The 68,538-nt window shown below is 42.9% G+C and overlaps 1 protein-coding gene across 1 annotated transcript; it reads right to left on the bottom strand.

Moving 5' to 3' along the window:
* Positions 1–42,349: 42,349 nt before the first annotated feature.
* On the bottom strand, positions 42,350–51,025 carry LOC143988632 (G-protein coupled receptor 55-like). Its single transcript, XM_077488336.1, has 2 exons — positions 50,930–51,025; positions 42,350–44,258 (listed from the first exon to the last, which is right to left on the bottom strand). The coding sequence occupies exon 2, from the start codon at positions 44,252–44,254 to the stop codon at positions 43,319–43,321; it is 936 nt and encodes a 311-aa protein (XP_077344462.1). The 5' UTR covers positions 44,255–44,258; positions 50,930–51,025; the 3' UTR covers positions 42,350–43,318.
* Between the last annotated feature and the right edge of the window lie 17,513 nt (positions 51,026–68,538).

Below are 68,538 nucleotides of genomic sequence, written 5' to 3' on the forward strand. Positions count from 1 at the left end.
CTGCTACCAGACCCCCGGCTTGCTCACCTCCTGGTGGGGCTATCCTGAGGACCGCGACCTGGCACTAACACGCAGCCAAGCCCATCTCCACCTTTGGGAGCTCTGGTGAATACCGGTTAGTGCTTAGACCCCGCACCTCAGGTGAACCCGTGCCATCAGCCAGGGTGACCTGTGTGAATATCTGCTCTGCTGCTATAGCTATTGGTCTCTGAGCCTGACTCCAGATCGTGACAGAATATTCTGGCCAAAAACATGGAGGCCGTTGTAGCAGCTGCCGTGGCTCCTCTCAGGGTTCAAATCGCTGAGTTACAGGCATTTGGTGTTGACTACCAGGAAAAATTTTCTGAGTTACAAATTGAAATGAAAGGTCTACAAGAGGAAATCCTTGATCTACACAAACAATTGCGGGATTTTCATGCCCGAGATACTGCTGCCATAGAAACTAATGCACAAATGCCCCTACCACTCAAGTTTAGCGGAGACCGCCGCCATTATAGAGGATTCCTTAATCAATGTCGTATATACTTTCAGATGCAACCTGCTGCATTCACTTTTGACAGGAAAAAGGTGCTGTTTATTATCAACCTCCTGACTGAGGAAGCCTTAGCCTGGGCCTCCCCTTATGTGGAGAAAGATGATGTCATCCTGGATAATTTTGATTCTTTTGTGACTGCGATGAACCAAGTTTTCAATGATCCTAACCGCTGTGCTACTGCTGAGGCAAAATTGCACAATTTACGTCAGGGAAGACGCTCTGTTGCAGAGTACACAACTGAATTCCGACGTTGGATCTCAGATACCAATTGGAATCCAGCAGCACAGAAGAGTCAGTTCCGTCAAGGACTCTCGGAACAAGTAAAAGATGAGCTTGCCAGTAGTAGTAGAAAGTCCTGATGACCTTGAAGCTTTTATTAAATTATATGAAGGGGTACTGTGAATAGATCTGGCGCTATACCTGTATATGAAAATACCTAATAATGTGATAGATTAAAAGTGTTACATCAATCCAGTGTATAAGTGCCAATTGTGCAATATATTATTCTAGTATTGAAGTAAAAATGTAAACTATAACCAAAAAATCTAAAAAGTGTGTATATAGAATATTTGTCGCCCTGATAAATATTTGCCAGCGTGCTGGCTAGAAATGTAAAATTTAGCTTAAGTGCAATGGAAAGCCTAAATTAATAAACTCTAGATCATATGAATACCTTAAACCTGTGAGCTACTTAATATGTTGGTGATAACTGAGATGAAAATTGTACATGTAAAATATGAACCACAAAATTAACCCAGTAGTTGGGTTTAAAGTGCACAAATGTGACAATCAGGTCTATGCATGCAATGATAAAAATGTACAATAAATATGTGATAAATATCAGTACAACAAGTGAAACATGCCAAATATTGGGAGTGAAAAAATAAAAATAAAAAAAAATAAAAAAAATAAAAATAAATAAAAAATGTGAAAATAAAAAAAAATAAATAAAAATAAAAAATAAAAATAAATTTAAAATTATTGAATATTTGTCCCAAAAAATATATAAAAATGTATACAGAGAGAAAATCTAAAAATATAAAAGATAAATTGGTAAAAAAGCAAGAAGTCTCTAGTGCAGTGCAATTAACGGGGGATATCCCGTGGGTAAAGGAGGGGATGTGATGGATCCAAAAACTATTCTTCATGCATTGTGGACACTTCTAGGATGTACTCTCACCAGAAAAATAACCCCGTCCGGGGTGGATCAGCCTTCACAGTATGAGCTACTGTGTCGCTCTCTGGCTTGCTTCAAGTGGGCTGCTGAGGATCCCTCCTTATTTCCGGGTGGAGTGTGCCACAGTATATATATATTAAAAGAGAGGACCATCCATAGTGTGATACCGTATGAATCAATTTATTTAAGAAGATAATTAAAACTACTCACACATTCTGGTGGAAGTAATGGCATAAATAGATGCAGTAAAAACGATGCAATGTGAAAGATATGGAAGCGGCTGCGAGCGTTCCGTTCGGCTTCCACGCCGTCTGTATTAGAAGTGTGTATTCGATAGGCCACGCCCTACGCGTTTCGTCACTAGGACGTCATCCGGAGCGGCCATCTTTACACACCTCACGCTCTTTATAGGACACAATACACCTATCGCGCATGCGCGGACAACCGCCGCCATTTTAACTGTGGGAATGCCCATATGTCGGATAGAGCGCGGTGGTGATTGTGTTCCTACTATCATCCTATGCAGTATTCTGCCGTTTAGCTCACCGACCGTATTTCATGCGGAGCTATATATGTATACTGGTTTGTTACAATATGATTATGCTGCTCAGTAAAACCAGGTACAAATTACATATAACATATAAATATAATGAATACAAATTGCAAATAAAACTGATGATAAAAACGTGAAAATGAGTGACGTTGTCACTAGACAGGCCGTGCTGTGAAAGTATTACTAGTCAGTCCTAGAACCGATAGAGGCTTTTAGCGGGTAAAATTTGGATTTAATTGTGTAATACGGAGGGAAAGAAAGGTAAAAAATGTGATAAAACCATATGTGTGTAATGGATAAAATAGCTGAAAGAATGAGGTGGAAGGTAAAAATATGAAAAAATATAAATAAACTATGAAAATTAAAAATAAAAATAAAAATAGAGTTGAAGGATTGGATTGAGGTGAAGTAAATAATATTTAATAAAATTAACTTGATATAGAATGTTTTGGTTTCCCGGCTACCTGAATGTATATATGCAAAAGAGAGAATTATTTCAATGATTAAATGTGCTCTTCTTTGCTTACTATTTTTCTTGTTAAAAATGATGGTTTGGAATATTCGTTAATTGAATAGATAACATTCGACCCTCAGTGCTATAGTTTGCCTTCGACCCAAAATTTGACCTATAAACGTCTATACTTGTTTCTTCAATGATAGTATAAGTACAAAAATGGTTGAGTATGCCCTTACTATTTTCCTTATTAGAAATAATGGTTTGAAGTGTTCGTTAGTTGAATAGATAACCTTCGACCCTCAGTGCTATGATATTACCTTCGACCCAAAATTGTTTCTTCCAAAGTAATATGAGTGAAATTATATTCATGCAATTTTAGCATTATTAGTTGGTGGACAACATTCGACCCGAGATGCTGTAAACTGTGTTTGATCAGGAATTAAACATTAAATATATTTTCTTCAATGGTCGTATGGATAGGGTTGTATTCCTTCTGGGTGTATTAAGAATGGGATTATTAAAAAAGAAGATGTGGAAACAATAAATTTCTTTATAAAATGAATATATTGAATTGAAACTAAAAATTGAAAATTAAAAATTGAAAATTTAAAAATTAGTTATAAAACAATTCAAATCCAGGTCTATGTTCATTCCTGCTGGATGTAAACTTTCTAAATTAAAAATCCACTTTGTTTCATTCTGTGAAATCTTCTTAGTCATGTCTTCACCTCTCCAGTGTCCCTTCACTTTGTCAATGGCATAAAAAATCATTTGGTTGGGATCTTGGTTGTGAAAATCCCTAAAATGCCGTGAGACACTGTGTTTGTCATATCCCTTCTTAATGTTTTTAATGTGTTCACCAATTCTTATATGTAGTTCCCGTGTTGTTCTTCCTACATATTGTTTGCGGCACGGGCATTCTATGACGTATGTCACATGCGTACTTTTACAGGAAATCAATTCTTTTATGGGGAATGTCCTTCCATTGGTAACTGACACGAATGTAGTGGTTTTTCTTTGGGTTTTTTTGCTTTTGCGACATGGGAGGCATTGTCCACACTTAAAAAAACCTTTTAGGTGTTTACTAATTGTTATATGTCGTGGGGGGTCGATCGTGTTTTTAACCAATTTATTTCTTAGATTAGGGGCCTTCTTATAAATGAACGCAGGGTTATTGGGTAATAATTTCTTTAACGTTTCGTCCGTTTTTAAAATTGGCCAATGTTTTTTTTTATGATCTTTTCTATTTGTTTGTGATGTCTGTTAAAACCTGTGAAGAAGGCCATTTCTATATTCTTCTTATTCCTGCCGGTCATTTTGTCCTCTATTAGTTTTTTCCTCTCAGTTTTCATTATAGTTTCTTTGAGGGCTCTGAGGTAGGGTTCCTTGTATCCTTTTTGTGTAAATCTTCTAATGATAGCCTCTGCTTGTACGTCAAAATCCTCTCTTTTAGTGCAATTTCTATATATTCTTAGGAGTTGCCCTTTGGGTATGTTACCTATCCATCTTGGATGGTGGCAACTTGACGTAGGTATATACCCATTTCTATCCGTAGCCTTAAAGAAGGTTTTTGTACCCAGTGATCCTTCTGACTTAAAAATTTGTAGATCTAAGTAGTCTATGCTTTGAGTGTCGCATTTTTCAGTGAATGTGATGCCATAAATATTAGAGTTTATTTCTTCCAAAAAGGACCGTAGTTCGTCTTGGGAACCACCCCAGACTATTAAAATGTCGTCTATATATCTCCTGTACATTTTTAAATTCTCTCTGGGGGTTCCATAAATTTGCTCTTCCTCCCAGTGGTCCAGGAATAAATTTGCTACACTGGGTGCGTATTTAGCCCCCATAGCAACTCCCTTGGTTTGTACATAGTATTTGTCTTGGTACCAGAAGTGGTTATGTTTCATCGCTAGGTCTAGTCCTTCAAGTACATAGTCTATTTGTTCTTGTTTTAAGTCTGATCTTCTGTGGAGGGCCCATTCTACCGCGTTGAGACCGTCCTTTTGTTTTATGTTGGTGTATAGAGAATTGACATCAATAGTGACTAATAAGTCCTTTTCCTCAATCTTAACGTTATCCAAATCCTTCAACAATTGTCTACTGTCTCTCAGGTAAGATTTGCCTTTGGTTACCAGCGGTTGTAAAAAACCATCCACATATGCTCCCGATCTTGAAAAAAGGGAGTCGATCCCACTCACTATGGGTCTCCCCGGGGGTTGCGTTTGGCTCTTGTGGATTTTTGGGACATAGTAGATTACAGGAGTTTTTGGTGCTTTTGGGATTAAATATTGGGCTTCTTTTTTGTTGAGAATCCCTTTGTTTAGGCCTTTTTGAACATAGCTCTTTAGTTTGTTTTTATATGCCGTTTTTGGATTTTTCTTTAATTGTAGATAAGTGTCCGGAATGCTTAAAAGATTGGCCATTTCTTGTTCGTAGTCTATTTTATTAAGTATGACCAGTCCACCGCCCTTGTCCGCTGGTCTTATGACTATATCCTTCTTTTTTTCCAATTGTTTTATGGTCTTCCAGATACCCTTCTTCTTGGAGGGTTTGATTGTTAATTCCCTGATGTCTTTTTCAACTAATTTTTTAAAAACTTTGATTCCCTCGTTTTGTTGCTGGTTGGGGTTAAAAATTGAATTATTTCTCAGCTCAGAATGTTTAAAATTGGTTTGTTCTTTCTCTTTCCCTGAATTTGTATTATTGGCGAAAAACTTTTTAATATTTAATTTCCTAATGAATTTTTGTAAATCTATGAAGGTTTCGAATTTATCCAAATTCTTATCCGGCGCATATTTTAGGCCTAGGTCGAGTACTTTAAGTTCCTCCTCACAGAAAGTGGTCCCGCTTAGATTGTATATACCTTCACCTAATATTCTCGCCTTCTTTTTCTTGAGGCCTCCTCTTTTGCCCCTCTTTCGTTTCCTTCTGCCCACCTTGGGGGTCTGTATTCCCTCCCCTGGTTCTCTCGGTAATCCTGTTGTGCTGGATATTCTTCTCTCGTGTTTCCTGGGCCTGTCCACCTGGGGTTCCATCCTCCATTCCTCCTCGGAGGTCTCTGATATTGGTTTCTTGTTGGATATCGGAAAGGCCTCCAGCCGTCTCTTGGTCCAAATGGGGGGTTTCTCGGTGGTCTGTGTCCTTGTCCCCCGTGAAAAGGGCCATTTTGATACCTGTTCTGAAAGGGGGTAGTTTGGGGGTGTCTTCTAAGGGGGGAGTACCTATTGTGATGTCTTGGGATATTGTAAGGATCCGGGTGTGGTTGTGGGACATATCTAGGAGTATCCCATTCTCTTCTGACCCGGTTTGCATTATAGTTGGTTTCTGATCCTCGGTAATTGGGTGTATAAGGTTCTGTCAATCTAATTGCTCTATTAGGTGTTTGAGTGGGTTGTTGCCATTCCGCATCTTCTCCATTTCCTTGGTCTTCATCTGGGTCATCACCCATGGAAATGTTGTTGTCCTCATCCGTATAAGTGGTGTCCATTTGCCACTTATAAATCTGCTGATTTTTATAGTCCAGTACATCCCTCCTGAATTTTTTCTGCTTTTTTTGTTGGACTTCTTTGTCATATTTTTTGATTGCTTCTTGCAGATTTTTTTCTTTCTCCTTGTATTCAGTTGTCACTCATTTTCACGTTTTTATCATCAGTTTTATTTGCAATTTGTATTCATTATATTTATATGTTATATGTAATTTGTACCTGGTTTTACTGAGCAGCATAATCATATTGTAACAAACCAGTATACATATATAGCTCCGCATGAAATACGGTCGGTGAGCTAAACGGCAGAATACTGCATAGGATGATAGTAGGAACACAATCACCACCGCGCTCTATCCGACATATGGGCATTCCCACAGTTAAAATGGCGGCGGTTGTCCGCGCATGCGCGATAGGTGTATTGTGTCCTATAAAGAGCGTGAGGTGTGTAAAGATGGCCGCTCCGGATGACATCCTAGTGACGAAACGCGTAGGGCGTGGCCTATCGAATACACACTTCTAATACAGACGGCGTGGAAGCCGAACGAAACGCTCGCAGCCGCTTCCATATCTTTCACATTGCATCGTTTTTACTGCATCTATTTATGCCATTACTTCCACCAGAATGTGTGAGTAGTTTTAATTATCTTCTTAAATAAATTGATTCATACGGTATCACACTATGGATGGTCCTCTCTTTTAATATATATATACTGTGGCACACTCCACCCGGAAATAAGGAGGGATCCTCAGCAGCCCACTTGAAGCAAGCCAGAGAGCGACACAGTAGCTCATACTGTGAAGGCTGATCCACCCCGGACGGGGTTATTTTTCTGGTGAGAGTACATCCTAGAAGTGTCCACAATGCATGAAGAATAGTTTTTGGATCCATCACATCCCCTCCTTTACCCACGGGATATCCCCCATTAATTGCACTGCACTAGAGACTTCTTGCTTTTTTACCAATTTATCTTTTATATTTTTAGATTTTCTCTCTGTATACATTTTTATATATTTTTTGGGACAAATATTCAATAATTTTAAATTTATTTTTATTTTTATTTTTTATTTTTATTTTTATTTTTATTTTTATTTATTTTTTTTTATTTTCACATTTTTTATTTATTTTTATTATTTTTTTTTTTTTATTTTTTTTTTCACATTTTTTATTTATTTTTATTTTTTTTATTTTTTTATTTATTTATTTTTTTTCACTCCCAATATTTGGCATGTTTCACTTGTTGTACTGATATTTATCACATATTTATTGTACATTTTTATCATTGCATGCATAGACCTGATTGTCACATTTGTGCACTTTAAACCCAACTACTGGGTTAATTTTGTGGTTCATATTTTACATGTACAATTTTCATCTCAGTTATCACCAACATATTAAGTAGCTCACAGGTTTAAGGTATTCATATGATCTAGAGTTTATTAATTTAGGCTTTCCATTGCACTTAAGCTAAATTTTACATTTCTAGCCAGCACGCTGGCAAATATTTATCAGGGCGACAAATATTCTATATACACACTTTTTTGATTTTTTGGTTATAGTTTACATTTTTACTTCAATACTAGAATAATATATTGCACAATTGGCACTTATACACTGGATTGATGTAACACTTTTAATCTATCACATTATTAGGTATTTTCATATACAGGTATAGCGCCAGATCTATTCACAGTACCCCTTCATCTAACGTTCTCCACCCCACCAGGTGGATATTAATAGAGGCAGCTCTTACCTATTTTATTATTTTTTTCTTCCCCTATATTTTATATGTGATACTTTTTATATATTTTTTATTCACTTTATACATTTTCTACATAAGCTCCATAGCGCAACCTATTACCCTTATTCCTTTTTATTAAATTATGTATTCGAATTGATCAGAGACTTACTGAAAGGAGAAAGGAGAGACTGGGAATCCTAGGCAGTAATGGTGGCATGCGTTTTTCTACTACTCAGTATCCTCCTAAGGTTCCAAGAGTTTTTCCTGATTCTGACACTCCTGAACCTATGCAGGTGGATGCTATTAAAAGATCTATTACTACTCAGGAGAAAGAAAGACGACGTTCAGAAAACTTATGTCTTTATTGTGGAGACTCTGGACATTACGCAGTTAATTGTCCCAATAAATTTAAAAGAACAATTGCAGCAATGGATGTTACAGTATCTGAACAAATAAACTCAATTTCTCAGTCCATCTCTCCTTTGATTCAGGAAGCAAATGAAGTTAATTCTTTATCAACTCATTTTGTCATCCCTATAAAGCTTATTGTTGAAAGCAATGAAATACCTTGCTCTGCTATGCTGGACTCAGGGGCTGGGGGAAACTTCATCGACATCGAATTTGCCCAAAGTAATAACATTCAAATAAGAAATAAACTTGCCCCAATTGATATGGAAACTGTAGATGGCTCACCTTTGACTTCAGGCCCTGTTACCCACGAGACAATCCCACTTAAACTCCTAATTGAAACTGACCATCAGGAGACTATCAGCTTTGAGCTGATTACATCACCCAAGTTCCCTATTATCCTGGGCATTCCTTGGTTCTCTATCCATAATCCCTCCATCAACTGGGAGACACGTTCTTTAAGCTTTACATCTGACCATTGCAAGAAACATTGCAAAGAATCTTATCAAATAAGCCCTCCACCAACCCAAGATTTACAAGCAGTTTTGGCAACTATCCAGTCATATGACAAGCTACCTCCACAATATCTTGAGTTTCGGGACGTTTGTGATAAAAAGAACGCAGATCAGCTGCCTCCTCATCGCTCTTATGATTGTCCCATTGAATTGCTTCCAGGGGCAGAAATACCATTTGGTCGCCTTTATTCTTTATCAGAACCTGAACTGAAAGTGCTCAGGGAGTGGATTAATGAGAATCTTGAGAAGGGTTTTATCAGACACTCAACCTCTCCTGCTGGCGCAGCCTTATTCTTCGTGACGAAAAAGGACTCCACCCTGCGTCCGTGTATTGACTACAGAGATTTAAATAAGATCACAATTAAGAATCGCTATCCACTCCCACTGATTCCAGAAATGCTTGAGAGACTCCGCTCTGCCAAGCTCTTTACCAAATTAGATTTACGGGGGGCATACAACCTTGTCCGCATTCGTTCCGGTGATGAATGGAAAACTGCTTTCAGAACCAGATATGGACATTTTGAGTCTTTGGTCATGCCCTTTGGGCTTTGCAATGCTCCTGCAACCTTTCAACATTTTATTAATGATGCTTTTCGAGATTTGCTTGATCAGTTTGTAATAGCATATTTGGATGACATTCTCATTTTCTCTGATACTTTGGAAGAACACCGCAAGCATGTCTGTATTGTTTTCGAGAGATTAAGGCGAAATCAACTTTACATAAAATTAGAGAAATGTGAGTTTGAACAAACTCAGATCCAGTTCTTGGGATACATAATCTCTTCTGAAGGGGTAAGCATGGATCCCGATAAGATCAAAGCTGTGGTGGATTGGCCCGCTCCTAAGAATGTTAAAGAGATACAGCGATTTGTTGGATTTGCCAACTTTTACAGAAGATTTATAAGGAATTTCTCTAGGGTAATTGCTCCAATCACACAGTTGACAAAGAAAGGGGTGCCCTTTTTGTGGTCACCTGAGGCACAGGCTGCCTTTAGTAAACTGAAAACTCTCTTCACTTCTGCACCAATACTGGTACATCCAGATCCAGAACTACCTTTTATCGTAGAAGTTGATGCTTCTAATTCTGCTGTGGGAGCTATCCTTTCTCAGCGAATGGGAGAAAAAATGCAGCTTCATCCTTGTGCTTATTTCTCTCGACTGATGTCTTCAGCCGAGATGAATTATGACATTGGAAACAAGGAGCTGCTGGCAATTAAGGAAGCATTTGCTGAGTGGAGGCATCTGTTGGAAGGAGCTAAGCACCCTGTAACCGTTCTCACCGATCATAAAAATTTAGAATTTATTAGGTCTGCTAAAAGGTTGTCATCTAGACAAGCACGTTGGACCCTTTTCTTTTCCAGGTTTAATTTTGTTATTTCATACCGCCCTGGGTCAAGGAATGGTAAGGCTGATGCCCTATCACGGATGTTGTCTGGGCCTCTCCAGGAAAGCACCTCTGAATGTACAATCCTGCCTCAAAAGAACTTTCTAGGGGCCATGAGTTCAAAGACATTTCTTAATCTTCTCAAGGAGGGGTATGAGAATGACCCACTTCTTAATAATCCCCCTAAGGACATTAACCTCAAGTACAACAATGGTTTTTGGACTCAAGCGCATTGCCTCTATGTACCTGAATCAGTTCGGGTAGAAGCCCTCAGGTTGGTACATGACTCTAAGCTTGCTGGTCATTTTGGGGTTTCTAAAACAGAAGAACTCTTATCACGTTCCTTTTGGTGGCCTGGGTACAAGAAAGATGTTAAGAGTTATGTGGCTTCATGTCTAACCTGTGCTCGCAATAAGACACCTCGATCTTCTCCTCTGGGGTTACTTCTACCACTACCTGTTCCATCAAGACCATGGGGGTCAATTTCTATGGACTTTGTGGTTGACCTTCCTCTTTCAAAAGGGATGACCACCATTCTGGTAGTCGTTGACCGTCTCACTAAGATGGCTCATTTTATTCCAGTTAAGGGGGTACCCTCCACCGAACATACTGCTGAGGTAATGGTTAGAGAAGTTTTTAAACTTCATGGAATTCCTGATGATGTGGTGTCTGACAGAGGGGTACAGTTTACCTCAAAATTTTGGAGAAGTTTTTGCTCAGCTTTGGGTGTAACAGTTAATCTGTCCTCGGCTTTTCATCCGCAGTCTAATGGTCAGACCGAGAGGACCAATCAAACTCTGGAGCAATACCTTCGATGCTTCGTGAGTTATCTTCAGGATGACTGGGTGGACTACCTTCCTACGGCAGAGTTTGCTTATAATAACTCTAAACATAGTTCCACATCCCAAAGCCCATTTTTCTTAAACACGGGGTATCATCCAGTTTTTATTCCTGATCTCCCCATCTCAACTTCAATTCCTGCTGTTACCAACAGACTAACTTCATTACATGAGATCCAGGAGAAATTGACTGATACATTGAAGGAGGCGCAGGAATATTACAAGAGGGCTGCTGACAGACATCGTAGGTCAATTCCCACTTTTCAAGTAGGTGAGAAAGTTTGGTTATCTACCAAAAATTTAAAAGTTCAAGTTCCATGTGCTAAGTTGGGTCAAAAGTTTATGGGACCTTTTGAGATTTCTGCTCAAATCAACCCGGTCACTTTTCGCCTAAAACTTCCTGACAATATGAAGATTCACCCTGTGTTTCATATATCACTACTCAAACCATTTCATGAAAATACTTTTTCTGGAAGAATTCATCCTCCTCCCCCACCTGTCGAGGTACAGGGTGAAGAAGAATTTGTGGTGGGAAAAATTCTTGACTCCAGGATCTCTAGGAACATATTGCAATATTTGGTTCAATGGGAAGGATATGGGCCAGAAGAAAATTCTTGGGAGCCTGAGGAGAATGTTCATGCCCCTAGATTAACAAGGGAATTCCACCAGAGGTTTCCTCAGAAACCTGGCCCTAAGACGTCCAGGGGACGTCCTGGGAGGAGGGGAGTACTGTTAGGACCTGGGCTTGAACCTGGGACCTCTGGTGTGTCTGGCAGTGACTCTGCTTGCTGAGCTACCTGGAATGCTGGACAGCTCCTTGGACAGCTCCTTGGACAGCTCCTTTAGTGATCATGTCTTGAATCTTGTTTGCCTTGAACCTTGAACCCTTTGCTCCTCCCATGAACTTCCTATATAAGCCATGTCTCTGCACTTCCTCCTTGCCAGAATATTGTGCCTTTACCAGCCAATATCTTGCTTCTATCTCTCCTGCTGCCGACCGTATCCTTGCTACCTTTCGTTACCGACATTTGGCTTGCTCCTGGACTACGCTTCTGCTGAATCCCAACCTGCAACTATTGGTTACCGACTTTTGGCTTGTTTCTCAACTACGCTTCTGCTTGATCTCTACCTGCTATATCTGCTACCAGACCCCCGGCTTGCTCACCTCCTGGTGGGGCTATCCTGAGGACCGCGACCTGGCACTAACACGCAGCCAAGCCCATCTCCACCTTTGGGAGCTCTGGTGAATACCGGTTAGTGCTTAGACCCCGCACCTCAGGTGAACCCGTGCCATCAGCCAGGGTGACCTGTGTGAATATCTGCTCTGCTGCTATAGCTATTGGTCTCTGAGCCTGACTCCAGATCGTGACAGAACCTTATAGATAGGTCATCTGCTGATAAGAAGTGTTTCTTTAACAACTTAGCCTTTTATGAGGAAGGGGAGCAGACGGGGAGGCTGCTGGTGAAAATAGTCAAATCAAACCAGACAGTCCGTCAAAAGGAGCCCTACGCAACAAAGAGGGCAAACTGGTGAACACCCCGATTGATATAATGAGGGAATTGGTGGGATTCTATTCTGATCTCCACAGTTCCAAACAGAGCTATTCACATGGGGGAATTACAGGAATACCTACAGGAGAATGACCTGCCCAGCTTGACCGACACACAGAGACAGACTAGAGGAACCAGTTACCATAGAAGAAATTCAAACGTCATTTAACTCCTTCCCTAACTTAAAGGCACCTGGGGATCATGAAATCCCGGTGGAGGCCTATAAACAATATAGTGACACCATACTACCATACCTGCTGAAAACACTGAACACAGCTAGAGACGAACAGACCCTACCTGATTCAATGACGCAGGCCAACATAGTACTTCTGCTTAAACCTGACAAGGACCCTTTAGACCCGGGCTCCTACAGACCAATCTCATTGTTACAAACGGACATAAAAATATTAGCTAAAGTTATTGTGGTTAAACAAGGAAATGGCACCACTTATCCACCCTGACCAATCAGGCTTTATACAAGAGTGGTCCACAGCCATTAATCTATGCAGACTATTTGTGAACATACAGTCCCAGTCGGATAACATGGGAGACAGGGCATTGCTATCTTTAGATGCCCATAAGGCATTTGATAGCGTTGAATGGCAGTATTTGTGGGCCACGATGCAAAGATTTGGATTCGGGCAAGGGTTTCTCTCATGGGTGTAGCTACTTTACTCCTCCCCTAAAGCAGTGATTAGAGAGGCAGGTCATATGTCGTCCACCTTTCCCCTACATAGGGGTACCCGACAGGGATGCCCTCTGTCTCCTCTATTGTTTGCCATAGCCGTAGAGCCCCCCGGCAGCTATGATTCTCTAATTCTGTAATTACTGGATTTAAATATGGTCAGCTCCATGACAAAAATTATGCTTTACGCCGACGACACTATGCTGCTACTGGGAGACACAGAGGGCTCCCTGAAGGAAGCTATGATGATTATAAGAAAATTTGGAGCGTTTCCAGGCCTAGTAATTAATTGGTCAAAATCATCAATCATGCTATTAGACTCCGTCCTGGACAGTTTGGGTCCCACAATCTAGGATATCCCCACTACCCCTAAATTTTAATATTTAGGTGTGTATGTTACCCCGCAGCCAAGAGGCTACTTCTCGCTTAACCACTTCAGCCCCGGACCATTTTGCTGGGCAAAGACCAGACCACTTTTTGCGATTCGGCACAGCGTCGCTTTAACTGACAATTGCGCAGTCATGCGACGTGGCTCCCAAACAAAATTGACGTCCTTTTTTTCCCACAAATAGAGCTTTCTTTTGGTGGTATTTGATCACATCTGTGGTTTTTATTTGTTGCGCTATAAACAAAAATAGAGCGACAATTTTGAAAAAAAAACAAATTGTTTACTTTTTGTTATAATAAATATCCCCCAAAAAAATATATAAAAATTTTTTTCCCTCAGTTTAGGCCGATACGTATTCTTCTATATATTTTTGGTAAAAAAATTGCAATAAGTGATTATTGTTTGGTTTGCGCAAAAGTTATAGCGTTTACAAAATAGGGGATAGTTTTATGGCATTTTTATTAATATTTTTTTTTACTAGTAATGGCGGCGATCAACGATCTTTATTGTGACTGCAACATTATGGCGGACACATCGGGACCATTGTCATTTATACAGCAATCACTGCTATACAAATGCAGTGATTCCTGTGTAAATGACACTGGCAGTGAAGGGGTTAACCAGTGGGTGGCAGTGTAGGGGTTAAGTGTTCCTAGGGGTGTGTTACTAACTGTTGGGGGCTGGGCTTTCATTTAGTGAACACTGATCTCTGCTCCAATCACATGGAGCAGAGATCAGCGTCACTAGTTGCTAGGCTGTTTACAACGGCATCTCTCCATTCAGCCGTCCCGTGAGGTGATCATGGGTATGCCCGCGGCGATGGAGTCTGCGGAACCCGCGACCGGACTCACGGGGGTCCCGACCAGCTCGCGATGGCAGGGCGGCATTAAAGATTGGACGTACCTGTACGCCAATATGCTTGTCCGTGCCATTCTGCCGACGTACATCGGCGTGTGCTGGTCGGGAACTGGTTAGTATAAACCCATTATTGAGCCGTATCAAAGAAAAGATTAAAGTATGGTCCAAACTAAAAAAGTCCATGGTACGCAGAGTAAATTTAACAAAAATGTTTTTTATGCCACAGCTTTTATACATGCTGCATAATACACCCATGGTAGTAACCCTTAGAATATTCTGTATCATTAATTCCATGTTCAGATAATTTGTTTGACTCGATAAACCCCCAAGGATTCAATTGGAACACCTCCAAAAGCCCAAGGGGAATGGGGGGCTAGCATTGCCTAACCCTTGGCTATACTACATAGCATCCCAGCTCCAACACATAGCCAGGGCGATCCCAAAGGAGAGTAATGGGGAGGAGAATAGAGGCGATTCAATGATGGCCCTGCTCTTGCAGATCACGAGAACACAGAATGTTGCTACTGGACTGGAGGCACTAGCATTTACCAAATCCAATAAGCTGTATCCCACATATGTATTATTGCAAAAGATTTGGAACAAGGTCAGGCAGCTTCAGGGGATCAGTGGCTTCGCTAGATACAGCCCGATTTGGCATAACTGATATTAGGAGTTACAGTCCTTACCGTGCGCCACACGGTGGAAGTCCTTTGGAGTCACACACCTGGTACATTTCATAGAGGATGGAAAACTGAGTTCCTTCTCAGAACTTCAGGCTAAATTTGGGCTGCTCCATCCATGTATTTTCCCCACTTAGAGTTGCATCATGCGGCGAGCCATGCGTACGGTCCCCAGACAATGTCTTCCACTACATGGTGGAAGTGTCTCATTTTAAGTGCTTTATTTCTAGCTCTTATGCCATGCTTATGGCCATACAACAAGGTAATTTTCCAACTAAAATTGTGACCCAGTGGGAGGGAGATGTGGGCACGTTTGGAGAGGACCAATGGGAGGAGGTGCTAAACACAATACAGCCGTGCTCTCTCAACATGGCGCAATGGCTATCCCAGCTCCTTATCGTCATGCGAGTGCATTTTACACCTAAACGGAAGTAGACTCTGGACTGCTGCACTCTTCAGAAAAAACACCTTTCTTTATTAAAAAATCACATCAAAAACCCAAAAAAACACAGCAGACAAAGGCTGACGTTTCACACTAGCAGTGGTGCTTAATCATTAATCATCAGCTAATAAAGGTTTGGAGACAGAGGGTATCTAGACAAGGTTATCAATAAAGCTCTTCTTAAGGCAAGTACTATTCCTAGGGAATCCCTACTTATGGATACTATTGATGGAAGAAAATCTAAGAAAACGAATTTGCCCTTTAAGGATGTCCCTATTTTTTCTACACCATACAGCACAGAATACACTAAAATAAAGAACACGGTGACCAAATATCTTCCAATTTTACATAATGAACCTGCTTACCACGAGGTACTCTCTAATTGTATCAGGTCTGTGTCTTGCAGAGCACCCATGCTGGCCAATTCTCTTTCACCTAGTTTGTTTTCACCCACACGATCAGGTTCCCATTGGTTACAGTTCAAGGGGAATTTTAAATGTGGGATTAAAGGTTGCAACTATTGTCACCACATTAAAAAAGATAAACAAATACAGTCTTGTTCTAATGGCAAAAGTTTTGACATACCGTCATTTATTAATTGCAACACCCAGTATTTGGTTTGTCATGTCCAATACGTGGGTCGCATGACACGTCGGTTGAAAGATCGGTTATATGACCGTTTATATGACATTAAGAAGAATAGGTCCACCAATGTAGCCAAACATTGGAATTTGGTTCATTTTAAAGATACATCAAGCCTTTACATTCAAGGAATAGAAAGAATAGTCACACCCAAAAGAGGAGGAGATAGATTCAGATTTGCAAACGCGAAGTATTCTGGATCTTCCCCTTACATACGAGGATCCCGTCAGGATTGAATGCATTCTAGGCATATTGGACAAACACATCTCAGAAGAAAACCCCAAGCAGGTTATTATGAGGGCTCTATTCCAAGCCCGCAAACTAATTCTTAGGCACTGGAAGGTGATAGAGCCTCCCACACTAAATGAATGGGTGACCCAAATGGGGGTAACACTACGTTTAGAAAAATACATTTTCCAACACAGAGGACGCCTGGGAAAATTTGATCTGGTATGGTCCCTTTGGCTGAATACACCTGACTTGGCCCCAGTAGACCTTATAATAGCCAGACTCCTCAGTTAAATGCAAAAGCAGAGTAATGTGGAATGGGGGGAGGCACCATGGGAGGGAGAACCCATAGTAAAAGCACTGATGGCAGGAAACAGAGTGGAAAGGGTTGGTAAGAGGTTTTATGTGATATATTCAAAAGTAATGCTGAACCTGTAAGAAACATAATTCTATGTTCACAAGACTGTACTTTGAAAAGTTTCAAATACTTTCTATATGAGCTTGTTTCAATAAAAAACTTTTTGATTTAAAAAAAAAAAAAAAAAATTGTAATTACACACCCCTGTTAAACAGGGGCAGAAAAATTGGGCCTTAGATACTAGTGGTGGTGCCACAACACTGCAACCCATCACAGATACTCTAGTTGAGCGCAAGAACAAGCCCTACTGCAAAATATTAAAGCAAAAAATATAATTATACGCCCCTGTTGAACAGGGGCAGAAAAATTGGACCTTAGGCACTGGTGGTGGTGCCCTGAAATAAAAATGTTCTTAGACGCTATCAACATGAACATTGAGGAGGAATAGAATAGTCACTCAACATAACAGGATAGTCACTCAGCATAGACAGTATTCAAGGGATCTCGCATTCATAGAAAAATTAATCGGTTACATCAGCATCAGGTACTTGGTAGCTGGTGATCCAAGCCTCCAGCAGCACTGAATGTGCGTTCAGAAAGAATGCTGGACGCAGGACAGGCCAGAAGCTCAATTGCATATTGTGCAAGCTCTGGCCAGTGATCCATCCTCAAGACCCAGTAACAAAGTGGATTTTCGGTTGGAAAGGTCTCCAAGTTTGATCTTGCCCCTAGGTATTCCTGCGCCATGTAAATCAGACGCTGGCGATGGTTGCTGGAACCGATCAGACCTTGGGGCTGCAGACTAAAGAATTGTCGGAACGCATCGTTCAGAGGTCCACCTTCTCCACCGCTCCTTCTGTGACTGACCGAAGCCTCAGCAACACTTTGTCCAGGAGGACCAAGAAATTGTAACCTACCAGGCTTTGGAAACTCATTGCACAAACCTTTCTGCAAGGCATCCCGAAGATGTTTCATCATCTGCTCCCTCTGCGAAGGCTGGAATAATTCCCGCAACCTTACCCTTGTAACGTGGATCAAGAAGGGTTGCCAGCCAGTAATAATCCCTCTCCTTGATAACATGAATCCGAGGGTCCTTTTGCAGGCTTTGCAGGATCAGGGAGGCCATGTAGCGAAGGTTTGCTGAGGCATTCGATCCGGAGTCCTCTGGGTCACTAAGGATGACATGATCCGCAGCTACCTTCTCCCAGCCACGTACAAGTCCATGGGTTTATGGGGACTAAACCCAATCCCTTGAAGATTGCTGCTGATGCTGAGTGCTAGGCTCCACCTTCATGCCGCACGTGCAGCCGCTGCAGCATTGCCAACGTTGAGATCCACCTGGTGGGCATGTCACAAATGAGGCGGTTCTTGGGCAGGTTGCATTCCTTTGAAGGTCAGCCAGCAAAGCACTGGCATTATATGACCAACGGAAATGCGCACAGACTTTCCTGGCCTGCCTCGGGGGATCCTGCGCAAGAACCGCTGCATCACCAAATTAAGGACGTGAGCCAAACAAGGAACATGGGTCAAGTGTCCCTGTCGTAGGGCAGAGTGGAGGTTGGTGCCATTGTCACAAACCACCATTCCTGGTTGAACCTGGCATGGCTTCAACCACCTCTGAACCTGTCCCTGCAGAGCTGCCAGAATCTCTGTCCCAGTGTGGCTCATGTCCCCTAAACAGACCAACGCAAGCACCACATGGCATCTTTTTGCCTGAGTGCTTGCGTAGCCCCTTGAACGCCTACAGAGCACCTCTGATTCTGAGGACAAATCTGCAGAGAAGGAGGCCATAGAGGAAGAAGAAGAGGGGTGGCAGAATCAGCACTACTAGCATTATGGAGGCGTGGTGGCGGAACAACCTCCAACAATACTGCACCCTGTCCTGCATCCTTCCCAGCTGCCAGCAGAGTTACCCAGTGCACCGTGAAAGAAAGGTAACGTCCCTGTCCATGCCTGCTGGACCATGAGAGTCAGCGGTAATATGCAGCTTACCACTGACCTCCCTGTCCAACAAGGCCAATTTATTGCCTTCCACATGCCAGTAGAGAGCTGGAACGGACTTCCATGAAAAGAGATGGTGTTTGGGAACCTGCAACTGAGGTACCACACATTCCACAAATTCATGAAAGGGGGCAGAGTCTAACAGCTGAAAAGGCAGCAGTTGGAGTGCTAGCAATTTAGCCAAGCTGGCATTCAGCCGCTGAGCATGTGGATGGCTGGGACTGAATTTCTTTCAATGGTTTAGCAACTGGGGTAGGGAAATTTGCCTGCTACAATCAAGTGAAAGTACTTGGCACACCTAATTCTACACCTTAATTCCTCTCAGTGCAGGTTTCTGAGAGGACTGAGGGTATAGTGGGGTTGGAGATCCCAGCTTATGAGGAGCAAGGAGAGGTCTGTCTTGTTCTTTAGTGTGGGTCTTTTAAGTACTGTTGCTAAAGGACTGCATGGGAGTTCGACATATGTCTGCTCAAGACAGCAGTTACAGTCAGTGTATTGTGCCACCTGCACAGTGTACACCTGCAGACACCCCAATTGCTGGTGTTGTTCTAGTCCTATACCACAAGCAGCTGTAGCAGTTACAGTTGGTGTATTGTGCCACTTGCACAGTGTACACCTGAAGCTACTCCAATTGCTGGTGTTGTTCTGGTCCTATACCACAGGCAGCTTAGCAGTTACAGTCAGTGTATTGTGCCACCTGCACAGTGTACACCTGAAGCTACCCCAATTGCTGGTGTTGTTCTAGTCCTATACCACAGACAGCTGCAGCAGTTACAGTCAGTGTATTGTGCCCCCTGCACAGTGTACACCTGAAGCTACCCCAATTGCTTGTGTTCTTCAGATCCTATACAACAGGCAGGCAGCTGCAGTAATTACAGTCGGTGTACTGTGTCATCTGCACAGTGTGCACCTAAAGCTACTCCAATTGCTGGTGTCTTGCTGATCCTATACCACAGGCAGCTGCAGTAATTAGTAAGTGTACTCTGTCATCTGCACAGTGTGCACCTAAAGCTACCCCAATTGTTGGTGTCCTGCTGAACCTACACTGCAGGCAGCTGCAGTAATTACAGTCCGTGTACTGTGTCATCTGCTCAGCGTGCACCTAAATCTACCCCAATTGCTGGCGTTCTCACTTCCCTGCAGGCCATTAGTATGTCTGAAAGGCCAACAAGGAGAGGCAGACAGTCACGAGCCAATAAAAGAGGGCAAGCAGGCTCTGTGTCTAGAGGCAACAGTGCTGGTCATGGATGCAGCGCCTTCTCATCAGCACGTGGCCATGGGACACGATTGTCCTTATTTTCAGCAGCTGGACATGCTGAGCCAAAACATGCCGAAGACTTGGTAGAGTGGATGACCAAGCCCTCCTCATCCTCTCTCACCCAGGCTCAGGGTACTGGCAGAGCAGCTGCCAACGCGGCCTATATCCTCGTCTCAATGGCATCAGTCACTCCTTCCCTAGACCCACATATCCTCCCGAGGAGTCCCCCAAACTGTTTGAGCACAGTGTTGGGTACATGCTCCAGGAGGATGCCCAGCATTTTGAAGGTTCTGATGATGATACCCAGCTAGAGGAAGGCAGTAGTGTGAGCCCAGAGAGAGGGGATGCCCAAGAAGGACAGTAATCTGGCAGTCATGTTCCACCAGCTGCAGCATACTGCCAGGTTTTCTCCAGTGATGAGGGGGGAGGGGATGATGAGGTCACTGACTCCATGTGGGTGCCTGATAGGAGAGAGGAGGAGGAGGCACATCTCCAACGAGGCAGGATGCAGCACACAGGCTGAATCACACAGCAGAGCTCCGCCTGGTCAGGGCGCTGCCTCTGTGTGTTGGAATAACGTTGCCTCTGCGCGTTATTCCAAAAGTTCTTTAGTGTGGGCCTTTTTTGAGACGAGTGCATCAGATCACACCGCTTCAGATTGCACCGATGCTATTTGCAACATACAGTGCCTTGCGAAAGTATTCGGCCCCCTTGAACTTTTCAACCTTTTGCCACATTTCAGGATTCAAACATAAAGATATAAAATTTAAATTTTTTGTGAAGAATCACCAACAAGTGGGACACAATTGTGAAGTGGAACGAAATCTATTGGATATTTTAAACTTTTTTAGCAAATAAAAAACTGAAAAGTGGTGCGTGCAAAATTATTCGGCCCCTTTACTTTCAGTGCAGCGAACTCACTCCAGAAGTTCAGCGAGGATCTCTGAATGATCCAATGTTGTCCTAAATGACTGATGGTGATAAATAGAATCCACCTGTGTATAATCAAGTCTCTGTATAAATGCATCTGCTCTGTGATAGTCTCAGGGTTCTGTTGAAAGCGCAGAGAGCATCATGAAGACCAAGGAACACACCAGGCAGGTCCGTAATACTGTTGTGGAGAAGTTTAAAGTTGGATTTGGATACAAAAAGATTTCCCAAGCTTTAAACATCCCAAGGAGCACTGTGCAAGTGATAATTTTGAAATGGAAGGAGTATCAGATCACTGCAAATCTACTAAGACCTGGCCGTCCCTCTAAACTTTCAGCACAGACAAGGAGAAGACTGATCAGAGATGCAGCCAAGAGGCCCATGATCACTCTGGATGAACTGCAGAGAACTACAGCTGAGGTGGGAGAGTCTGTCCATAGGACAACAATCAGTCGTACACTGCACAAATCTGGCCTTTATGGAAGAGTGGTAAGAAGAAAGCCATTTCTCAAAGATATCCATAAAAAGTCTTGTCTAAAGTTTGCCACAAGCCACCTGGGAGACACACCAAACATGTGGAAGAAGGTGCTCTGGTCAGATGAAACCAAAATCGAACTTTTTGCCCACAATGCAAAACGATATGTTTGGCGTAAAAGCAACACAGCTCATCACCCTCAACACACCATCCCCACTGTCAAACATGGTGGTGGCAGCATCATGGTTTGGGCCTGATTTTTTTCAGCAGGGACAGGGAAGATGGTTAAAATTGAGGGGAAGATGGATGCAGCCAAATACAGGACCATTCTGGATGAAAACCTGTTGGAGTCTGCAAAAGACCTGAAACTGGGAAGGAGATTTATCTTCCAACAAGACAATGATCCCAAACATACAGCAAAATCTACAAAGGATCGGTTCACAAATAAACGTATCCAGGTGTTAGAATGGCCAAGTCAAAGTCCAGACCTGAATCCAATCGAGAATCTGTGGAAAGAGCTGAAAACTGCTGTTCACAAACGCTCTCCATCCAACCTCACTGAGCTCGAGTGGTTTTGCAAGGAAAAATGGGCAAGAATTTCAGTCTCTCAATGTGCAAAACTGATAGAGACATACCCCAAGCGTCTTGCAGCTGTAATCGCAGCAAAAGGTGGCTCTACAAAATATTAACGCAAAGGGGCCGAATAATTTTGCACGCCCCCACTTTTCATTTTTTTATTAGTTAAAAAGGTTTCAAAAATCCAATAGATTTCGTTCCACTTCACAATTGTGTCCCACTTGTTGGTGATTCTTCACAAAAAAAAAATTATATCTTTATGTTTGAAGCCTGAAATGTGGCAAAAGGTTGAAAAGTTCAAGGGGGCCGAATACTTTCGCAAGGCACTGTATGTCTCAAGTGCATCTCGCATGGCCAAAACATCAGCCGCTTGGGCACCACATTCTTGACCAGACATATGTTGACCTACCATGCAGTTCGTTGGCAAGTGTACCCTAAAGACCCACACCAAAGAACAAAGCGGACCTCTCCTTGATCCTCATCAGCTGGGATCTCCAACCCCACTATACCTTCAGTTCAGTCCCAGCCATCCACATGCCCAGCGGTTGAATGCTAGCTTGGCTTAATTGCTAGCACCTCAACTGCTGCCTTTTCAGTTGATAGACTCGGCCCCCTTCCGTGAGTTTGTGCACTGTGCGGCTCCTCAGTGGCAGGTTCCCAAACGCCACTTTTTCTTACGGAAGGCGATTCCGGCTCTCTACCGGCATGTGGAAGGGAATGTCCTTGCCTCGCTGGACAGGGCGGTCAGCGGTAAAGTGCATATTACCGCTAACTCATGGTCCAGCAGGCATGGACAGGGACGTTACCTATCTTTCATGGTGCAGTGAGTGACTCTTCTGGCAGCTGGGAAGGATGCAAGACAAGGTGCAGTAGTGTTGGAGGTTTTTCCACCACCACGCCTCCAAAATGCTACTACTGGTTGTGACACACCTCTCTCCTCCACCCCCTCCTCTTCTTCTTCCTCCATGGCCTCTTCCTGTGCTTTGTCCTCGGAACCAGCAGTGCTCCGTAGGCTATGCAAGTATGCAGGCAAAGGGGCTATGCAAGTATGCAGGCAACAAGATGCCATGCCGTGCTTGCGCTGGTGTGCTTGGGGGGACAGGAGCCACACTGGGGCAGATTTTCTGTCAGCTCTGCAGGGGCAGGCTGAGAGGTGGTTCACGCCATGCCATCTTAAGCCAGGAATGGTGGTTTGTGACAATGGCACCAACCTCCTCTCCACCCTCCGACAGGGACAACTGACCCATGTGCACTGTGTGGCTCACATCCTTAACTTGGTGGTGCAGCGGTTCTTGGGCAGGTACCCGGGCTTACAGGATGTCCCGAGGCAGGCCAGGAAAGTCTGTGTGCATTTCCGCCAGTCATATAATGCCAGTGCTCGGCTGGCTGAGATCCAAAAGGAATTGAACCTGCCCAAGAACCGCCTAATCTGTGACATGCCCACCGGGTGGAACTCAACGTTGGCCATGCTGCAGCAGCTGAACACGCAGCACAGGGCCATCAATGAGCACCTGTGCGACTACGGTACCGGGACAGGGTCAGGGGAGCTCGTTTTTTTCCCCACGCCAGTGGGCCATGATCAGGGATGCATGCACTGTCCTGTCACCGTTTATGGGGGTCACGAGGATGGTGAGCATTGACAGTGCATGCATTAGTGACACTGTACCTCTTGTTCACCTGCTGGAGAACACGCTATGTGGAATAATGGACAGGGCACTTGAGGCAGAACAGAGGCAGGAAGAGGAGGATTTCCTTGCCTCTCAAGGCCCGCTTTATCTAGACAGTGTTCCTGCTGTGCCACCCATCACACAGGAAGAGGATGAGGAGGAGGAAGAGGAGGAGGAGGAGGATGATTGTGTCAGCATGGAGGTGGAGGCTGGCACTCAGCATCAGCAGCAGCAGTCTTGTAGGGATGATTTACAGTCCCAAGAATCCCGTGGACTTGTACGTGACTGGGAGGAGGTGGCTTGCGGATCATGTTTTCCTTAGTGACCCAGAGGACTCCGGACCGAATGCCTCAGCTAACCTACATTGCATGGCCTCCCTGATCCTGCAAAGCCTGTGGAAGGATCCTCCTCATATTCTTCGGATCAAGGAGAGGGATCATTACTGGCTGGCCACTCTCCTTGATCCACGGTAAAATGGTAAGGTTCCGGACTGTCATGAAAATCGCATGAAGAGACTGACCTCCAGGTCTTCTGGTTTACTATCGCGAGCTTCGTCGCGGGTGCGCACGATTGTACGTATGCGCATACGTTCGTACGTGGGTGGGCGGGCACGTGCGCGGTCGCGTGTGTTCGTCCGTGTTTGCGCCAAGCGGCCTATTTAAACTAGCCTCTTGCTAACGGTCTCTGCTGTCTGCTCTACAGCGTTATACCTGTGAGACCTGATCCGTAGCATTCGTTCCTGTTTGACCCGGCCTGCCTGTGACCCATCTGCTATCTGCCTGCACCTGACCCCGGCTTGTTGTGACGATTCTTCTGCCTGTTCCCTTGTACTTCGCTTCCAGTCTGATATCTGACCCGGCTTGCTTTGACCATCCGTCTGCTAAAGGTGAACCTGCTTACATTGAACTGTGTCATCTGCTGCAAGTAACCTGCTTGTATTGAACTGTTCACCTGCTGCAAGTACCTGCTTATATTGAACTGTGTCATCTGCTGCAAGTAACCTGCTTGTATTGAACTGTTCACCTGCTGCAAGTACCTGCTTATATTGCACTGTTCGTCTGCTACAAGTTACTTGTCTTCTTGAACTGTTCACCTGCTGCAAGTACCTGCTTACAGTGGTGTGAAAAAGTGTTTGCCCCCTTCCTCATTTCCTGTTCCTTTGCATGTTTGTCACACTTAAGTGTTTCGGAACATCAAACCAATTTAAACAATAGTCAAGGACAACACAAGTAAACACAAAATGCAATTTGTAAATGAAGGTGTTTATTATTAAAGGTGAAAAAAATCCAAACCATCATGGCCCTGTGTGAAAAAGTGATTGCCCCCTAAACCTAATAACTGGTTGGGCCACCCTTAGCAGCAACAACTGCAACCAAGCGTTTGCGATAACGTGCAATGAGGCTTTTACAGCATCCTGGAGGAATTTTGGCCCACTCATCTTTGCAGAATTGTCCTAATTCAGTTACATTAGAGGGTTTTCGAGCATGAACGGCCTTTTTAAGGTCATACCACAACATCTCAATAGGATTCAGGTCAGGACTTTGGCTAGGCCACTCCAAAGTCTTCATTTTGTTTTTCTTCAGCCATTCTGTGGTGGACTTGCTGGTGTGTTTAGGATCATTGTCCTGCTGCAGAACCCAAGTTCGTTTCAGCTTGAGTACACGAACAGATGGTCGGACATTCTCCTTCAGGATCTCTTGGTAGACAGCAGAATTCATAGTTCCTTTTATCACGGCAAGTCTTCCAGGTCCTGAAGCAGCAAAACAGCCCCAGACCATCACACTACCACCACCATATTTTACGGTTGGTATAATGTTCTTTTTATGAAATGCAGTGTTCCTTCTACGCCAGATATACTTGGACACACACCTTCCAAAGAGTTCCACTTTTGTCTCATCGGTCCACAGAATGTTGTCCCAAAAGTCTTGGGGATCATCAAGATGTGTTGTTGAGAAATTGAGACGAGCTTTGATGTTCTTTTTGCTCAGCAGTGGTTTTCTCCTTGGAACTCTGCCATGCAGGCCATTTTTGCCCAGTCTTTTCCTGATGGTGGAGGCATGAACGCTGACCTTAACTGAGGCAAGTGAGGCCTGCAGTTCCTTGGACGTTGTTGTGGGGTCTTTTTGACCTCTTGGATGAGTCGTCGCTGCGCTCTTGGGGTAATTTTGGGCGGCCGGCCACTCCTGGGAAGGTTCACCACTGTTCCATGTCTTCGCCATTTGTGAATAATGGCTCTCACTGTGGTTCGCTGGATTCCCAAAGCTTTGGAAATGGCTTTATAACCCTTTCCAGACTGATAGATCTCAATTACTTTCGTTCTCAATTGTTCCTGAATTTCTTTGGGTCTCGGCATGATGTGTAGCTTTTAAGGATCTTCTGGTGAACCTTACTGTGTCAAGCAGCTCCTATTTAAGTGATGCCTTGATTGTGAACAGGTGTGGCAATAATCAGGCCTGGGTGTGGCTAGAGAAATTGAACTCAGGTGTGGACAACCACAGTTATAGTATGTTTTAACAAGGGGGGCAATCACTTTTTCACACAGGGCCATGATGGTTTGGATTTTTTTCACCTTTAATAATAAACACCTTCATTTACAAATTGCATTTTGTGTTTACTTGTGTTGTCCTTGACTATTGTTTAAATTGGTTTGATGTTCCGAAACACTTAAGTGTGACAAACATGCAAAGGAACAGGAAATGAGGAAGGGGGCAAACACTTTTTCACACCACTGTATATTGAACAGTGTCATCTGCTGCAAGTAGCCTGCTCATATTGAACTGTTCATCTGCTGCAAGTACCTGTGTATATTGCACTGTTCATCTGTTACAAGTTGCCTACTTCCCTGCACTGCTTTTCATCTGCTGCAAGTTACCTGCTCCATTGAACCGTGTTATCTGCTATAAATTACCTGCTGATCCATTCGCTGTGATTACCTGCTCCACTGAACTTCACCTATCCATCCTTCTCATCTGTTAATCCTGCCAGGCACCTGTATCCCTCCTTACTCCTGTGTTCCCTGTTACATTGCCAGGAAACCGGTAGTGGGAGTTGTAAGGGAGGCCTCTTTCCGCAATCCGGGCTCGCTACTAAAAAGGTACGTGACACGGACCTTATCTTGCCGTCGCAGAGGAAGCCGAGGATGAGACACCTCTGGGAGGCCTTGCAGAAAGGTCTGTGCAACGTGTTCCCAGAGACTGTGAGGTTACAAATTCCTTGTCCTGGACATTGTGTTCCTGAGGCTTCAGTCAGTCACAGAAGGAGCGGTGGAGAAGGTGGGCGTCTGACTGAAGCATTCAGACAATTTTTTAAGCCGCGTACACACGGGCGGACTGTCTGTCCAACTTAGTCCGCCGAAACACATTTCAGCGGACAGTCCGCTCGTGTGTGGGCTTCAGCGGACTTTTTCAGCGTGCAGTCTGGCGGACTAAGTATTTCGGAATTTCCGTAACTTTGGTTTCAGCGGACAGTCCGCTCGTGAGTAGGCTAGTTGGACGGACTAAGTATGGCGCATGCTCAGAAAGGATTTACACGGCGGAAGGTTGCATTGCTGTGTATTGGACGTCCTATTTCTAGTCCCGTCGTACGTGCTGTACACGTCATCGCGCAAGCTTTCTACGGACTGTTTGTTCATCGTGTGTGGTCAAGTCCGTTCATTCGAAAGTAGGATGGACTGTCCGTCGGATTGTCTGACGGACTTAGTTGGCCAGACAGTCCGCCCGTGTGTACGCAGCTTTAGTCCGCAGCCGCAAGGTATGATCGTTTCCAGCAACCATTGCAAGCGCCTGATTTACATGGTGCAGGAATACCTAGGGGCAAGGTCAGAGTTGGACACCTTTCCCACCGAAAATCCTCTGGGTTACTGGGTCTTAAGGATGGATCACTGGCCAGACCTTGCACAGTATGCAATTAAGCTACTGGCCTGTCCTGCATCCAGTGTTCTTTCGGAACGCACATTCAGTGCTGATGGAGGCTTTGTAACCGATCACAGGGTGCGCCTGTACACCGACTCAGTTAATCGACTGACCTTCATAAAGATGAATCAGTCTTGGATCACCACCAGCTACCAAGCACATGAAGCTGATGTAACCGAATAATATTTTTTGAAATGTGACATCCCTTCAAGACTGCCTATGCTGATGCTGAGTGACTATCCTGTTATGCTGACTGACTATCCTCTTCCTCCTCAATGATCCTGTTGATAGCTTGGAAGAATATTTTTGGTTCTGAGCGCTGCCACCAGTGGCTAAGGCCCAATTTTTCAGCCCCTGTTTAACAGGGGCATGTAATTACAATTTTTGATGCACTACTTTGCAGCAGGGCTCATTCCTGTGCTCCAAAAAGAGTATTTGTGAGAGGTTGCAGTGTTGTGGTACCAGCACCAGTGCCTAAGGCCCAATTTTTCAGCCCCTGTTTAACAGGGTGTGTAGTTACAATTGTTAATGCAATTCTTTGCAGCAGGGCTCATTCCTGCTCACCAACTAGAGTTTCTGTGAGGTGTTGCAGTGTTGTGGCACCAGTGCCTAAGGCCCAATTTTTCAGCTCCTGTTTAACAGGTGCATGTAATTACAATTCTTGATATAATATTTCACAGCAGGACCCATTCCAGTGACCACTGAGAGTAACTGTGAGGACTTGCATTGTTGTGGCACCAGCACCACAACCACCAAAGGCCCAATTTTTCTACCACTGTTCAACAATGGCATGTAATTACAATTCTTGATATAATAGTTCACAGCAGGGTGTTCCAGCACCCACCAATTTTCAGTCCGTTCGCAGGTTCTGGTGCGAACCGAACCGGGGGGTGTTCGGCTCATCCCTACACTGCAGCTAACTGAATCACCTGCCTGCCTGAAGTATATTAGAAACAGTACACCAGGAACGGACTGCAGTCTGGTCTAGCTAAACTGTATATATACACACGTGTGTGTCCACAGACACCATGCTTCAGCTCTCAACATAGGGGCAGCGCTGTGTTTTGGCCTAGGCTGACAAGGCCCAGGCCTAGGGCGCCACTTTGCAGGGGTGGCAAAAAAGCCGCCCCCCACAAAAAATCACCCGCGCCCTCCTCCCGACTTACACGCAGGGACACCACTAGGGAAGTACAGCTAAAGAGCAGTGGCAAAGCAGGTGCAGAGGGGACCAGGAAGCAGTTTTAGTAGGTGCTGTCAAGCCTCCCCCCACCTTGGTAAAGCAATGTCTCTCTCTCTCTCTCTGATTGGCCCTCTGCTGTGGTAAATCATGGGGAGGAAAACAGCGGGCAGGAAGCTGGGCGGCGGCATGGCGAACCCAATTAGAGCTGCTCTCTCTTCTCCCTTCAGGTGACAGGAGAAAGGGGAGGGGGGGCAAGTGTGGGAGATACACTTACAGCACAAAGCTCTCCTCTCCCTGTCACAGCGCAGCTGCTCCATTTGCCAGAGCACTCGGCAGCAGAGCTGTGACAGGCAGAGGTGAGCTGCGCGCTGTCCAGGAGCAGACTGACAACCTCCAGGGCCCCCACACCAAATTAAGCAAGGGCCCCCTGGCCCCCTGTCAGGCCCTGCCCATGACCCGCACTGTTTAACAGAGTCTAATGGGGCCTGAAGGGAGGTCTTTCTTTGACAATGTCCATTGGACAGTCTGTTAGAAAGTGTCCCCTCCAGGCCCCATTAGAGACTACAACAGAGTCTAATGGGACCTGGAGGGGGTATCTTTCTAACAGTGTGCATTAGAAAGTCTCTGTTAGAGAGAGAGAGACCCCCCCGCCCTCCAGGACCCATTGGAGACTTCAAAAGAGTCTAATGGGACCTGGGGGGGGGGGGTCTCTCTAACAGAGGCCCTTTTAGTGTCCATTGTAGAATCTGAGTCCCCCCTTTAGGTCCAATTATAGACTGAAAAGGAGTATAATGGGACCTGGAGGGGGGCCTCTTTCTAACAGAGTGTACAGTTAACACCTTCATTCACTCTGGTCCTCACGGGTACCCCTCCTTGTGCCGTGACTCTCAGCCCTGCTCATAGGTGTGCGCAGCCTATTGTATTAGAGTGTGCACCTCAAAGCTCCAACACATATGCATTTGTGACATGTTAACCGGCCTCTTCCCCACTTGTCATTCTAAAACAATGGGGGGGGGGGAGCAGGTGAGCACACAGGGGGACCTGGGCAGCATAAAGAAAAGGAACTGGGACAAGAGGGGTGGCATACATTGGTACCAATCCCCTGTATTTTCTCCAATGGAGTAGGTGCTAGGCAGATAGCAGGTGGCCAGGCACAGCGGCTGCATATTGTGGGCACAAAGCCTGCAATTGATTGAGCACAGTTGGCTGCATTTGCTGTGATTATAGGGGGTGTATGAAGAATGCATGGAGTGTGCTGTGAGTATAGGAGGTGTATGAGGAATGCATGGAGTGTGCTGTGTGTGTATAGGGGGTGTATGAAGAATGCATGCAGTGTGCTGTGAGTATAGGGGGTGTATGAGGAATGCATGGAGTGTCTTGTGAGTATAGCTGGTGTATGAGGAATGCATGGAGTGTGCTGTAAGTATAGTGGGTGTGGTGAATTCATGGAGTGTGCTGTGAGTATAGGTGGTGTATGAGGAATGCATGGAGTGTGCTGTGAGTATAGGGGGTGTGGGGAATGCATACATTGGTACCAATCCCCTGTATTTTCCCTGATGGGGTAGGTGCCAGGCAGATAGCAGGTGGCCAGGCACAGCGGCTGCATATTATGGGTACAAAGCCTGCAATTGATGGAGCACAGTTGGCTGCATTTTCTGTGATTATAGGGGGTGTATGAAGAATGCATGGAATGTGCTGTGAGTATAGGAGGTGTATGAGGAATGCATGGAGTGTGCTGTGAGTATAGGGGGAGTGGGGAATGCATAGAGTGTGCTGTGAGTATAGGGGGTGTGGTGAATGCATGGAGTGTGCTGTGAGTATAGGGGGTGTGGTGAATGCACGGAGTGTGCTGTGAGTATAGGGGGTGTGGTGAATGCACGGAGTGTGCTGGGATTATAGGGGGTGTGGTGAATGGATGGAGTGTGCTGTGAGTATAGGGGGTGTGGTGAATGCATGGAGTGTGCTGTGAGTATAGGGAGTGTGGTGAATGCATGGAGTGTGCTGGGATTATAGGGGGTGGGGTGAATGCATGGAGGGTTCTCTGAGTATAGGGGTGTATGAGGAATGCATGGAGTGTGCTGTGAGTAAAGGGGGTTATGAGGAATGCATGGAGTGTGCTGTGAGTATAGGGGGTTTATGAGGACTGCATAAAGTGTGCTGTGAGTATGGGGGGGGATGTATGAGGAATGCATGGAGTGTGGCGTGAGTATAGGGGGTGTATGAGGAATGCATAAAGTGTGCTGTGAGTATAGGGGGTGTATGAGGAATGAATGGAGTGTGCTGTGGGTATAGGGGGTGTGGGGAATGTATGGAGTTTCTTTATTTTAGATCATTTTCTGCTGTTTTTAAAAATTTTTGATTATTTTAAGGGTGTGGGGGGTGGGCTTGCCTAGGGCACAGCATAGTCTAGCAATGGCTGTTTGGGTACTGTAAATCAGACCCTCCTGATCTGGGGGGACAGTCTGATTGCTGTGCCAAGGCAAATCAGAGTGCCAAGATCACAGGACAGGATTCCTCTTGCATTAGATCAGACTGCGTGCTGCTGACATAAATCAAATCATATGACCATAGAGTGGAGTTTCCCTCCCCAGGCTCAGCAATCAGCAGCAGCTCCCTTAAAAAAAGAACAGCCATCAACCATCCTAATTCCTCCTCCTCACCACAGCCTGAACAGCAGGGAACCCCCCTACCCCGCTCCTGTCAGATGACAAGCACTACAGACCCAGTCAGTTCTCTGCCTACAGCAGCTCTGCTCCCTCCCCTGCGGTCTAGCAAGGAAACAGCCAGCAGCTCAGCAGTCGTCGTCGTCGTCGTCGTCATCCCCCCTTCCTTGCTTGCTTCTGGGCTCTCACTCACTCACTCTTCTGGTGCCAGATGCAGAGGCACCATGTGACATGAATCAATCCGCCCCCTCTCAGCCGGACTAACTAAACATCAGCGGCTTATGCGGCTGTATCCCTCCTCTTCAAAAAAAGAGTCCTCAGCCAAGTAGCAGACAGGATTCACAGCAGGTACAATATTATTTAAAATAAATAATGTGAATTGTATGCCAATACTTCAGTGCACTTTTTGAGGGTGCTATGAGGTGCCACCCCTGTGAGCCACTCATGGGGACCCCCTGACTACGGGCCCTCGGTCAGTACCCAAGTGACCGAATAATCAGTCCGCCCCTGGCGCTGTATCTCCCCCGTCCCCCCTCCTTTCTCCTGTCAGCCAAAGAGAGAAGAGAGAGAGTGCCTGTAGTTGGTTTCACCACCGCCCAGCTTCCTGACCACTGCTCCATTGCATTCCAGTCTAGCCAAGCCTATATCTGACTGATATGATCCCCATGATTGGCCACATCAGAAGACATAATGGGGGCATCGTGGGAAATGTAGTGCCTGATGATTGGCCGATTTAGCTGATCCCAGGGGGACTGAAAATTTGTCATACTGTGTTGAATTTTTAATTGTAAACCAGCCAAATTACTTTTTATTGGTGTTGTCAGTGCTTACATATTGTGTTTATATTGTTTAAATACCAATTGTCTTAATTTCTTATAGTTCTGTCAATTTTCAGGTTGTTGGTAAAAAATTAGCTCTGTCAGTAAATGTTCCATGTTTTGTCAGTGAACATGGTTGATGTTCCTGTTGCAGTCCCTGGTTGATGAGGACTGGCTCCAGGGAGTCCAATCTCATCATCTGGTTCATTTGGTCTGGGCCCTCCAGCACCACCAGCCGATCCCTCAGGGCTTGGAAATGGCTGGCAGTGGAGGTCAGGCTGGCCAGGTTGTTCTTGTTCTCCACCGGCGGATCGATTAGTGAGTTCCAGTCAGCAGCTGCTGCAGTCTGGGACGATGGGAGAGAAGGCTGTGTACAAGTTAATGGAGGCTCCCTCTGAGATAAATTAATGGATGGAGGCTGCACCTGAGGGGACAGAGGAGGTCCATGAGGAGATATAAGTGGCAAACTGTCTGTGAGGAGATGGAGGCTCCTATGAGGTGATATGGGGAATGGAGGCACCTCTGAGCTGGTATGAGGAATGGAGGCTCGTCTGAGGTGACAGAGCTTATATAAGGTGGTGTGTCCTCCCTCACAGGATCTTCTGACAAAAAATTCTTAGAGGATACTTTATATAACACAGTAACTCCTACTATGTTACTACACACAGCCTCCAAAATGTCCTGTCGCCAAATATTTCTACATACAGAGATTATTATGTGTCTTGTCACTGAACATTAATACATACAGAGCCTCCAAAATGTCTTGTCTTGGCAATAAGGAGGTGAGGCTTTGTGTGGGTTGGGCTTGAGAGTGGGCGGGGACCCAGTAGGCCCCATGATCTCCTATTGCCCGGGGGCCCCATTCATTTTCATTTTCATTCTGTCACTGATAACAAACATACATTAAATGAACCCCCTCAATGTAAGGTTTTTGAAAATCATAGGCTAATCACAGGGGGGTCTTTGTAGCACAGTCTCCCACAACATTTTGCTCAAAAACACAATAAGAACAAAACAAATTAGAAGGTTTTCTCCATAGAAACCATCTTGGCAAACCTCTCATCTAGGGATGAGCCGAACACCCCCCGGTTCGGTTCGCACCAGAACTTTCGAACAGGCCGAAAATTCGTGGAACTTTAGAACCCCATTGAAGTCTATAGGACTCGAATGTTCAAAATAAAAAGTGCTAATTTTAATGGCTAATATGCAAGATATTGTCCTAAAAAGGGTTTGGGGACCAGGCTCCTTCCCCAGGGGACATGGGTCAATGCCTAAAATGTTTCTAAAAACTGCAGTTTTTTCAGGAGCACTGATTTTAATGATGATTAAAGTGAAAAAAAAGTGAAATATTCCTTTAAATATCATACCTGGGGGGTGTCTATAGTATGCCTGTGAAGTGGCATGCGTTTCCCGTGTTTAGAACAGTCCCTGCACAAAAATGACATTTAACGGAAAAAAAGTCATTTAAAACTGCTTGCGGTTTTAATGTAATATCTGGTTCCGGCAATACGAATGAAAATCATTGAGAAAAATGGCATGGATAGCCCCCCTGCCCATTACCAGCCACTTTGGGTCTTGTACGGATATTAAGGGGAACCCCGTACCCAAATAAAAAAAAAAGGATGGCAAGTAGAAGATGTTTGTAAGTTGGATGTTTGAAAGTAGGAGCCTGCCCTTTATGCTCTGCAGAAATGGGGGCCTAAGGTGTTGGTGTTGCCACAACACTGTAAGCCCTCAAAGTGACTCGTGGTGGGCACTGGAGCACTCTGCTGTGAACAATTATATCAAGAATTGTAATTACATGCCATTGTTGAACAGTGGTAGAAAAATTGGGCCTTTGGTGGTTGTGGTGGTGGTGCTGGTGCCACAACACTATAAGTACTTACAGTTAGTCTCGGTGGACGCAGGAACGGGCCCTGCTGTGAAATATTATATCAAGAATTGTAATTACATGCCCCTGTTAAACAGGGACTGAAAAATTGAGCCTTAGGCACTGCTTGCTGGTGCCACAACACTGCAACCTCTCCCAGATACTCTATTTGGAGTGCAGGAATGAGTCCTGCTGCAAAGCATTGCATCAAAAATTGTATTACATGCCCCTGTTAAACAGGGGCTGAAAAATTGGGCCTTAGGCACTGGTGCTGGTGCTACAACACTGCAATCTCTACCATATACTCTAGTTGGAGTACAGGAATGAGCCCTGCTGCAAAGCATTGCATCAAAAATTGTATTACATGCCCCTGTTAAACAGGGGCTGAAAAATTGGGCCTTAGGCACTGGTGCTGGTGCTACAACACTGCAATCTCTACCATATACTCTAGTTGGAGTACAGGAATGAGCCCTGCTGCAAAGCATTGCATCAAAAATTGTAATTACATGCCCCTGTTAAACAGGGGCTGAAAAATTGGGCTGGTGGCACTGGTGCTGGTGCCATGACACTGCAACCTCTCCCATACACTCTATTTGGAGTGCAGGAATGAGCCCTGCTGCAAAGCATTGCATCCAAAATTGTAATTACATGTCCCTGTTAAACCGGGGCTGAAAAATTGGGCTGGTGGCATCACCCAGAACCAAAAATGCTCTTCCAAGATATCAGCGGGATCATTGAGGAGGAAGAGGATAGTCGGTCAACATAACAGGACAGTCACTCAGCATCAGCATAGGCAGTCTTGAAGGGATGTGACATTTCAAAAAAATTATTCGGTTACATCAGCTTCAGGTGCTTGGTAGCTGGTGGTGATCCAAGACTGATTCATCTTTATGAAGGTCAGTCGATCAACAGGTGCACCCTGTGATCGGTTACAAAGCCACCAGCAGCACTGAAGGTGTGTTCCGAAAGAACACTGGATGCAGGACAGGCCAGTAGCTCAATTGCATACTGTGCAAGCTCTGGCCAGTGATCCATCCTCAAGACCCAGTAAGCCAGAGGATTTTCGGTGGGAAAGGTGTCCAAGTCTGACCTTGCCCCTAGGTATACCTGCACCATGTAAATCAGACGCTGGCGATGGTTGCTGGAACCGATCATACCTTGGGGCTGCGGACTAAAAAATTGTCTGAATGCATTGGTCAGATGGCCACCTTATCCACCGCTTCTTCTGTGACTGACCGAAGCCTCAGCAACACGTTGTCCAGAACCAGGAGTTTGTAACCTCCCAGTCTCTAGGAACGTGTTGCACAGACCTTTCTGCAAGGCCTCCCAGAGATGTCTCATCCTCTGCTTCCTCTGCAATGGCAAGATAAGGTCTGCAACCTTACCCTTGTACTGTGGATCAAGGAGAGTGGCCAGCCAGTAATGGTCCCTCTACTTGATCCTAAGAATACGAGGATCCTTCCCCAGGCTTTGCAGGATCAGGGAGGCCATGCAGCGTAGGTTAGCTGAGGCATTCAGTCCGGAGTCCTCTGGGTCACTAAGCACAACATGATCCACAGCCACCTCCTCCCAGCTACGTACAAGTCCACGTGTTTCTTGAGACTCTAAATCATCCCTAAAAGACTGCTGATGCTGAGTATCAGGCTCCACCTCCATGCTGACACAAGCCTCCTCCTCCTCCTTGTCCTCTTCTTGTGTGATGGGTGGGACAGCAGGAACACTGTCTGGATAAAGGGGGCCTCTGCCTCTGTTCTGCCTCAAGTGCCCTGTCCATTATTCCACGCAGCGTATGCTCCAACAGGTGGACAAGAGGTACAGTGTCACTGATGCATGCACTGTCAATGCTCACCATCCTCATGGCCTCCTTAAATGGTGACAGGACAGTGCATGCATCCCTGACCATGCCCCACTGGCGTGGTGAGAAAAAAACAAGCTCCCCTGACCCTGTCCTGGTGCCATAGTGGCACAGGTACTCATTGATGGCCCTCTGCTGCGTGGGCAGCCGCTGCAGCATGGCCAACATTGTGTTCCACCTGGTGGGCATGTCACATATAAGGCGGTTCTTGGGCAGGTTCAACTCCTTTTGGAGCTCAGCCAGCTGAGCACTGGCATTAAATGATCGGCGGAAATGCACACAGACTTTCCTGGTCTGCCTCAGGACATCCTGCAAGCCTGGGTACCTGCCCAAGAACCGCTGCACCACCAGGTTAAGGACATGGGCCACACAGGGCACATGGGTCAGTTGTCCCTGTCGGAGGGCGGAGAGGAGGTCGGTGCCATTGTTGAAAACCACCATTCCTGGCTTAAGCTGGTGTGGCATCAACCATCTCTCGGCCTGCCCCTGCAGAGCTGACAAAATATCTGCCCCAGTGTGGCTCCTGTCCCCCAAACAAACCAGCGCAAGCACGGCATGGCATCTTTTTGCCTGCGTACTTGCGTAGCCCTTGAACACCTACGGAGCACCGCTGGTTCCGAGGACAGAGCACTGGAAGAGGCCATGGAGGAAGAAGAAGAGGAGAGGGTGGAGGAGAGAGGTGTGTCACAATCATTAGTAGCATTTTGGAGGCATGGTGGCGGAACAACCTCCAACACTACTGCACCTTGTCCTGCATCCTTCCCAGCTGCCAGAAGAGTGACCCAATGGGCCGTGAAAGATAGGTAACGTCCATGTCCATGCCTGCTGGACTGTGAATCAGTGGTAATATGCACCTTACCACTGACCGCCCTGTCCAGCAAGGCAAGGACATTGCCTTCCACATGCCGGTAGAGAGCCGGAATTGCCTTCCATGAGAAAAAGTGGCGTTTGGGGACCTGCCACTGAGGAACCGCACATTCCACAAACTCACGGAAGGGGGCCAAGTCTACCAACTGAAAAGGCAGCAGTTGAAGTGCTAGCAATTTAGCCAATCTAGCATTCAACCGCTGGGCATGTGGATGGCTGGGAGTGAACTTCTTTTGACGGTCCAGCAGCTGGGGCAGGGAAATTTGCCTGCTACAATCGGACATGGGTGCAGATTGCCCGCAAGTACTTGGCTGTGACACATCTAATTCTACACCTTCATTCCTCTCAGTGCAGGTCTCAGAGAGGACTGAAGGTCTAGTGGGGTTGGAGATCCCAGCTGATGAGGAGCAAGGAGAGGTCCGCTTTGTTCTTTGGTGTGGGTCTTTAAGGTACGCTTGCCAACGAGCTGCATGGCAGGTCAACATATGTCTGGTCAAGCATGTGGTGCCCAAGAGGCTGATGTTTTGGCCACGCGAGATACGCTTGAGACATATCTTGCAAATAGCAGTGGTGCGATCTGATGCACTCATCTCAAAAAAAAGAACTTTTGGAATAACGCACAGAGGCAGCGTCCTGCACAGGTGGAGCTCTGCGGTGTGATCCAGTCGGTGTGCTGCCCCTAAGCTTGCCCCCGAAGGGCATCCTGCCTTGTTGGAGATGTACCTCCTCCTATCAGGCACCCACGTGGAGTCAGTGACCTCAACATCCCCTCCTTCTTCATCACTGGAGCAAACCTGGCAGTATGCTGCAGCTGGTGGAACATGACTTCCAGATTGCTGTCCTTCTTGAGCATCCCCTCTCTCTGCACTCACGCTACGGCCTTCCTCTAGCTGGGTATCATCATCAGAGCCTTCAAAACGCTGGGCATCCTCCTGGAGCATGTACCCAACACTGTGCTCAAACAGTTCGGTAGACTCCTCAGGAGGACATGGTGGGTCTAGGAAAGGAGTGACTGATGATGACATTGAGACGAGGGAAGACGATGCGTTGGCAGCTGCTTTGCTAGTACCCTGAGCCTGGGTGAGAGAGGATGAGGAGGATCATCCACTCTACCAAGTCTTCGGCATGATGCGGCTCAACAAGTCCAGCTGCCGAAAATAAGGACAAGTGTGTCCCATGGCCACGTGCTGATGACTATGCACCGCGTCCACGACCAGCACTGTTGTCTCTAGACACGGAGCCTGCTTGCCCTCTTTTATTGGCTCGTGACTGTCTGCCTCACCTTGTTGGCCTTCCAGACATAGTAATGTCCTGCAGGGAGATGGGAAAACCAGCAATTGGGTAGTGTATATTGTGCTGGAGGCACACAACACCCACTAACTCCTGCAGATGCCTGTATGATAGAACACCAGCAATAAAGGGTAGATACAGGTGTATACTGTGCTGGAGGCACACAACACCCACTAACTCCTGCAGATGCCCGTATGAGAGAACACCAGCAATAAAGGGTAGATACAGGTGTATACTGTGCTGTGCTGTAGTCACACAAAACCCACTAACTCCTGCAGATGCCTGTATGATAGAACACTAGCAATAAAGTGTAGATACAGGTGTATACTGTGCTGTGCTGTAGGCACACAACACCCACTAACTCCTGCAGATGCCTGTATGAGAGAACAACAGCAATAAAGGGTAGATACAGGTGTATACTGTGCTGTGCTGTAGGCACACAACACCCACTAACTCCTGCAGATGCCTGTATGATAGAACACCAGCAATAAAGGGTAGATACAGGTGTATACTGTGCTGTGCTGGAGGCACACAACACCCACTAACTACTGCAGTGCCTGTATGAGAGAACACCAGCAATAAAGGGTAGATACAGGTGTATACTGCACTGGAGGCACACAACACCCACTAACTTTTGCAGATGCCTGAGAAAAGAACACACTGTCCCTGCCTATCTAGCTCTTTCCCTGCATGCCGGAACACACCACACAAGGCCGCCGCACTGGTGGCCTTATATAGTGTGGGGCGTGTACTAAACCCCCCTGAGCTATAATTGGCCACAGGCATCTTGCCTGTGGCCAATTATTGCTCTCTTCGCTGCCGGTGCTGTGATTGGCCAATCATGAGCCAGCAATGCACTGCAATGGCACAGTGCATTGTGGGCCGTTAGCGCCACACGAATTTGGCGAGAAGGGCCCATAACTTTTGGTATTCGCTGAACGTGCGAACAGCCGATGTTCGAGTTGAACATACGTTCGACTTGAACACCAAGCTCATCCCTTCCTCTCAGATAATGAAAGGTTCATAAAGTTATGCAGCCAGGAGACATATTGGATTTATAAATGAAACACTCTTGTGCCAAATGGTCTCAATGTAGATTTAATAATACATACTATTCTGTAGTGTTACTCTTCGTCCTCTTCCTTTCCTGTTTCTGCTGCCTCTTTTTTCCACTTTTTGCTATTTATTAATTTAACTTTAATGTAATCATGACCAATTATATAATAATTCTGCATCTGTATTTTCTTTTCTTAAGTATTCTTGTGCTTATTTTTTTGTATTTTGTAGCAATTATTCAGTGTGGGGGGGGGGGGGCATAGATTGCTGTCCTTGTGCTATTCGCTGGGTAGCCAGTGTGCCCCTGTGCCTTTAAGGAGGAGTGGGCTCACTCCAGGCTAACCTGCCCTCAATCTCTCCATTACTATATATGTGCTCCTACTAGGCTCAAAAAATTAATAGAGTTAGGACTGCAGATAATACTTGGGTGTCTTGTCAAGTCCTCTGCAGCTTATTTTAAAACAAAAAAACTGACAGCGTCTCTATTCACTACTACAATTGTCTGTAGTGAAAAAATGAAAAATGAAATAAACCGCTTCATGCTGCTCCTCCAAAATGTAGCCAGATCATAAGCATATAAAAAAGGGTTTTTTTCCCCACTTAGGACAAACCTAAGAGAAGGGATGTCCCAAAATGGTAAAGGTGTCTACTATAGCTATAGTGGGCAAATAAGAAATTGGAAATAATATAAATCTAAAAATTTTATTAAATTACAAAAATTTATACATATAAAATCGACCCAGCCAAATGGCTTACTTAAAATTAATCCTATTGTGCTCTGCATGCACGTGCTACAAATTCCCCATAGATTCTATTCAAAGTGAGCAACTACCTAAATACACAAAAGACAAACATATAACATACATTCAACAATCAACGGACAAGGTGTCTCTGTAGCCTCTGTAGCCACGCATGTGCCGATGTCCTGTTATGCATAATAAAATATGCTGGGTTAAAAACAGGTAAGCATTGTTATGGCAGGAGATCTGCGCATGCATGGTCCCTAGGGGTGCGGAGATCTTAGCGTATTCTGAATTTCCAGATAATATGTCAAATAACCCTACAAAACTAACAGCTATGCGTGTTGCCTAAATGGATCAGTGACCATCTATATTATAGATGATACTTGAACAAGTTGATGCTAAATACAGTGAAGAAAACCTTTTGATTTTCATGGAAGTTTATATGTTAAATTCAATTTTTTTTCCATATTCAATATGTACTCAATGTATTTAATATGAACTTAGACATGACCAATTGGTTTGTTGCAGGCTGGTTGGTAAGTTGAGCTATAATTTTCTTCTTTGTTTTTGTTTGACATGCGCCACCCTTCCATGTGTATCCTGCTGTAAGGGCCAGTTATAGGTTGGGGCAGTTGCTATTTGTTTGTACTGTTGGTTATTTGTTGAGGGGATGCAGTGGACTCCTTTTCTGTCATTGTGCACTTTGCTGGGTGTCCAGTGTGCCCCTGTGCTTTAAGGAGGAGTGGGCTCTCTGCAGGCCAAACCCACCCTCAATCTAAATTTAAATTCCTTCCCAGTCTCCGCAATCATGTTATTTGAAAAAAGGGGTGGGGCTCCGAAACACGTTGTTGCCTGTAAACTAACTACCTTCTGTGGTGCAGAATTGAGCTGGGATAGGTTTTCTCTGTGTGTTTGAGTTGCTCGCGGCCCTATATCTTGTGTCGGCTGCACTTTGCGGCTTTCCTCTGGCTGACCCAGCTGATCCATCCATCAGCTGAGCTTCCTTACAAGGCAAGGTGTCTGCTGGTGGCTGGTTTGGTGTCCTGTCACAGCTGTTTGCAGATCTCTTCTGAGGGTCCCTTTGGTCCATCCCTCAGTTGAGTTTTCGTGGATGAGAGGGACCAAGCAGATTTTCATGCTAACCCAGCAGCTTCTGACAGGTATCCACACACTTGTACTTGTATGGTGTCCTCTGATGCATTTATCAGCTCTCTCTCTCCCTGGCCAGGAGGTCCATCAAGCCATCTGGCCAGAGAGCTCTCTGCACACATGCAAGAGTAACTATAATATACCATTGGATCATTCTTCTGATTAATTTGCTAGTTCCTAAAAAATTGTTTCAATAAGGTGACTTTTTATCAACATGATTCTGTGACTCTTTATCTACACGATCCTCTGAATTTTAGTCTTGGAACTCTGGTTTTGTTTTTGAGCTTTGACAATCTGTTTTTTTTTTTTGTGGGTTTGGTAAATGTTGACATATTCTGTGGTCTGAGTGCACATAATCTTTCAGAGACTGCCAACATAATGTTTGGTTGGACAATCCTCTTAATTAGAATAATTTGTATCTATTTATTTGAATTATTTATTTAATAGTGTAGGGGGTTTTTGTGTTTCTCTTTAGTGGGAGTTTTCTTGCGCTGTGTTTTTCTTCTTTTTACTGTACCAATGCTAGTTTCCACTAGCTATTTATGTAGCTGCATAGGCTTCATTGCTGTGATTTGTTTTTTCTATTTTACCTTAACATTGTTGTCTGTATTATGCAAAAAAAACCTCTTTCTTCATATGTGAGTTTTTTGGTGTTTATGTAACAAACATGAATGAAAATTAAAAACTGTTTAAACTCTTGGCAGCATATAAGCGACACAAGACAGGTGGCCTCTAACACCCAGCACATATGCGTCCATGGAGGTATACGGTTGTGTGCTGAGCGTGTGCACACTGCACGCTCCAGCACACTGCCTGAGCTGTCACTCACAGGTCTCAGTTATGGCTTCTGATCTGGAGCCAGTGGGACAGACTCCTGATCATGTGACTGATTTAAAAACCAATCACATTCAGCTACTTTCACCTCTATAGGCTGCCTGACTGCAGTTTGGGAAAGATACAGGTGCAGCAACACTACTAAGAAAGTCAAACAGGTTCTCTTTACTGCACAGCCTGCAAAAGGGGATTTGTGACTAGCTATAATGATTTTTAGGTCTCCCACTACACATCTGATGTCAGTTCTTTTGGACTGGAAATATCACAGGGAGTACAGCGTCAGTATTAACAGCAACTTTTGCAATCCTTTAATAACAGTCATGGATATGCATTAATTTCATATTCACACATAATTTCTATGTCTAAATTTCCTCATTAGTTTACAGATACACTGCTAGAGCTTTGTAAAACCGAAAAAAAGTTTTGATTGAAGGGTCACTCTATGTAGTGCATTCCGTTTTTTATTGTGCTGTTTGATAAAACAAAACAAGCCTGTATGAAATATCATTGTCATTCCCATGTTCTTTGAGAAATGGCCTTGCTCTTGTAGGTGCAATGATGGTATTGAATACAATTTTTTATCACCATTCTAGATAGCGGTGGGCGAGCACCCCCATACTTCAACAGTAAATTTGTATATACTTATACTTTGATCTAGACAAAAGTGTTAACTTTTTCATCTGTATCACAATTGGCTCCACAAAATAAAAGATGACGTTTGATAAATATTATTGTAATTTCCATATTCTAAGTTCTACCATTATTTCATAAGTATGGCCTTGGAGAAATGGCTTGTGTAAGTGAAATTTTAGAATAGTATTGTAAACAATGGTATTGCCATTCTAGGTGGCAGTAGGGGATCACCCCCATCCCTCAACAATGAATTTGTAGTTGTACTTTGGTCTAGACAGAAGTGTTAAAATGTTTCCACCTTTGTCTCACTTGGCTTATACTTAAGGCATGGAATTCTTTCACTGCAAAACGGTGAATTTGTAGTTTATACTTTGGCCTAGACATAAGTGTTAACATTTTTCCACTTGTGTCACAATTGGCTTGTACAAAAGAAGCCTGTATGAAATATTATTGTCGTTCCCATGTTCCAGTTCTATCATTTCATAAATATGGCCTTGGAGAATTTTTTCTTATAGGTGCAATGATGGTATTGTAGTACAAATAATGGTTTCACCACTCTAGATGGGTGTAGGGGAGCACCATCCCTCAACCATGAATTTGTCCTTATAAGTTTGTCTAGACATAAGTGTTAACATTTTCCACCTGTGTCACACTTGGCTTATTTTTAAGTTTAGCACGGAACTCTTTTACTGCAAAATAGTAGCAAAGGGCATCAAGGCAGCAGTTAATGTTAGATATACAGAGTGTCACCTGCAAAAATATGCTGATATGTTTTTTTACTGTGCAGTCAGAAATGATCTGTCTTCGAGCCAGAAACTGCAAGAAGATGCCAATATGAGTAAAACTAAAGCAAATCACAAACACCACCAAATTACAGATGATTATGCGTACAATAACAGCCTTGGATTCTTCAGACTCTACTGAGGAAGAAATGGGGACCAGTAATGTCCTGATGATCTGAATAGAACAATATAACATGATGGTCATAGGGATCACAAAGCCAAACATTTCCAGAGGTATTATTATGTTAGGACTCCAAATGTTGTCAGACATGTTATGAAAACATTTAACATTTTCCGATTTTTCTTTGTTAAAAAATGTGAATAGGGACACACTCCACACAAAGACCCATATAGTGACACATATTATTATGGTCTTTTTGGGTGAGCGTAGAACCCTGGCCCAGAAAGGATGCATAATGGCTATGTATCTGTCCAAGCTGATGAACATAATTGTGTAGATGCTGCCATACATATTCGTAAAGTAGAGGGATTGTAGGAAGCCACACAGATGACTGTTCACCTTGATTTTATCTTGGGAGAAGTGTATTTTTATAGGTAAAGACAGAACAAGAAAGAGATCCAGGATTGCCAGATTCATCAAGTATATTGAAGCTTCTGTGTATTTTTTCATGGAACAACAGAAGATCCACAGAGCGAATAAGTTCAGTGTGAAGCCCAGGATAAATGTGGGAATATAGATCACCATTTGAATAGGGTCCAGTATTGAAGAAGTATTCAAATATGGGCAGCTGTCTTTGCTCACGTTCATTATTCTGTTAACACAAGACAATTTAACATTTTTGTTTTACTTTTCTCACCACACAACCCCAGCTATTCTTTTATAATTTTTTTTTTTTCCTGGAAAGGTCTACAGCAGAGATTAAATTACATTTACTATGATAATTCCAGAGGCAAATCATAAACTTCAATTCAAAGTAGACTCAACCAAATACACTTACACACAATTGTGAGACCTTTTACTTACCAGTTTTACTATTAGTTTTTATGGTGTTTGTCTAAAATGTCTTTCTAGATTGGTCCTTCGTGTCTGGAACACTTTGATATGCTACAATTGGCTGTCTCTTAGATTCTCAGAGTCTCTCATGGAAGAAACTTATTCCAAAACCATTTATTTTACCACTCTGATTAAATCATCAAAATACTTTTACCTGATTTGCCCAAATCTCACAAAATCTTGCATTCTTGGTTTCTTTATCTCTTTTACCTCACCATGCTTACCATGATTTTGATAACAATGTGTACAGTCCATTCACTGCTAACAAGAAGCTAGTTTATGAGTTACAGTTCAAAAGAGGAAGATATTTTATGTATAAGGCATATTCAACTGGGATTGCTATTTTAGTTTTGCAATGACACATATTACCACTTTTTTTAACCAATGAAGCACCCGAGACTCATCCAGGCTGACAATCTGATGGATGTCATGGTCGTTATTCTATACATACATGATGAACCTCACTTGATAGTGAGACTAATCAATATCCGACAACAAGATTGTCAACCTCTGGATGAGCCTCAGGTGCTTCATCACCCCAATCCCCTTCTTTATTCTCTATTTTCGGGGGAGCATTTGTCTCTCACTGTATTACTTTCCATTGGATGCTGGGGTCATGGTCCCTCCTTGTGGGATTCGTATCGGCATGCACAAATTTGTTTAAGAGGCTTATGTATACGAGGCTTCACAGTTTCCTGATGAAGCTAACCACATGAGCTCTGAAAGATTTTACCCCCTTCATGCCCATGTCTTTTTTTGCTATTTAACACTGCACTATTTTACTTTCTGCTACAAAACATATACAATAATTGGTTTACATGAAAGTTATAGTGCCTACAAACTATGGTACTGTATATATATATATATGGGATTTTTTTTATACTACTAATGGCGGTGATCCGCAACTTATAATGGGAGCAGCGGACAATCTGACACTGGCACTGGGGGGGGGGGGCTGAGTAACTGACATCACAAATGACATTAATACAGTAATCTGTATTAATACAGTAATTAAAGGGATTGTAAAGTAAAAATTTTTATTTTTTTAAAATAACAAACATGTTATACTTACCTCCACTGTGCAGCTCGTTTTGCACAGAGTGGCCCCGAACCTGCTCTTCTGGGGTCCCTCGGCGGCTGTCTCTGCTTCCTCCCGCAGGTGCTTCTCACGTTCATGCGAGCTCCTTCGCTGGTGAGAAGCACCTGCGGGCGCGCTCCCGTGATACAGCCGGCGGCTATAGCCGCTCGCTGTATCACAAGGCCCCGCCCCCCGGCGCGCTGCATCATTGGATGTGATTGACAGCAGCGCGAGCCAATGGCTGCGCTGCTTTCAATCCATCCACTCCAGCCAATCAGCGGCCAGGCTGAGCGGCGAAGAGGACGGCGGGGGAGAGCGCTGGATTTTCGAGGGGTCAGGTAAGTAAAACGGGGGGACTGGGGGCGCCGGCAGTGTCAGATGTTTTTTCACCTTACCTTTACAACCCCTTTAATAAGTAATAAATACTATCACTGTACTAATAACACTGACTGAGAAGGGTGTTAACATCTAGGGTGACCAAGTGGTTAAATGTGTGCCTAACTATGTGTAATATGTATAAAGTATGCTGCTTTTGCAGGGATAATAAACAGAGAGACAGTTCCCTCTGTACAGGGCTCTGTGTTGATTGTCAACACAGAGCTCTGGGCTGTGATGGTAAATAGCAGATCTGCAGGTCTGGGGCCATGAATCATTGGCTGGACTTGCTGACAGACTCCCCCTGTGTACAATCACAGCGGGTGCTTTCAGGGGGGGGGGCGAGCATTTGTACGCCCTAAACTCAGGAGCAGACAGCAGGCTACCCGTCCACAGTACATTATGGCACCACAGGTATGGAGTTGACAACTATACATCCCAGAGGATTGTACCTTCATTCTAATATGTATGTATTTATACCTGGCATAGAGGACAGGTAGTGTTGGGTAGATAATCCCTTGTATAATCTGAATAAATTACTATCTTTTGTAATGAAAGGGTTAATGCCTAATATAGTATCTTTCATACTGTATTTAAGGTGGTTTTAATATGAAATATATTTTCATAAATAAAAATTAAGTTATATATAAAATGTTCAACTAAATGTTGTTTATTTACAAGTGGCACTTGAAAAGTCTTCCCTCTTTTTCTTTTATTTTCCATAGATACAATGATAAATTGAGTATGTGGTGTAGGTAAATTTATGGCCAGTCATTCCAGAGGTTTTGTTTAGGAAAAAATATTGAATTTTTATGATTTAGATGATGATCAGATTATGTTCTAGGAGCCACATATGCAGAAATTCAGAACCTGCGTAAACTACAACACTACCTGTCTGTAGTTTGTATGTTCTCCCTGTGCCTGCTTGGGTTTCCTCTGGGTACTCCAGTATCCTCCCACACTCCAAAGACATGCAGGTAGGTTAATTGGCTTCTGTTCAAAATTGGCCCTAGTATATGAATTGGGACCTTGGATTGTGGTCTCCTTGAGGGTAGGGACCAATGTAAGTGTGCAATGTACAGGGATAGGAACAATTGTAGACACTCAGGTTGAACTAGATGGACTGGTGTCTTTATTCAACCTTACTAACTATGTATTAAGCTCTTGAAAGTATAATTCAAGCCTAACACTAACTGATCTTAAAATGTTCCTTCTCCTGCCTACCCTGTGTAAAAAAAGGTCTGTATACTTACCTTTTTTTTATTTCAGTTCGGTCCGGTCACATGGACCTGTAGCTTTGACTCCCATGTGTTATAAATTGCATGGCAATAGTTGGAAATGACCAAAGCTGGGACATCACCCATAGGCTCCTATGGCCCAGCCATTGTTGGCACTCCCTCCTCTCCCTTGCAGCCACCGTTCATTTGTAAGACTAGTTAGCATTAAGCTGGTCATACATAGATCAAAATTTGGCCAGTTCAGTAGCAATCAGCCACAGGTCGATCTATCTATGGCCATTCCCATTAATGAGAAGTTGATCTATTGACTGACTTCTCATGGCCTGGCTTGTTGAAAATGTTTTGCTTTATCAGCGCATACAGCCAATCGGCTGCAGGGCTGATTGGTGTATTCTAATGGCAAGTCAATCCCACTGTCCAGTGTCTGTGCAGGGAGAAATCCTGTATACACCTTAAATGTGTGGAGGGTGAAATTCATTTTTTTTTCTGTTGGCAAAAATGAAAAAATATAGATTTGAATTCCACTCAATAGCTAAAAATAGCAAATGTCCACTCTCTTTAAGGCTGTTCCTAAAGCTCTAATTGTATGTGAAAGTTGCTATATCAGGTTTACTCATTTAGCATTACCACATGTGTTAAAACTTTACTGACTCCTTTTATCACAATGATAAACAAAGCTCTCATTCATGTGCAGTATGAGCAGACTATGGCTTTCATGACGTTGCATGTTTAGACAGCTAGTAAATATTATACAATCACACATTTAAAGAGGCTATGTAATGAGTAGGTATAAGCAAAGTGATGTACAAGAAATTGATTTCTCCTGTGAACTTACCGATTGTGAAATTAAACCTGAATTATTTTCACATTTTGCCATGCAGACTACTAAGGGAAATTTTATTGAAAAAGATTGTTTCTTGATGCTAGGTTCATACCTATGTGGGCAGTGTTTGCGTGGGCATGGCAACCCATTGAAATGAATGGGCTGCTGTGCCAGCATTTCCCCCCCAAAAAAGGTGCATGCACTTTTTTTAAAACAGTGTCCTCCTATAATACTTACCTAAGCCCAAACCAGCAATATGCACAAGAGTCAAGGCTCTCCCGGGTCTCTCCCTAGTAATTGGCTGATATGCAGCAGGAGGAGCTATTGGCTCCCGCTGCTATCAACCACAACCAGTGAGGTAGGGCTGAACTGTGTTCTCTATGTCCTAGGGACACAGAGAGCCAGCTCGGGAGTGGCTTGCTATGGGGACACCTGGCAAGGAGGAAAGGCTCAGAGTGCCGGCAGGGGGACTCGAGAAGAGGAGGAATGGGACTGCTCTGTGCAAAATCATGTTGCTTTGCAAAGTGTTTCATTTAATTTGTGAATTTATTTTCTTTGTAATTTCTTTTGTCTTTTTTTCACAGAACTAAAAAAGCTACATTATAAAAGTAATATTTGTGTACTCTTAGGGTACATTTTCTTTTTTCCTGTTCGCGTCTGTAAAAGAAAAGTCTAGTTACACAAAAAAATTCTGAAAAAATACAAATACATTTTCTGTACCTTCCCTTGCACCCCCTTCCTCCCCTTGTGCAGTAACTATAATAAAGTGTTCAGATCTCTCCTGACACCATGTATTTATGTTCAGATACAATCAGAATGCATTTCATGAAAAATAACCACAATTGCTGGAAAATAGATATAAGAGAAATGTTCAGTATGCTGAAATGAAAAACATAACACAACCCTCTCCCATAAAAAGCACATTCTGTATTTATTGGCATATAACACTCACTTTTTCACCATGAAAATCGTGTGCAAATAGTGTGTGCGTGTTATACGTCAATACTGCAATTTGGGCCACCTAGAGGGGAACAAAGAGGAGGCCGGACGAGCATCATCTGATTACATACAGCGAGAATCTCCTGTTTACTTAGTAGCTTCTGTAAAAGGAAGTCCTGTCTCCTGGGCCAGCATTGGACCACTGTTCTGTCTATCATAGAAGCCGGTCCAGGAGGCGAGACTTTGTATTAAAGAGGCAGCCGAGTAAATAGGAGATTCTCGCTGTATGTAATCTGAATCTGAAATGTAATCCCACCCCCCTTCCTGTCCCCTCCAAGGCAGCAGTAATCTGATGTGAGGCTGCAGATGGGCATTGATCAGGCTGCATTCATGGCAATGGTGAGGCTGCATATGGGCATTGATCAGGCTGCAGATTGGCATTGATCTAGCTGCATTCATGGGCAATTGTGAGGCTGTAGATGGGCATTGATCAGGCTGCATTTATAGGCAATTAAGAGCCTGCATATGGGCATTGATAAAGCTGCATTAATGGTCAATTGTGAGGCTGCAGATGGCATTGATCAGGCTGCATATTGGCATTGATCTAGCTGCATTGATGGGCAATTGTGAGGCTGTAGATGGGCATTGATCAGGCTGCATTTATAGGCAATTGAGAGCCTGCAGATGGGCATTAATAAAGCTGCATTAATGGTCAATTGTGAGGCTGCAGATGGCATTGATCAGGCTGCAGATGGGAAATGGTGAGGCTGCATTGATGGACACTGACTCTTATTTTGCTTCAAAGTTCTTTATTTAAAATTTTAGTTTTTTTCCTGAAACTTCCCTCCTAAAATGAAGGTGCGTGTTATACACCTCTGCGTTTTTATATGCCGATAAATACAGTATTATAAAAATTTCTCTCTCTAAATATGCAAAAATGATTATTGTTGCAATTTATAATTACTTATTATATATTGTAATAATATTAATTTACTGTTTTCAAATGTTATGCGGGTAAGGATTGCTATACGTGTCTTTGTGATTTCAGTATAAAAAACATTAATACAATTGTATTTATTTTTCAGCAGTGTCGCTGTTTTTCTTAAGAAGAACATTAACGTTTCTCCATATTTAATGTCATCTTCGCAACTAATGTGGGGTGGGTATGTTGTAACAAGAACAGGTCCTGGATAGTATAAAGTAGCAAGTTTAAAGTAACCATCAGGAGACATTTTAAGACCATTGTGCCCTTAAAAAAAAAATGTTTCGCTTCATTCAGCACAACCAGCGAGTTTCACTCATACCTAGTGATGAGTTAAGAAAATCAACAGCTATAACCAGCCAACAATACGGTCATATAAGAAAAAAGCAGTAAATCTACCAACCACTATATATTCAGTTGGGTAACACAATTATCCTCTGACTTGACAAACTGCAATTCAAAAAAAAATCCTTTATTGACTATGTGACTTCCCTAATGAATCCAAATCATTTAAAGAATTGCTAAGTGTTAGCCATCGCTGTTCACCACCTAACCACACCTTTAAGCAGTTGATCTTGGTGTATTTTGCAATCAACTAATAAATGTAAATTTAGTTTTTCTGTGAGCTATTAAAACTTTGTATTACATTCTAGTATACAAGCTCAGGATTTTTTTTTTTCAACATACACTAAACAGCTCAATGGAAATTAAACCAATAATAAAACTGTGTGAGGGCATCTAACATACTCTCTGCATTAACTGTCTTCCAGCTCTTGTACTGATAAACTAATCAGAACCTAAAACAAGGTATCTACAAAATAAGCACTGGCTATTCTATATAATAGTAGGCAACTCGGGTGTGTAAACAGTCAATAAAATAAGTCTAAAAAACAATCACTGATTTTATATAATTTTGGCCAGCAATAATGTCCATCATAAATAAAAACATATATTCTTGCAAGCGGCTTAGACATTTTTAAAACAATATACTTACATTAATTGTCTTTAGATGTCTCCAGTCAAAAGATTTTTTTACTTACATATACAGGCTCTAAGGGAAAGCAGTGTAAAGCAGCTGAAAGGTTAGAAGTGAATGCATTAATGTACTTTAACTTCAATGCCATATTTCACCATTTGTAACCACTTCCCCTATATGTACGAAACTGCGGTACATGCCAGCTAACTATTGCATATGTTTAACATTCAATATGTGTGACTTGGCCTGTACTTCAGTGTCTGTGCAATGATTTTGTACATATGCAAGGATTTGTAGGTCTATATAGGGAAAGCAGACGTTTCTCAAAACTGAGGTTGTAAAAATAAAAAAAATAAAAAATAGTGAAATACAAAAAAGTACATTCTGTATATGCAGTTATAAGCTAGCTTCTGGATAGACCCCAAAATGGTCAAATTAAGACTTTGTTTTATGAATGATGCCATAAGTAATTTTAAGTAATTTATAGTAAATGTAAGGGTTTATTCTCAAACAAAAGGAGCAGTGTGTTAGTGCAGATTCCTAGAAGTCCTCTATTTACCTGACTACAGTAACCTGACAGATGAATTCTAATGGATGGATCATATACAGTAGGCTATGACGCTTTGTACGTGATCTTCAAATGATCAGGACTACTGTATCTACTGAGAGTCATCTGTGGGCATCATGATAGATATTGTAGGCTCCTAAGAAAAGACCATTGGACATTTAGTTCACACATGCATGTATTCAGGTTTTTTTTTTTCCAGAGAATAGGTGCAGGAACTTCCCCTTCTGAGTCACTTCTTGTCTCTGCCCCTACCCACCTCCAAGCACCATCGCTTGTTTCCACTCCCTACCCACCTCCTGGTATTGTATCTTTTAGAGAGTACAGAACCATTTTTTGGTGCTAAGGCATTTGTATGTAATTTGTTAATAACAAAAAGAAAACCAGTAAATTAGATCCTCCACATGCAGCAGCAATAGACCCTTCCCAGAAACAATAGAATTCCCCATCAACAATGGGCCCCATTGACAATAGATCCTGGTAGCAACAACAGATTTCCCAGCAGCCAGACCAGCATCAATGGACTCTCCAGCAGCCAGCAACAATAGACCACTCCCTCAACAGTAGATCTCTTCCAGTAACAATGGACCCCCCGGTAACATAGGCCCAACCAGCAATAATAGATCCCTCCCCAGCATCAAAAGACCTCTTCAGCAATAATAGACTGCCACACAAAAATAAATGCCCCCCAGCAAAAATAGATCCCCCACCAGCAACAATAATAGACCTCCCCAGCAACAATAGACTGCCATGCAAAAAATAGATCTTCTTCAGGAACAATAGATCCCCCAGCAGCCATGAACCTTTCAGCACACCTTGCCATTACATATATTTAGTGTCGGATGTGCTAGAACTGCATTCCTCCATGTTCCCACTAAAAAAAGCCCTGCATGACATGTAATAAATGCAGATGAACCTAGCCCCTAAATTCCCATTAAAGCATGTAATTTTAAATAATTTACATTCACAATCTCTCACTAGACTGTAGTGAGAGTGGACGATTAATATTTAATGGGACTTTAAATGTGCCTCAATACAAATATGCAACAAAGAAGTGATAAAACATATTAAAGAATGTATATTGTTAATGCTTTTAACTATTATAACAAAGATCTTGTGTTTTATCCTTTTTTTTTGTATATTCCTATTCAGGCACATTTAAAGTTCCATTATATATTAAATACCCACTTATGATCTAGTGAGGGATTGTGGATGTAAATTTGTTCAAACACTTTTTTTTTAACCACTTCAGCTCTGGAAGGTTTCACCCCCTTCCTGACCAGAGAATTTTTTGCAATTTTTGGCAAAGCGCTATTTTAACTAGCAATTGTGCGGTCATGTAATGCGGTACCCAAACAAAATGTATGTCCTTTTTTTCCCACAAATATAGCTTTCTTTTGGTGGTATTTGATTGAGTTTTATTTTTGCGATTATAAACTAAAAAAGACAGAACATTTTGAAAAAAAAAAATTATATTTTTTACTTTTTGTTATAAAAAATATCCAATAAACTCAATTTTTGCCATTCATTTAGGCCAAAGTGTATCCAGCTACATGTATTTGGTAAAATAAATCTCAATAAGCGTATATATATTGGTTTGCGCAAAAGTTATAGCATCTACAAACTATATATCAGGGATATGCAATTAGTGTATCTCCAGCTGTTGCAAAACTCCAAGTCCCATCATGCCGCTGGCTCTGAGTGTCATGCTTGTGGCTGTCAGAATCTTGCTATGCCTCATGGGATCTGTAGTTCTGCAACAGCTGGAGGTCCAATAATTCCAAATCCCTGGTATATATAAAATGAAAGTTAAAGATCTAAAAAAATGGGGAATCTAGCGCTACCTTATATTGAAAAGATAAAAATACTAGAAATAACGAAAATGATAAACCCTGGTGACACCAACAATCCTAATGTCGCAACACTTTCATAAATTGAACCCTTCTGTGCCAAAAAAAGACTCTTTCAAATACTGTAAAAATTTTTACTTGTGTCAAAAGAAACAGGGTTCAATATTTCCAAAAAAGTGCTTAGTGGAAAATCTCTGCAAAACAAATATTTCCAAAAAGTGCTTAGTGCAAAATCTCTGTGCAAATCAATGTGATGTTCTATGCGATTTTAAACTTAAAATTGCATAGGTGCTATTACGTGTTGAATTATCCAGCAACTAATAAACCCCATACATTAACACTCCTCAGATTATAAAGTGCAAATATGTAACAAGTTATAAAGTGCAAATATCTGTAAACATATACTCCAAAATTCATAATAGTGTAAAAACCATCAAGAAAAAAGTCCAAAAAAAAGGAAGGAAAGAAAGGTACTCTATATGGGAATATATATATGTGGGATATATGTCTGGATTCCCTAGACAGGAGAAGGTATATCACAGTATATAAATATATGTCACAAAACTTGAATCCATATAAAAATTCTAAAATGAAAAAACCAAAGAAATACAGAAAAAATTGTAAATAAAAAAGAAGAAGTAAATAAAAATGACTCAAACCAATCCAAAAATATATCAAAACGAATATACATCAAAAAATTTTTTTTATATGTATACAGCCAAAACACCCATCAGAAAAAAAATAAAAAACAAAAAAAACAAAAAAGAAAAAAGCAAAAAAAAACAAAGAAAAAAAGGATGGGTGTTTTGGCTTTATACATATAATTTTTTTGATGTATATTCGTTTTGATATATTTTTGGATTGGTTTGAGTCATTTTTATTTACTTCTTATTTTTTATTTACTATTTTTTCTGTATTTCTTTTTTTTTTTTCATTTTAGAATTTTCATATGGATTCAAGTTTTGTGACATATATTTATATCCTGTGATATACCTTCTCCTGTCTAGGGAATCCTGACATGTATCCCACATATATATATTCCCATATAGAGTACCTTTCTTTCCTTCCTTTTTTTGGACTTTTTTCTTGATGGTTTTTACACTATTATGAATTTTGGAGTATATGTTTACAGATATTTGCACTTTATAACTTGTTACATATTTGTACTTTATAATCTGAGGAGTGTTAATGTATGGGGTTTATTAGTTGCTGGATAATTCAATACGTAATAGCACCTATGCAATTTTAAGTTTAAAATCGCATAGAACATCACATTATTGATTTGCACAGAGATTTTGCACTAAGCACTTTTTGGAAATATTTGTTTTGCACAGAGATTTTCCACTAAGCACTTTTTGGAAATATTGAACCCTGTTTCTTTTGACACAAGTGAAAATGTTCACAGTATTTGAAAGAGTCTTTTTGGGCACAGAAGGGTTCAATTTATGAAAGTGTTGCGACATTAGGATTGTTGGTGTCGCCAGGGTTTATCATTTTCGTTATTTCTAGTATTTTTATCTTTTCAATATAAGGTAGCGCTAGATACTCTGTTTTTTAGATCTTTATTATTTGTGAAAACCCCTGTGGGGATTTCTTTGCTGGGGGGGCTGCAACCCATTTATTATTCTTCCTTTAAAAAATTATATTTTTTCTTTATTATCTTTTCCGCTACCTGTATTACATTAGCGCGGTTTCTTCAATATTTATATATAAAATGAAATTTATGCAGCTTTTACTTTCTGAATGCCTATCTCAATTCTCGTGGTGCTAAAATAAAATTACATTTTTTTTGTCACAAGAGTTTGAAAAATGACAAAAAAATTTAATTCTACACAAAGTTGCAAGTGAAATTATATATTGCTCACACATGCCATGGGTATAAGTGGTATTACACCCAAAAATACATTCTGCTGCTTCTCCTGAGTGTGGAGATAACACGTGTCAGATTTTTTGGGAGCCTTGACGAGTACGGGTTCGAAAAACCAATCACCGCCTTCAGAAGTTCAAAGGGCGTAAACTGCTCATTTCACTTCCTCACTACCTATCACAGTTTCAAAGGCCCTGAAAAGATAGCACAAACCCCCCCCCATGGATTTTTTTTTTTTTTTTTGCCACAAGGTTCTGGAAAATTACAACATTTTGTGTCACTTAAATGATATATTGCTCACACATGCCAAGGGTATATGTGGAATTACACCCCAAAATACGTTGTCCTGATTATGGCCATACCACGTGTGCCAGTTTAGCCTCATACAGGACCCCAAAAACCAATCACCGCTTTCAGGCTTTCTAAGAGGCATAAATTGCTCATTTCACTTCCTCACTACCTATGACAGTTTTGGAGCCCATAAAATGCCAACATAGCACAAAAGCCCCCAAATAATCCCTTTTCGGAAAGTAGACACCCCAAGCTATTACTGAGAGGCATGTTAAGTATTTTGCAGATCTTGCTTTTTTTTCAAAACTTTAGAGATTTGAAAAGAAAAATAAATTTTCCCTTTCTTTCTTCATTTTCCCAAACTTTGTGGCAACAAATGAAATCTGCAAAAAATACTGATTCAACATGCCTTTTAGCAAATAGCTTGGGGTGTCTACTTTCCGAAAAGGGGTCATTTGTGCTATCTTGACATTTCAGGGCCTCTCAAACTGTGATGGGTAGTGAGGAAGTGAATTTACGCCCTTAGGCCGCGTACACACGACCGGACTTTTCAACGGACTTGGTCTGGCAGACAAGCCGACGGACTTTGCAGCTGAGGTCCGCCAGACTTTCAAACGAACGGACTTGGCTACACACGATCACTCCAAAAGTCAGACGGATTCGAACGTGATGACGTAGAATATGGAAGTTCATAGCCAGTAGCCAATAGCTGAGAAGTAGTGAAGGACTATGTGTGTATAAACCAATGTGGGTGTATTCACAAGTGCTGCAAAATGTGCAGGTTCACAATAACACCAAAAGAACAATAATAAATGTAGAATTTTGCGCAAAAGTGAAATAACTCAAAATTTTAATTAAAAAATTAGGGTGCCTATGGAAATGGTGACTGCTAGGAGGGCAATTCCCAAAAAATATTAAAAGTTTAAAAAAAGATAAGTGCAGTGGGGAGGAAAAAAAATAAAAAAATGAAAGTGTACAAAATAAAGTAAAGATAAAAATAAAAAGTAAAAATACTAAAAGGAGTAAAAATAGAAATGAGAATCAAAAAAAATACAAATAAAAATTAAAATAAAAATGTAAATAAAAATTCCAAGAATAAAAAAATAAAAAAATGGAAAAAATGAGTGAAGAATGGAAAATATAATCAAAGTGAGGAGTGTATAAGGTATTTACAAATTTTTTATACTTCATCATGATTAACCTTATCACATATATACGTATTATCTTCTTATTGTATTTATTTATTTATTTATTTATGCTGTTTATTAATTAGCCCACTGAGCATTTTTTGATACACATATTTATTCAAGAGGGATTCATGAATTAATTGTTGAATACCTTATACATTCCTCACTTTGATTATATTTTCCATTCTTCACTCATTTTTTCCATTTTTTTTTTTATTCTTGGTATTTTTATTTACATTTTTATTTTATTTTTTATATTTTGTTTTTATTTGTATTTTTATTTCTACTTTTATTAATTTATTTATTTTATTCTCATTTCTATTTTTACTCCTTTTAGTATTTTTCCTATTTTTACTTTTTATTTTTATCTTTACTTTATTTTGTACACTTTCATTTTTTTTTTTTTTTTTTCCTCCCCACTGCACTTATCTTTTTTACACTTTTAATATTTTTTTGGAATTACCCTCCTAGCAGTCACCACTTCCATAGACACCCTAATTTTTAATTTTAATTTTGAGTTATTTCACTTTTGCATGAAATTCTACATTTATTAGTAACCAATAGCTGCCCTAGCTTCGGTTTTAGTCCATTGGACTAGCATACAGACAACCAGATTTTTTTGGACCAGACTCGAGTCTGTCAGAAAATTTTGAAGCCAGTTTTATTTCTAGGCCTGCCGGAATTTTGGGAAGAAAGTCCACTGGAGCCCACATGCGATCAAATTGTCAGACGGACTTTGGTCCGCCGGAAAGTCCGATTGTGCGTACGCAGCATTAGAAAGCCTGAGAGCGGTGATTGGTTTTTGAGGTCCTGACTGCTAAAGAGTCTCACACTTGTGTAATACCCATACTCAGGAGAAGCAATACATTGATTCGACCTCTGTCCCCCCCCCTCCCCCCCCCCCATCTGTCCACCCCAGCCACTATGCTAGGCCATATATGCTCTTTTTTCACCTTATACACTGCTGTAGTAACTGATTTATGTATTGTGCATGCAAACCCTTTTGCTGTTAGCATAAACGGATCAGTGCTGCAGCTGAATGGCGTACCTGCAAAGCAAACAATGGTTAACAATAAAACACAGTAACAATAAAACATTACCGTATAGTAGTATAGTATAAAGCACAGTAAAACAGTAAGAACAGAACATTAACTCAATAAACAACAACTATTTTCGGCTTTTTTTATTTATTTATTTTAATTGTTTTTTCCATGTATTTTTTTTTTTTTTTACAGTTTTTTTGTAACTATAAAAGACTTTAAATGTTCCAGGCTAGGGTCTCTCAAAATTCGATTGCAATCTAACATCTTTCGAGACCCTGAGTGAATGTGTGCCATAGACTGTGCTGTGCTGTACCCTATACTAATAATGCATTAGTGTGTGTGGTAGCGACGAAAACAGAATTTTAGGAAGGATCCACTTCTTCCTGACATTTTGTGTAGTACATAAGCGTTGAACAGAGCCAATTGGAATAAATATACAGACACTTTTTAGTACCAGAGTCTGGCCTTACGAGCAATTAAGTCCAGCCCCATCATCTGGTCATTGAAGTCCATCCCTCCCATGTTAAGGTTGTAGTTGTGGATACAGAGGGGCTTCTCAGTTTGGACTGTCGTATCTGTGTGAATGTCCTTCCACCTCACTACAAGCAATTTGTTACATTTCAATTAAGTCGCACGGTGCCAGATACACCAATTCCAAATTCAAAAAGGTGTCCAAAAAGTGGCACGCTTGTGTAATAATTGTACAAGTGGTACCCCTTTCTGAATAAGGGTGACACCAATTCCCAGACAATCTTGCTGCTGCTCCCTGTGTAGTCTGGGCAGTCATGGGGCTCCATGCTGCTATCTTTTCCCTCATAAATCAGGAAACTACATGTATAGCCTGTTACCCTGTCACAGAGCTTATAAATTTTGAACCCATATCTGGCACGGAGAAACTGTTTGAAATGTAGCCAGAAAACCTAGTCAGGGAATCATTTATGCAGACAGCTTGTTGGGGGTATACAAAAGGTATACAAGGCTGCAAATTTTTGGTTCAAGGGATTTATGAGGGGCCAAACTTTGTGCAGCCGATCATATTCAGGGTCACCCCCAGGACGACAGAGTTCATTGTCATTGAAGTGCATAAATCTCAAGATTTGCTTGTATTTACCACTGGTCCTGGCAGCAGAAAACATGGGCATATGATGAACTGGGTCAGTGGACCAATATGACCGCAACTCATTCTTTTTAGTAAAGCCCATATTGAGGAATAGGCCCAGAAAAGTATTACGTTTGAAAACCGTGATACGTTTCTATGGGAATTATCTTGCAAGGTTTGCTGCAATAAATTAATTAGCAATATAAATTGCTTTGGGCCTAAATAGATCTGTAAAGATCTTTTGTGATAAACAGCTCAAAAAACCAAGGGGGATCAAATCTGCTGTTTCCACCTGAATTCTGGGTTGGCCAGTGAATGGGCAAAGTGTGGATGCTGCAGAATCTGCGGGCTCTCAATCAGGATTTGCAACGCAGCGGGAATGGCACTAGGGGCTCTACAGGCCTGTGTTTGAATTATTGGTGGATGCGGGACACTACTTGTGCTAGCCACCGCACCAGCTTGAACTGCACGTGGACTGGACTCGCCACATCACCAAGTGTTACTGTAATACTGGTTTAAGACCAAGATGTACTAGGCAGCTGGTGCTGGCTAGATCACCAGAGGGTAGAGCGGCACTAGTACTGACACTCTGCTGCATACGAGAATCATGTGATTATAGCACCTCAGTGACCTGGGAATGGTGTCGGGTACGCCTGACCTTAGCAGGGACCACTGCTCCATCATCAGAGCTATCTGTCAGGTGCCACTGCTCTCTACAGGTTCAAATACTGAGCCTAATTCTGACAGTGAGGACTCACCCTCACTCATCTTTTTTTAATATATTCTCTTTTAATATAAAAAAAGCTGTTAACAAGTATACATTGTATGTCACATTCCTACATTTAAATTCCTTGTTACATCAGTTCATTTATTCTTCCCAATCTCGCACAAACACAAAAAAAAAAAAAAGGACAAAAAAAAGGAAAAGAAAACCTTCCACCTCCCCAACAATCCCTCCCCCCTCTCTCCTCTCCTACCCCCATCTCCCTGGTCACCACCAAATTTATAGGTGTCCAGTGTGACTCACAGGTAAAAAAAGCACCTGGTTGTCAAGGACTGTTTGAACCGCTGCAAATAAATGTACCTGCTATTGCTAGCCAAGATCAGGCCTGCCGCTTCGAATTTGTGTGCTGTGTATCAGAAGTAACGGTGATCTACTGACACTGCACTTATTGGGGGGGCTAAACGTAGGTGCTGGCATGTGTCGGGGGTGATCCTGCTAAAACTGCATTTTTAGGAACACTTTACTATTATGGATTCGAATATAGTTCTGATCTGATCAGAGATATTGATCTGTTCAGACTATTCTAGTGATGGAGGTGTATAGTGTGTGTGTGTGTTAGTGTTACTAGCAATCAAAGAGTTAAATGTGATAATAAATATGTGGATGGCAATATGATGCTGTCTGGAGTTGATAGTAACTGACGCTAAAGCTAACTGGCGTCACCTGGGACACTAATACTCTGATGGAGAAAAAAGATCTGTACATTGTACTAATGACACTGTTACAGGCTGTGAAAGGGTTAACTGGGGGTGGTCAGGGAGTTAATACTTTATTAGGGAATATATTTGAAGGCAAAAGACGCCATCTGGGACTGATGCTAACTGACACTAATGCTATTTAGCGTCACCAGTGACACTAATAAAGTGGTCAGTAAAAAAACCTGTACACTGTACCCAATGACACCGTGACAGGGAGTGGAAGGAATTTTATAACGAAATGGGTAGCTTTGCAAGGTAAAGGTTTGCATATACTTTTATCCATTCAGGGAAGCTCAGCCCCAGAGATGGACTTTAAAATATCTTTAACCCTTACTGAATGGCATTTAGTTGCTAAGGAATTGCATTTTTGTTCAAATAAAGTATTGTTTTTCATCTCAGTGTGGTGGAGGCATCTGCATCCACTTCCTGTCTCTGTATATGAATTATGAAAAGTACTGGCATCTTAATGATGACAACAGTGGATTAGTCTTGTATAATGTATGTTAAAATGACTTATTGAAGCATGTGTAACTGGGTGACAATACAGGAGCACAACTGGGGGGACAAGGACAGAACTTTGTTAAAGAAAGTGCCTGAACAAGGACCTTCATGGCAGGATCCCCAGATGTTATTTAAACTTCAGGCATAAAAATATAAAAAATTACTTTTGATGTGACATTTACATGTTAACCATTTGCCGTCCGCCGCGTGTACATTTACGTCGGCAGAATGGCACGACTGGGCAAATGGGCATACAGGTATGTCCCTTTAAATTTGCCATGTGGTCACATGTGTGCCGCTGGAGCTCCTTGAGTAGGAGCGTAGGTCCCGCGGACTCTATGTCCACGGGGGATACCCGCAATCGTCTCACGGAGCTCAAGAATGGGGAGATGCTAATGTAAACAATCATCTCCCCATTCTGCCTAGTGACACTGTCACTGATCATAGCTCCCTGTGATGATTGGGAGCTATGATCAGTGATGTGCCACACCTAGCCATGCCCCCCAACAGTTGGAATTACTCCCTAGGACACACTTAACCCCTTCCTAGCCAGCTAGGGGTTAACCCATTCACTGCCAGTGTCTCAGTGCAATGTTATAGCACTGATCGCTGTAAAAATTACAATGGTCCCAAAAATGTTTCAAAATTGTCTGATGTGTCCGCCATAATGTCGCAGTCCCAATAAAAAAAAATATTAATAAAAATGCCATAAAACTAACCCCTATTTTGTATACGCTCTAACTTTTGCGAAAACCAAATAAACCCTTATTGCATTTTTTTTACCAAAAATATGTAGAAGAATACATATTGGCCTAAACGGAGGAAAAAAATTGGGGGGATATTTATTATAGCAAAAAGTAAAAAATAATGCGTTTTTTTAAAATTGTTGCTCTATTTTTGTTTATGGTGCGGTGATCAAAATACCACCAAAAGAAAGCTCTATTTGTGGGGAAAAAAAGGACATCAATTTTGTTTGGGAGCAACATCGCGCGATTGTCAGTTAAAGTGGCGCAGTGCCGAATCGCAAAATGTGCTCTGGTCTTTGGCCAGCAAAACGGTCCGGGGCTTAAGTAGTTAAAGGAATATAAAAGGTATGTGGCACTGCCTAAAAGTGATAAATAATAAAAATTGTGAACAGAAATACAGTGGGGCAAAAAAGTATTTAGTCAGCCACCAATTGTGCAAGTTCTCCCACTTAAAAAGATGAGAGAGGCCTGTAATTGTCATCATAGGTATACCTCAACTACGAGAGACAAAATGTGGAAACAAATCCAGGCAATCACATTGTCTGATTTTTGAAAGAATTTATTTGCAAACTATGGTGGAAAATAAGTATTTGGTCATCTACAAACAAGCAAGATTTCTGGCTCTCACAGACCTGTATCTTCAAGAGGCTCCTGTATACCTGTATTAATGGCACCTGTTTGAGGTTGTGGACAGGTGTCTTTTATACTGATAACACGTTCAAACAGTCACACTCCAAACTCCACTAAGCCCTTGTACACGTGGTCGGAGAGTCCGTCGGAATGTTTCCGATCGTTTTGTCTGATATTCCGACTGTGTGTGGTCTGCAGCGGACTGTTTCCGTCGGAATATCCAACGGACCAACTTTTCCAACTTGGCGGAAATATTTTCCGACAAAATGCTCCGATCGGACATACTCCGATCATGTGTAGCCTACTCCGACGGACAAGGTGCCACGCATGCTCACAATCAAATTCCGACACAAAAGCGCTCGCTCAGGTAAAACTACTGCTTGTAATCGATATAGCACATTCGTCATGTTGCAATGTTAAAAATTCTTTCATGAAGCGCATTCTCTTGTTCTTTACAATGCTGCAAGAAGGAACTTCTTTTGATGCTCATAGTCACACACACTTCTCCCAAACGTATTTCCTGACTCTTTTTTACTCATTTCAGCAATACAATTTTTGAATTCGTCACATCTACACAATTTTATTTTTTGTTTATTCTTTTTTGGGTGAATTTTGTGTTTGTTTTTTTTCATAAACATATCCTTTTTTGTCAGTTTGCTCATCTTTCCATTTTTTGGGGTGTATTTTGTGTGTAAACTTACCACAACAACATTATTATATTTTTTATATTTTCTTTTTTAATCTACAGGACGTTGTTTAGTGTTGGTACCCCTTGTTATTCATTTCACTTTGTTTTTTTGAAATGTGCCTGCCTGCTCACAAATAAACTGGCCTTTTTGAAGTAAAACACATACACAAGTATTTCTTCAAACAAAAAAAAACTTTATTTAGGTGTCAGTAACAAATAAAGAGGGAGGCAGCGATGGACAAACTGGGGAGATTAGCGAAGCCTTTGGCCCCCAGGGCACGCATCAACTATTTAAATGCAAAACTTGGTGGCCTGAGGAGTACATATCTGAGGGAGAGAAGTCTGGTCCTGAAGTCCAAGAAACCCGGAACAGCAGCAGATGACATCTATGTTCCCAGGCTGTGGTACTACAAGAGGCTGCATCTTCTGTCAGACCAGACTAAACCCAGGTCATCACTCTCTGGTCTTCCTTCCACGCTTCCTTCCAGGCTGTGGCTGTGGTGCTGGAGGTGTTGCAGAAGGAGGAGGAGGAGGAGGAGAAGGGGCATGGGCCAAATCACACAAGTGTGTTGTTTGTGTCATTTGGCCCAACAGACCCTTGTTGAGGGTGTGTATAATTACCTCCTCACACAAGAGCTGTTGCCCCTCCTTCATTTTCTCAAGCTTGCATACAGCCAAGGCGGCAAAGGCCTCTTGATAGGTGGGTTTGGCTTGGAGGGCAGCTGATGCCTCCCCAATCAGCCTCAGGGCCGACTCCTCCACATTCCCCCCCTTTCTCTGCCTTTTGCGTTGCAGGCGGAGGGGAGGGACCTGGCACTCTGTGAGGCTCCTTTGCCCGCCCACCGCCTGGCTGTCGCTTACCCCCGCCTCCCCCTGGCTGCCACTTTCCACAGCCTCCTGTTCCTGGCTGAGGTCTTCCTGTGTATGAAAAAGGGACATAGTTTTAGTTTTTGGGTCATCAAACACACACATTTTTCACATCAAGACTGTTGAAAACTGTTAACCAATAGAAAAGACTATCATTCTGAGCCCAGCATTTTTCTTTCTTGTCCCAAAGGTTTTGGCCACTACTGTCTATTTATATGTGGATCACTTTCTAAAATCAGCAATTAGTGAGCACAAATCAAGTTAACATCATTCATTTATACTCCCAAAATATGTACAACAATACTATACCTGGCTCAAGCTGGGCTCCCCCAGTTCTTCCTGAGTGGAAGGCCCAGGTTGGGCGTCGGAAGACTCAGCGGGTGTGGAATGTAGCATAGGACGCGTGGAAGGAAGAGTAGAGAGGGATTATCTGGCCTCAGCCTGGTCTGACAGAAACTGCATCCTGTTATAATACCACAGCCTGGGGACATAAACCTCATCTGTTGAAGCCCCAGATTGCATGGAGTCCAGCACCTTCTTCCTCTCCTTCAGATATGTACTCCACAGGCCACCGATTTTCTTTTTTAACCACTAGAGATCCGCGCTATAGCCAAATGACGGCTACAGTGCGGACCTCCTTTGCCGGGACTACGTCTATTGTTGTCGTCCCGTGCACGAGCGGCCTGCGCGCTCTGTGATCGGCGAGTCTATGAGACTTGCCTGATCACGGATTCGAGCAAGGGGTCGATCCCGACCCCTTACCACGTGATCAGCTGTCAGCCAATGACGGCTGATCATGTGATACAACGGAGCCGGTAATCAGCTATTTTTCCTCCTCGCGCTGACAGCGCGAGGAGAAAAAAAAAGAGCCGATCACCGGCAGCCGTGATCGGGACTGATGCCAGCTTACCAGTGCCCACCTGCCCCCTGCCAGTGCCATCTCAGTAATAAAAAAGTGCCCCCTGCCAGTGCCACCCATCAGTGCCCACAGTGCCACCCATCAGTGCCCACAGTGCCACCCATCAGTGCCCACAATCTGCCTCAACAACGGTGCTGCACCCCAGTGCCACATATCCGTGCCCATCAGTGTCATCTACCAGTGCCCATCAGTGCCGCCCATCAGTGCCACCTATCAGAGCCACCTATCAGAGCCACCTATCAGAGCCACCTATCAGAGCCACCTATCAGAGCCACCCATTAGATGCCACCTATCAGTGCCCATCTTAGTGCCACCCATCCGTGCCATCTTATCTGTGCCCATCTTTGCCCATCAGTACTGCCTTATCTGTGCCTATCGGTGCCACCTTATCTGTGCCTATTAGTGCCGCCTTAACTATGCCCATCAGTGCCCACCAGTGCAGCCTATCAGTGCCCACCAGTGCCGCCTCATCAGCGCACTTCAATGAAGGAGAAAAATGACCTGTTTTGCAAAACTTTATAATAAACTATTAAACATGATTTTTTTTATTTTATTTTTTTTGCATCTTTTTTTGTTTGTTTAGCAAAAAATAAAACTCCCAGCTGTAATTAAATACCACCAAAAGAAATTTGTGGGAAAAAAATGATAAAAATTTCATTTGGGTACAGTGTTGTATGCCCGCGCAATTGTCATTCAAAGTTCATCAGCGCTGACAGCTGAAAATTGGTCTGGGCAGGAGGGGGGGTTTAAGTGCCCAGTAAGCAAGTGGTTAAAAAGTTGACATCTGCCTTGGGGACCACCGGCTTCACAAACTCAACCAGTTTGTCCATTGCTGCATGCCTCTTTAGTTTGTTACTATACTGAGGGTGTGACGCTTGCCACAGGCAGGGCATTTCTCTGTATTTATCGATGAACAGAGGGAGGAAGCTATGATCATTGAACCTGTCCATAATGTCTGCAAGACACAACACAAGACAAACCCTAATGTCAGGCTAAACTCCACTAATGCAGGCCTCAATCTAGAAGCAGTATAGCCTAGTGATGTACCAAGTTCAAAATGTTACCTTTGTTTGCACGTTCGACGCCTCAGCTTCTCCCTCTGTTCACAGATCGCACGGATGACACACGCGTGTTGCGTTTTATATGCAGTGCGCATGCGTGAAACTTCCCCCGCCCCTGACATTCTTTCTAGACTATTCCCCGCCCCTTCGCTTTCGGCGCAGTGGGTGCGCAATCAGAGTTCCACTAACGAGGAGGAGGGTGAGGAAAGCCCAGAGCCTGAAAACATCCCGATCCAGGAAGAGAAGATTTAAGGCCTCAGATATGTCTTTTGGAGAGATGTTGGAGATGGTGGACATATTGAACAGGACCGACTATGATGGGAAGTATGGACCTTACCCAAACCCAAATATCATAAAGGCCAAGATCATGAATAAAGTTGTGAAGAGTCTTCATAAGAATTTTGGGGTACGCCGATTCATGGATCATCTGAGAAAACGCTGGTCAGACCTGAAACTGAGGGAGCACGAGCAGTACATAAGGAAAAAGCATGTTCTTGAAAAAAGTAAGTAGTTGTCGTGTGTTCATATGATTATTCTTGCTTGCATACATGCTCCATGTGCTTACATTTCATGTTGTGCATTTTAAAATGGCCACTTTCAAGTTCATGGTTTCATTCGTTCGTAAGAAACATCGTTCTGCAGGTAAGTATTCCAGCTTAACAAAGTGTCCACAATAATGTTCTCACCTTGGAACTCGGCCAAAAAAAACACCATTTGTACAACACTTCCAAGCAATGTTTCATATTCCTATTTCTGCCCTCTGTGTGCTAATTATTCTTTTTTTACATTCTCATAGGGGAGAGAAGACTCTGCAAGTATGAGGACACCAGGGACCCCACCCCTCCCAAAGAAGGCAAAATTCCAAAACCAGAAGTGGAGGAGGAGGAGGAGGAGGAGGAGGAAGGAGAGATAGTTGAAGTTGGACAAATTGTCACCACAACAGGTGAGTGTCGGAGAACACAGCTTCCGGTAAGCTCAATGTATGTCACCATATTTATAATACATGGTGTGTTTTTTTGCTTTGTTTTGTAGGTGATATGGAAGAAGAATCCCATTTTACCAGTGAAAGTGCCCAGATCCTGATTGGGGTGATAATGGGGTGCAATCGGAATTTAGAAAATATACAGCAAAACATCAATGATGTTAAAAATAAAATGAAGAACATCATTGATGTTTTGGGGATAGTGTGAAACACCCCAAACTAGCTAGGGTTTTATTTTTTGGCTTTTAAAACACAACTTTTGTATTTTTTGAAAATCCAAATTTGGAAGATGCACAGAGTGTGTAAACATGCGCTATCTCCCATCATGGGGGATCAATGTACGTGTTTTGTGGAAAGTGGCTGAGATGAAGGGGTTGCAGCCCCAAAACATGTACATTGATCCCCCATGATGGGAGATAGCACATGTTGACACACTGTGTGCATCTTCCAAATTTGGATTTTCCAGGGGTGACACCCCATGTGATGAAGGCAATATCAGCCCAGTTTGTACATACTCATGTCTGATATTGTCTTCACTTTTCAAAGTTGAACTTTGTAAGTTCCTGTGTTCTGTATGTTACGCTTTGATACATGCCTGTTTACACAAAAACACAAAGTGAAATAAAAATGACCTGAAAGACTGTTTTTGATACACCCAATTTGTTGGTTTGTTGTAAAACCCTTGTCTAAACGCACATGTGGATGTACTTGGATTAAAAAGTTAAATTATCAACAATGTGTGGCTTCCTTTTTCATTGCGCAAAAGATGTATTTGGAGTAAAAAAAATATTTTCGGTGAGAATGAGTGTTATTTACTAAAGGTAACTCAACTTTGCACTCCAAGTGCTGTTTCAGGTGCACTTTTGCAGTGCACTTGTAGTGCATAGTGGATGTGCCTTTAGTAAATAACACCCACAGTGATGTGTAAATTTGGTCAATCATGCCATTTTCCTGCCATGGTGCTGAAAATGAGCACGATTTTGGTCAGTAATGCACTACATACATTAGTTACCAAAAACAAGGTGTGTGTGTAGCAGACCCACAACATAATAAGCTTATCTGAAGAAGAGACTGTCCCCTCATCTCGCTCAGAACTTCGGTTTGCACTGTTGGTGAAAAAGGCACAACAAGAAAAAACATAAATTTACCTAGGAGACATCTAAAAGCAAGCCAAGCAGTAAATGAAGGAGTTTCAAAGAAAAATGTATTCATAAAATGCCGCCCAGACATTGTCTGGCATATCAATGGCCCCCCTACCCACAAAGTAGTCCATGTATTGGGTTCTAACCTCACGGGCGCTTTGGGGGGCCAAGCCAGGACGAGAAGCTTCAAGGCCCGTGAGGTTATTTTCCAGCAGTCTGCTTCTTGGGCAACTGAGACCGCATAGTTTGCAGAATGTCTTTTTAGAAAATTGTGAAGAACACAGCAGGCCAGCACTATGTGATTTAGTTTGTATTCCGCCATGTGGATAGGCATTAAAAAAAGGCGGAACCGGCTGGCCAGTATTCCAAAGGTGTTCACCACTCTTCGGGCTCTGGACAGGTGGAAATTAAAAATCCTCTGGTCCGGGGGGAGGGTCCTCATCGGGAAAGGCCGCATCAGATGGTTCGCCAGGGCAAACGCCTCATCCGCGACGAAGACGAACGGGAGTCCTTCCTGATTCTCCTCTGGGGGTGGCAAGCCCAGACTGCCACTCTGGAGATGCCAGTAGTACTCCGTCTGGGAGAACACTCCACCATCCATCCATTTTGCCCCACGTCCACATACAAAAACTCATATGTCGCAGACACCACCGTACCACCGTACATCACGATACTATGAAACCCCTTGTAGTTAAAATAGTACGACC

Source organism: Lithobates pipiens, unplaced genomic scaffold (assembly GCF_037356315.1).
Source record: "Lithobates pipiens isolate NorthernLeopardFrog02 unplaced genomic scaffold, aLitPip1_a1.2 Scaffold_18, whole genome shotgun sequence".
NCBI lineage: Eukaryota > Metazoa > Chordata > Amphibia > Anura > Ranidae > Lithobates > Lithobates pipiens.

Bases quoted from the DNA above. Each gene is read 5' to 3' on its own strand.
- LOC143988632 (XM_077488336.1), bottom strand. From the start codon at position 44,254: ATGAACGTGAGCAAAGACAGCTGCCCATATTTGAATACTTCTTCAATA.